The 60948-nt window shown below is 36.2% G+C and overlaps 3 protein-coding genes and 1 long non-coding RNA gene across 7 annotated transcripts; 2 read left to right on the forward strand and 2 right to left on the reverse strand.

Moving 5' to 3' along the window:
• Nucleotides 1-12234: 12234 nt before the first annotated feature.
• On the reverse strand, nt 12235-36430 carry LOC110448869 (endoplasmic reticulum metallopeptidase 1-like). Its single transcript, XM_021495349.1, has 16 exons — nt 35800-36430; nt 35098-35225; nt 33962-34067; nt 27938-28084; nt 27325-27417; nt 24364-24579; nt 22500-22554; nt 22123-22151; nt 21451-21698; nt 20491-20671; nt 18896-19086; nt 16380-16532; nt 15830-16035; nt 15323-15438; nt 14310-14494; nt 12235-13419 (listed from the first exon to the last, which is right to left on the reverse strand). Exons 1-16 carry the CDS (start codon nt 36365-36367, stop codon nt 13246-13248), a joined length of 2796 nt encoding a protein of 931 aa, XP_021351024.1. The 5' UTR covers nt 36368-36430; the 3' UTR covers nt 12235-13245.
• Nucleotides 36431-36486: 56 nt separating this feature from the next.
• Nucleotides 36487-44821, forward strand: LOC110448877 (zinc finger Ran-binding domain-containing protein 2-like). Of its 3 annotated transcripts, XM_021495368.1 has the most exons (10): nt 36487-36634; nt 37983-38035; nt 38760-38865; nt 39177-39259; nt 39672-39757; nt 40874-41029; nt 41633-41823; nt 42368-42448; nt 42640-42735; nt 43712-44820. In XM_021495368.1, the coding sequence occupies exons 1-10, from the start codon at nt 36573-36575 to the stop codon at nt 43716-43718; spliced, it is 921 nt and encodes a 306-aa protein (XP_021351043.1). In that variant the 5' UTR covers nt 36487-36572; the 3' UTR covers nt 43719-44820. The 3 variants fall into 3 exon arrangements, with proteins under 3 accessions (XP_021351043.1, XP_021351035.1, XP_021351051.1); XM_021495360.1 differs by having other exon boundaries at nt 42640-44821; XM_021495376.1 differs by lacking the exons at nt 42640-42735; nt 43712-44820 and having other exon boundaries at nt 36489-36634; nt 41633-41861; nt 42368-42450.
• A 3977-nt stretch (nt 44822-48798) lies between these two features.
• Nucleotides 48799-57317, reverse strand: LOC110448896 (leucine-rich repeat-containing protein 42-like). Of its 2 annotated transcripts, none has more exons than XM_021495398.1 (6): nt 57071-57147; nt 54646-55088; nt 53415-53533; nt 53188-53279; nt 52466-52637; nt 48799-51338 (listed from the first exon to the last, which is right to left on the reverse strand). In XM_021495398.1, exons 2-6 carry the CDS (start codon nt 55080-55082, stop codon nt 50473-50475), a joined length of 1686 nt encoding a protein of 561 aa, XP_021351073.1. In that variant the 5' UTR covers nt 55083-55088; nt 57071-57147; the 3' UTR covers nt 48799-50472. The 2 variants fall into 2 exon arrangements, with proteins under 2 accessions (XP_021351073.1, XP_021351063.1); XM_021495388.1 differs by having other exon boundaries at nt 48813-51338; nt 57075-57317.
• LOC110448905 lies at nt 57229-59872 on the forward strand. The gene is made up of 3 exons (XR_002462795.1): nt 57229-57318; nt 58825-58893; nt 59850-59872. It is a non-coding gene; the product is annotated as an uncharacterized LOC110448905 (long non-coding RNA).
• Nucleotides 59873-60948: the final 1076 nt, after the last annotated feature.

A 60948-nucleotide genomic window follows, 5' to 3' on the forward strand; every position in this document is an offset into this window, starting at 1 on the left:
TATACAAAAATGTCCAGATTATGTTCTAATCTTTACATTTTGATCCAAGAAAAGAACAAACGATCTTGGTAGAAGTAGCAACCATCCTGATCCGATCACGACAGTTGGTGGATTGACTTATAAACTAGCCTTGTTCAACACATGAGCAAATCAAAAAAATCCTTTCAAAAAATTCAAATAGAACACAATTAAACATCTTATGGTAACATCACACCGACACATGTTCATTATATGCTGACAATATATTCACTATATGTTTTATTTAAAAATTGTGTATTTATTTCGTCCAACCACTAGAAACTTGTTCACTTCCCTTACCTGTTGTATTCACAATTGATATAAATAACGTCAGATGGAAGATGTTTATCGATTCTAAACTGTTTTCCATCGGACAGCAGGTATTGTTTTCTGTTTTCTGACAAACGGGTATTTTTCTCTTTTTTTCTAACAAAAGGCTTTTTTTTTCCTCTTTTCTTACAAAAGGCTATTTTTCCTGTTTGTTGACAAAAGTTTTTTTTCTCCATCTTAACTGTTGCATCAAAAGTGCATATATTTATACCGTCATACTGGGCATGTTTTCCTGTTGAAAAAAACCCTGTTTCATTCAAGATTCATATTCATTCTGCCAGACCAGCAAACATTTTCTCTTTACTGAACTTGAATAAAAACTGAATAAAAAAAAAATGAATAAAAAAACACCAAAAAAACGTCAAACTGTCTCTTTTCTAAACATATTATTTACTACTCGGTGCTCCTGATTACATGTTAACCTACACAACTATATTTACTCTGTATTTCAAAATGCATGTCATTGTAGACAAGCCTCTATCTACACACCAAAACATCAACACTCATCATTATATACATTTCAATTGAAGCAGTGGTATCAAGCAGTGAGTAGAAAAATCAGACAATCATAGCCCTCCAATGTATCTCGTCACAGGTTAGAGAATTCACTAAACGTTGCCAGAGACCATCAGAGTCCTCAAGTCTAATACGTGTTTCTTCACTACATACAAAAAAACACAAATGCATCCCATAACATCAAAAATCCTTTTGATGACTATTCTGTTTTGCTACTTCACTTGAAAATAAGCAATATATCGTCAAATCGTTAAAATATTTTAAGTGCCTGCACTATTATTTTTCGCGCTAATATTCGTTTACCGAATAAATATCCGAGAGGTTTGTGCCGACACGTTTACACCGCGTACATTATCTATGTGCGTTCCATAATTCTCTGCAGAATAACCATAGCTGATATACCATTTATAAATTGCATAATATGTAGTTAAATACGAAGTGTAGTACCATTATAACATCATATACTTCTGGAGAAAGGCTTGCACTCGCAGTACCGATCTGTAACTGCTTTTTAAGCAGATAACCCTAAATAAGGAGTCACCTGATTTTGTAGTCCGCACAATAGATATATTGTTTAAAGGACTTCTTTAAACCCATCCTCGATATCCAGGGGTTACGCTCAGTTTCGCTCTCTACACCCCTGGAATACGTCATAGCAAAAATGAAGGCACGCGGCTAGCTATTTGAATGGTGTCAGGTAAAATAACCTGACCAATCGCTAGTCTGATACTTGTCCTTTGAAGATTACAAAGGAGCGACGCCCGACTTCAAAGAGTGTCCTTTTTTACCGTTACGCGACCGCGAAATTCTTTTGATGTACATCAAAGGATCAAACTGGTCTTCTCGTCTCATCCACAAGGTGTTGCACACTGAGCCTTCAATTTTGCTATGGAAGAGAGCGAAAGTGAGCGTAACCCCTGGATATCACCAAGACAATCGTACATACACTCGCATTCTACGGCATTAGCTTGACTAGTTTCACAGTAGACTTGACAAAAACTTGTTCCATTGCTTATAATGATTACGCACCGGAAAATCATTTGATACCTTATATGCATTTCACAAGACTGGATGCAAATTCGCCGTACAAGTCGCTACCATTACAGGAGTAAGTTAATGAATTGGAATCTTACAACTATTTTTTATCGTTGTAATGAATTTCATGCCAAGCCTATACTCCGTTCTCCATAAACTATTACTTCATCATTTCAAACATAGTAAATATATGCTCGCTTAAACAAAATACCCGAAAGTCTGATTCATTGTAATAACTGTAAATATAAATTACAAGGGCAAGATGGCGACATGAGATCGCATTGTCACTTCTCTTCTAGGTTAATATGTCACTTGTAAAACAAAATAACCGTTAATATAAACACAGAAAATCATTCATACAATTCATTATAAAAGTAATAATGCACAAGAAACAAATAAAAAGGTTTAAAAGACATATATATGAAGTGTACATTCAAATATCTTCGTGACATTTCCACTTTATGAAAGGAGACAATTGCACTAAAAGTAACAATAAAATATATTACAAGAGTTTCGTATTCAAGATTTACAAACACAGGCTAATGTATCATAATATTATAATTTCTTATTTCTTGAACTTTTAACCCATTCACCACTGAAATTTCATAATGAACTATTCCAACCTTTGAATTATACATCAAGATATTTCATTTGTGAATGAAACATTTGAAATAATATGTAACAAATGTAAAAGTATGAAGAACTGTATTCCTTAAAATTGCACAAAAATCTGGATAAATAATAACATTTCAATGACTTTTTGCAAGAAGAATTCCAAATAATAGTATATATGTTGAATTTTTTTTAAAACTTCTTAAACTACTGAATAACCCTATTGTTCCAGTATCAAACAGCAACATGGTTTACACTCCACCAGTCTTGTCCATGTACTTTCTGTTTAAAGTACATCTACATAAATTCAGTATTGAAATATGTAAGAAAATGAAACTGGAGAAATGTTGAGAATATATACAGAATGTACACATAAAGATCTCCGTGCATACAGGCATCAACATGAACACCAAAAGACTCGATACAAATTGAAAGTTTACATATCTTGAAGTTTACCTTTCTATACAATATGCTGCATAGTGGTAGGAGGGAAACAGAGATTTTACACAGACAAGGGATTCTAAAACATTTAAAACCCAATAATGACAAATAATTTGAATAATATAAGTCTGCAGAAAAAAAAAAAGAAAAAAAAAGAAAAAAAAACCAATTACAAATATTTTGGCTGACAAACATCTAAAGAAAAATGACCATGACAACTTTAAATTTCTTGATAATGGTCTGCAACGACAATTGAAAACATTTTAACTGACCCAATGTCAGCAGAGAAAAGACAATGACAAACATCAGGTACAAGGATTGTTCAAAATATCATTGAGTGCAAATATTGTGTAAACATATAATAGCAACGAGAGCTTAATTACTGTCGCATATACTGACACAGGTAAAAAGAAAGACTGCAATAGTGTAAAACAAATAATATCATACATATACCGAAAGGAATCATGTCTGACTAAGCAACACTTCCTGTAAAAGCATAATATTTCGTTGGAGATTTAATTTCATTTATTCCACGAAATATAGTTCTAACAAATTCAAAAAAACAACATAATTTAAAAACAACGAAAATATATGCTCTAACAGTGTTCACCAGCTTGTGTGGCCCCTTGATTTGAATCCGTCAATATGTACTTCCCTTTACAATCAACTACGGTTTGAAAGCTTAAGGAATATCAAGCTATTAACACCCTCAATTCCTACTAAACACATCAAAGTAAATATCAAGATATTAACACCTTCAATTCCTACTAAACACATCAAAGTAAATATCAAGCTATTTTAAACACCTTCAATTCCTACTAAACACATTAAAGTGAAATTATATGTAAAAACCGGACATCTATTTCATCAGAAATGTGTCAAAATATTAACAAGTTTGAGTATTTTTGCAAAATCCCAGTATCCATATAGCATATATATACAAAATCATAAACTTCACCGAAGTTCAAAAATGTTTTCCAATGAAACGATATGATATGAATTAACTTCAAATTGGACCCTTCAAAAATTGTGATCATCAAATGTTCTGCTTCTGTTTATGCTATGCCATAGTCTCTTGCTTACTCATCTGGTTATTTATCATAATCAATATGGCCAGGATGCACCCTAGAAGTAAAAAGCTGCAAAGTGTACATTTCTTGTAGTATAGTTTGACAGATCTTCAACTCACCAATGAAAACATAATTCCATTCATTAAGATCTTCCTATGGAGCTGAGCCCAAACTGCAGAAACTCACCTTCTTTGTCTGTTTTACTTGATCATACATTTACCTTCATTTCAATCTTGGAGACAGATACAAAGACTCCAGGTAGACAAATTCATAAATAATAATATATACACAATGCTAGTGTGCATGGATTTTTTTCTTATCTTTTTTTTTTTTGAAGCAGAAAAAAAAAATAACATAAAAAATGTCAGGAGTCATAATCAAATACTGTATCACTTCCTTTCACCAAATAATAAATAAATAAAAAATGGAAGAAAAAAATTACCCACACACTCAATCAAACCTATACGTCAGATGACACTTACAGAAAGTCCATAAATTGCCTCTAAAGACAGGTTTAATTAAAGAACATGATAATAACTGCTATGGAGAGGTTTATATGTGACCTCTTAAGACAGGTAATCTCACAAGCAGATTTTAACACTGATTTCATATTGAGACTAACCGTTTCACACCTATGTAACTTTAATAAACTCTACCATGCATTGATATGGATAAGTCCATTATGGTCTATAGGGGCGAAAGGATTAAGCTAATGGAAGTAACGTAACAGGAGGTCATTTTGTTTGGGTGTCTTCCAAGTTTCTGAATTGTTTCATGATGCGTTCTGATGGTACATTTTTACCACAGCTTCATTTGGCATTTCTCGAATTCAAAAAGAGGTTATCTCATCCGTAATAGTAATTAGTTACATGAGTATTTTGAACATGTATAATATACAAGTGTCTGTGCAAGGATAGAACCACATGATAACAAGAATTCCACGGGAGTGGATGTGTCACCTGCTCAGCGCTTTTAGTAAGAAAATGTTGTGGCTTGAGTTATCGCGTAAACAGATAGGCCAAAACACGGAAAGTTGAAACTCGACAGAAAAACCCGTAATATATGTTGAACATTATTGCTTCTATAAAAAGTTCTTGTATTTATTACACAATGCCCTTATTTGGCAATAAAACGGGCATAACTCCACCAAAAAATGCACGTAAACTTCTGAAATGCGAACTTGAGCTATACTGGTATGCAATATGTGTACCAAGTTTGAGTGTAATCAACCCAAGGGAACTGAAGTTATCGCACAGAAACCTTGTTTCAGACGACACATCGACGCCGAAAAAGTAATACCTTTATATGTCGCCTTGTGTTGCAGGCGACACAAAAAACATAATTTGAAACAAAAAAACAAATTTAGTAACTCTCAAAGAGTCTGCCAAACCTGATGTTCCATATGAAACAGCAAGATAAATGTACTTGTGAAATAGGGAATGAATCTAGGTTTTGCATCATTAATGAAAGTATGAACAGGGAAATTTACTTACCCATCAAATACGCATCCGAGGTTGTTTCCCGAAAAACCTGGCATTACTACTACTGTGACAGCTGTATTTTTGGGTCACGTGTGTACCTACTAACTAATCAAAGAACTTGTAACAATGCAAAGATGCCAATATAAAATTATAACAATGATGCCTTAGCTTATAAAGTAACAGTAACAAAATAACAGTAATTTTGAAAGCGTAATGTTTCCACTGTCCGTATTTTAAGTGGCAATAAACCAGACTTAAATTCTGTATAATACAAATATACATGTATGTATTTAAATCGCATGATTTTCATGAAGACGAATACACACTCAAATGTTCTTGATAAAAACAATGGGAGAGTAAAACACTGATTGTGGTTAGTTCAGAGGCATCACAAATACATGAAACTCCTTTCTGAAGCAGATCAATACAATGAAACAGTAAAAGAGATTAAAAAAGAGCTTCAAGGAGAAAATAATCAGATATCTGAAGAATCCACATCCAGAGTCGACAGATGAAAAAGGTGTAGAATCGTAAAAAGAGTTATTATTACTGTACAGTATAACCATATTAAACCAATCAGATTAACTAATAACAGGTTTATATTAAAGGTTGATATCGACATAATAATCATATCTTACCTGGATGTGAAGGGGCTAGTATCACTTTTGCAAACATTTTAACAGGTCAGTCCTATTCTTTTCAAAAATTATGTATTTCTGGATCCCACAATCCACTGCTATACCAAGGCATTGGCTAGCTCATTCATCCCCGAGATTTCATAATGAACTATTCCAACCTTTGAATTGGAAGAGTTCAAATGAGTCTTTAGGAGTGAATGAGTTAATGAGATAGGTTCCTTTAAAGTATCTTTCAATGTAAACTGTGGGTTGGGATGTCAGGACCTTTTAAATTTTGAACAAAAGTATGTCTATGTGAAATCCTTCGACATTCAATCTGAAGGTTTACAACCTATTAGGAACTGGCAGAAGTAAATTTGTATTCACAAGTACTGAAAACACTTGTGATGTCAAAATCAAGCACATATGTAAATAATTGTAACATTTTCTGTTGTCTAAAATAATCAAATAATCAAATTTAACGTAATATATCATCAATTTCATTTTTAAAAGAACAAGTAGCAAATATACAATACAGTCAATGAAATGGAAAATTCTCTGGTTAAAATAATGCTGATCATACATTTATCAGCTGTATTAAGTTAACAAATCTCAGCTTATTTAAATTGCTTTTGATGTTGAGGGCTAACATTTCATTGTCAGGTCACTCTACCCAATGAACAAGAAAAAGCATTAACCCAATCAAGACCATAATATACCAAACATTTGATAAGGCTGAATTAACAAAAGCAAAAAGCACTACGGTCAATTCATAGAGTGAAATTTTCTGAATAAATATAGTTATGTAATTAAAAACAAGGACATTTGCACCCTAAAACAGATAGCATAGCTTAGCTATTACTTGTAAAACATGCACTCCATACATAATTTTCCTATATGTAAAATATCATGAAAATTGCATCCTGTAATTACTGTTACAGCACAGGTCAGTGGTTAAAGGGTTTAATGTAATGGTAAGTATTAACAACAGCTGTCAGAGAACAGCATAGCTCACCTATTCCAAGAATATTAGATTTTTAAATGAAAATTAAAATCGTAAATGAATAAACATTAAGTAAATGATATATTCAAACAATAATTATAAGTTTTACTTCTGTACAAAAGTGTTAAATCTCGCAGGAATCTCCAGTCCAAACATTACCTTACCAGTAGAAATATTAGATATCATTATTACAGTGGACAGCAACATGTTCACCAAAGTTTTAAACCAGAAATCTTGAGAAAAAAATGAAGTGCAAAAACTGAAAAGGCCCAGAGGGCATGTATTGTTCACCTGAACACTGAGGCAACTACTGCAAAGTACTTTCAGAAAAGTAATATTGCAAATATTTACATGTTATAGGCTTCTCATCCTCGATATTCCAGGGGTTACGCTCACTTACACTCTCTGCACGGAGCGTAAGTGAGTGTAACCCCTGGAGTAACAAGGATGCACCTATCTCAGCCCCCAATAAAGCTGGACTTCTCCCTGGAGTAACAAGGATGCACCTATCTCAGCCCCCAATAAAGCTGGACTTCTCCAAATACCATTGCACAGCAACCTAGATACATGAACTTACTACCCTAATTTCACTACACATGGCTTTATGAACTTCTCAAGATTCCATCCCAGGCAGTTTCTGGCCTACCGGTAATGTAATGATCCAGAGTTTTTCATTCTTTAAAAAAAATCTGCTGGAAGTAAAGGTTGATGAAGCTATTACAGACATTTTGTGCCAGGTGAACTAAAATGTTAACCCCCTAGGGAACCTAGCTGTCAAATATCAGTATCCTAGGACAAAGCCTATATAAGTTTTCTAAACAGATTTTAGCACTTGTATCAAAACTTTAACCAACACCGACAATGACACCGATGCTCGGCCAACAACACAAACCCCATTTATTCTTGGAATAGGTGAGCTAAAAACGATGTAAAAATGTGAACCATAACCAAAATATTTTACAAATTTATAAATGAAAAAAAACATATGTCAGGAAGGACTTAATAAAGATGGATTTCCTATGGAAGCCAAAGATTTATTTTATCAATTCAATAATACTAGATATATAATACTGCAGTATAGGCCAAGTATTGGATTTCTGAGAGTCACAGAACATGTGAAAGCTGAAACCTCAGAAATACTTACAATAGGAATCACACATATATATGTACAGGACATATAAACCCTCTCGGAGTATATATTACCATCACTTAACATTCAAACCTAGTCATCAAGATTACGGATAACACTTCACTCCTACCTAATTTTAGTAGACTTTTTTTTCTTTTTCTTTTTTTATAAAAAGCAATTATAACTAATACAAAATTTGTTGAGTTTCTGCAATAAATCCGAGCTTCCAAAGGTCTTCTTTCTCTTTCTAAATAATATAATTTCTGATGTTCTGCGTAAACTAATATTACAAAGTCCATTCGCAATGTCAATAAGGTAAGGTTTTTCAACCCCACGAAGGGGTTACATACTCATCAAAGATACTGAAAATGTGTTTACATATTTAAAGTTATAATCAATACAAAAAGATCAACCAAATTATTCACACAATCATCAAAGACATAAAGAATGTGTTTATACATTAAGTAGCAGTGTACGATAGGGTACTCTGGCCATGGGCAACATTTTTGTACAACCAACAACCCCAATAGCATAGAATGTAGCAATCTTTTTGTATTTTAAAATCCCACTAAAATTGTAATAGACTATATGGGAGCTTCATATTTTTTGTTGAAATGAAATTATTTTGTAAGAGATTACAAATTTGGCAATTCTCAAATCTATGGTTACACAAGAAAAACTAGCTTTATAGGAAGTAAGTTTCTGTACTCGGCACATGTGTACGAATCGTAAAAAAATACCAAGTAGGTTATGTTTTATTTCAGACAGGCTTTAAGGAAAAAATCTATGTGTGGGTAAAAAATAATGTATATTTTTTCCATTTTTGAAGTGGTTACCATGGCTTTTTACAAGTCTGAAATCTGAGAAAATCACTTGTTTACAAAATGTTCATCACTCTTATTACAGTTGTTGTTATAAAGTAGTTCATAAATCTAAATGTATGTGTGGACATACAGTTCAGAATAAATCCTCTATATATATATATATCTCTCAGACATGTCTGATGTTATTTTTTTACGATCGGGCCATTTCTACTGTACACTGCTACATTAAAAGTGATCTATCAAGGCGAAGAGATCAATCAGATTGAATGTTGTGTTAGATCACAGGTACTAGCCTCGTCGGTCAATACACCTTTAATATAATCGTACAGGTGTATTGACAGACGAGGCTAGTACCTGCGGTTAGATGAAACATTTTCACAAGAATATGATACAACATGATACACAACAACATAACAATATATACAAATACCATTTAGAGGTTGTGCGACCTTCCCAACCTGATTAGGTTGTATGTTACAGCACCTATTCTATTTCTTACGGAAATTATTAACTACCAATTATTGTGATATTTCATGCAAAGTGGGAGAGGTATGACTAGTGATGATATGTACATAACACCAGACCCTAAAAAAAATAAGAATAAACAATTCTGAAAAGGAAAAACAACAAATAGAAGGAAAAATAAAAATAACAAATTTCATGCTGTCATAAAGTTGTTAGAAATGAAGCATTTGGAGGTAGCATTCCCCCACCATGTCTTCAGACTGGTGTAGGGCATACCCTGGCAGGGTGTAATTATAAGTGTGCTACACAAACAGACAGATGTACACGTTTCTGTTAGCACTTTTGTATCACACTTGACTGTCAAGGAATCAAACGTGTGATTTTCATATCCACTGCACAAGTACCTTCATCCAAAACAAATATATCCACTTAAAACAACAAAAATATGAGCAAACGTCAAAAAATAAAAACATTGTTACTCCATATGTATAATTGAACATAATAGGACAGACAAAAACATTTAAGTTTTAGCACTTAACAATACGGGGTGTCGAAATCCCGAGGTCCGTTCTATTTCACTCGTCCATTGATGGCCCCGCTTTGACTTCATGTTGAACTTTGACCTCTGGGTATGGCTTTCTTTTGACCCCCATGACCCTGATTTATACGGGAGATTAAAATCCCTAGACAGTGCTAGATATGAAGTGTTTGTTGTCTCGTTTGATCATCATCAAAAATTCGAGGACAAATCTTAGAATTTAAACTAAAATAATCTCAATTTAAGGCCCTCGTTTTATTTACAACCTCGCTCATAGCCAACATTTCCCTCAATTTATTGCCAAAGCCCTTTATACCACCAAAATTTCTCTGGACAAATGGTGACAGTCTAACTAGGTTTTACTGTATTCACCATGCTATATACAAGATATCTATAGTTTGACTACAGAATTTTTATCATAGCTTCACTTGTTATGACTAGTATTTAAATTTAACTTGTGAGCGTGATTCATTCAGCTGTAGGATCCTGAATTGATAAAACATGAATTTCACCAAAAGGCAAAGATAAATATGAAAGTTCGTTTCTACCATAATGGTGAAAAAAGAATTTAGAAATAATCAAAATTTCAAAAATTATCCTCTTTTTGTCAATTTTGACTGAGTTTTATTGTACATCACTTTTCAAAAGAGGATGAATACACGAGAAAACAGGTGCCTGATGACAGACAATAGAGCCTTATGTAACAGCACCAGAGACCCATACGAGTCAGGTAGCCTAAAACTGGTTTCCATCTTCTAGGGTAACAAGCCATTCGGATTGACATGTCTCGCCTGTGCCCCGCTTGACCATCAATGCACATCTTAAGTTTGCTTGGTCTAGCACTAATATTTTCAGAGAAATTAACTAACTTAAATGCAAAAACTTAATGTTGATGGAGATGCTGACAAAGTCGATGGACCATGAAAGGTAGGCAGCATCAGGCATTTGATGCATGGGTTGAGATGTACTACCTGAGATGCATCTATGGTCCAAGTTTGGTTGGTCTAGCACTTACACTTTCAGTGCAACTAACTTACCTGTAAACGCAAAAACTTAATGTTGACGCCGCTGCCGCCCCTTGAAAAGCAACACCTTAGTTTCACTTCCACTACTTCGTGGCAGCGAGACAAAAACTACAGAAATGTAGATTAAGATATTTATATTCATTTAAATTTAAAACAAAACAAATAATCAGTATTAAGAGTAAATAATAAAAAAAAATATCGGTATAACAATATAGACTTTAACTTAACTACAAGTGTACATTACCATCAGATCAACTCGAAGTGGTACAGGGTAAAAATCTCATATACTTTCTTTATCGATTAATTTGTTACAAAATATCTCATATCACGGCAAGAATATGAAATAGAAACCCATTAAATGATCAGTTCCTCATGAAGTGGAAATGGAGGTTACACAACGAGTGGTTGTTGAATATGGTATTTATTTCACTCGAGTTAGTTAATTTTCAAAAGTTACAAAAGACACGAACTTTAGCGAGTGTCTTTCTGTAACTTTTGAAAATTAACTAACGAGAGTGAAATAAATACCATACTCAACGACCACGAGTTGTGTGATCTGTTTCTACCACAATCTCAGCTAGAAACAGCTGGAGTATTTCCTGATTTGAAAAGCATACACACACTTTGTTGACAAGGCTGGCATAGTGATATGACCCATATGTAAAAAGTCACTCATTAATATTCAACAAATTTAATAATTTTCAAAATAATGTTTCGGCAACAACTTTGTGAAAAAATAAAATAGATGAACGACTTAAAATATTGAGAGTATGCAATATTGCATTAATTAATATAAATTAACCACAGACTATATGCGCGTAAGCATATCGTACGAAGTCTGCCTCATGTCAAGTGATGAAGACGAACTAATCGCTGTCAATGTCCAAAACCATAATCCTGGGACGTTTCTTCGTGAGGTTCTATGGTTGACGTTTATAGTGAGAGTTCCGCCATAGACAGGTCCTCCAAATATTGATAACGGGACATGGGGAGAACTAATTATTTTCCGACAATGTTACAGATCTTGTTTGGGTTTCACAGAGACATATATATTACATCTCTGGGTTTCACGACCTGGACACACGACGGTATGGCGTTGAAACGATATCGAGCGCCTGTAGCAATTTTGCTTGAAACTAGCGATCAAATCTTTAAGCATCATCCTCTTTTTGTATTGCCTTAATAACCCCCTTTTCCCATTGCATAACCTCACAAAACTCACCATTTACATTTGCCGGATGTTGACAGCATGCGACAAAAAAGCATGTGAAAATAGTTGCCAGGTCAAGGTTCATCTTCTCGACCAATCAAAACTACGGTAGGTCATATACCACGTGTGGTGTATAACTCACATTTATTCAACACTCTGCATGTTTATACAATAATCTGAGAGTGGAATAACACAGCGTATTGTGGTAGAATGGTATATATTACTTCCTTACACAATAAAACAACGATACAAACCACATGACCACATGCACTCTACAATTAAAACCTCCGCTTTCACAAACTACAAAATATCAAGTTTTGATTTGTCAATACTAAGTACAACCCACAATATAGAAGACGCTGGTATAACTACCCATTCAATAGTATACACACACACAACTAATATCATCAATAGCCCTGTAGTAGCAGTAGCTTCATTTGGCACTCAGAAAGTATCCCTTCAATTTTACGTGCATTCCTATGCTGAAAACCGTTTGGGGACTTGTCAAATTCTGGCTACCAGGAGTTGAATGCCAGAAGATGTTTTAACTTCAGCATAATACAACCAACTGAATGTATTCACGAAGATTACATGAAATGAAGAATCTACCACAATAGTTGTTTTCAGTTGCTAGTTTATACTTATGAGGTTGACAATACAATGGAAATTTCTCCTTTTTCCTTTTAAAGATTAAGGTCATCAAAAACTCTAAAATTTCTCTCTTTTTTATCGCTTCATGCTTATAAAGGCAATACATGTGTTAGTAAATATGATGTAAAATTCCTTATTTGAAGTCCTATTTAATTTAAACTTGCCAGTTGTCATTACAGATTCCTACTGGCAATGTTAGTACTGAGTATTTGTTACTGATAAGACACCGCGGTGGGAAATTCCTCCAGGTGCCCTGCGGGTTTGGTGGTCATTCAAGGTTTTAAAACTGGTAACTTGCATAGGTGGCTGTGAATGAGATTGGTATCAGCCACGGAGGGATGTTTCGTTGGTGCTCCGTCAGTTCTGGGGTGGTCTTGTGTCTACCGTGGAGGTAATAGCCACTGAAGGCCATGTCTACCACATGCTGGTCCTCTGGCCATCGTCCAGTCGTTGTCTAATGGAGAGAAAGGCTATTATCAGTATAAAGATCGAAGTCGCAAAATAATAACAATGACAATAGTTTGAGGTTCTTGTATATCACTTTATCAAAACCTTCTTCGTAGGTTGTCTCAAAGCGGTTCACAAATTATTATCCGTGGTAATAGGGCCTTTGCAACCAGCCAATATATTTCTCAACTCCCTGGGGAGCATACAGCCTGTGCTGCCATTTCAGCACTCACAACTAACATTTTAAAATTCCAGCACTGCCCAACCATGTACTCATTTACAGCTGATTAGACTGGAACAAATTTAACAATCACTAATATCCAAGAAATGACTGTATAAATTGTATTGGCGAGATATCCGTGTTACACTTTCATGTTTGACGTGTTCCCTTGTTTCCTCCTTTCTGTTATTTTTATAGTCATGTCGTTAGTAGGCATCATGTGGCAACTTTTAATAAAAAAAGACATATTTCTGGCCATAAGGGATCAGTGTAACAATGTTTTTTGATGTCATTTTCCATTGTGACATCATGCTCCATGGCAATTGTTTCCCCCATCAGAAAGTCACAATGTATTTTCCAAGGAAAAAAGGTGATTTTTCAGAAGAAATACGAACATTATGGGAGAAACAGGTTCTCAAACTCGTGATGATTAGTTATAACGCTAATCTAACTCTTGTTAGTTAATTTTCAAGTTGGAAAAGACACTCAATGAACCTCGTGTCTCCATACAATTTGAAGATTAACTAGCTCGAGTTAGATAACATGAGAACCAACCATCACTCGTTTGGGAACCTCTATTTGTTATCTAATATTAAGAAACAAAATCGTTTTGAAATATACAAACGCTGTCATCAATCAACAGATGGTAGATGTAAAGTAAAAGATTGAGAAGTCACCTGTATATCTATGAAGAATTTCCAGGGTTCGTGTGGAGTCTCGCCGTGACCATAGTACACGAAGTAGGATGTCTCGTTCATCTCCGGGAAGGTATAGACAGGCAGCGGTGTGCCTGGCAGTATGGACCAGCCCACCAGGGTCAGGTCAGACTGGGGGCAGATATACACCGTCATGTGGTCAGGACCTGTACAGGCAATGAAATACTGTAGTCATTCGTATGTTAATCATCTACTGTCAAGTTCATCAACTAAAAACATATCATAAGCAATAACAAATTACTGAATTTTACATAAAAAAAAATATAATTTCTTATAATACATGATAAAAGATCAACTGAAATCAAATCTGTAAATAACCATGAAAAATACTATCAGTAATTTTCACACATGAGTAGCCACAAAATACAAATTAATATATTACGTGTCCCTTGTTTTAACGTTTTGGTCAAACTTACCACTGTATATAGCATTTACACTACAATTATTAAATTTACTACATTAGAGGCCCAAAATAATTGTCTGAAATATAGACCAGTAAATTTGTCCGCCTTCTGACACAGTTTAAGTTACTGACTATTAATAGTGTGCCATGGCATTAAGCCTGGTTAGCTGTAACAGAAATAAAATGAGAAAAATATGATCAAGAGAAATCAAAATGCTATACAATCATTACAACAATAAACCAACATGTACAGGTTAAAACACTGTTCACAAAAAGGAAAACACCAACAAACATTAACTTAATATGCATCCAGACTTATTAGCACCTCTTGTCTATTAAGGGGGCTGCGGTGGCCAAGTGGTTAGGGCGTCTGACATTCTGCTACAACTAGCCCTCCACCACTGCGTCACGGGTTCGAGACCTATGGGGGCAGTCGCCAGATATAGGCTGTAGGTCGGAATCTCCGGCTTTCCTCCACCACCAAAACCTGGCACTTCCTTAAATGACCATAGCTGTTAATAGGATGTAAAACACAAACAAACCAAAACCTATTATATTATTATTAAATTACCTGTGACTTCAAAATTGAGTCGGAGAATATCTGGGGATACGGAGTGTTTGCTGACCAGAGCGGACACCACCTTTGGCTGAGGGTCGATGGCAGGTGTTGGTATGTACTTACTGTCCCTGTAAAACAAAGGGAAAATGTTATGAAGTATTACATCTAAGAAAAGTCATTCGAAAGACAAGGCAAAGCCCAACTGGAACAAGATTGCAACACATTGCCGAACTCCACCACTGACCACAAATGAAAATAAGGTTGGCCTTCCTCCCGTAAAATGTTTGCTGCAACCCCTCACACAAACGAATGTAGATATTGCTACAAGGAACTCAGAAAAGGAAAAGGTACCTTGGATAAGGAAGACATTTTTTTGTTTTTGATGATCGAAATATATTTACATGTAACTTAGAATATATATTACTATATACCTGGAATATTGTCTTTATTGTACCTCAGATTGAGATTAACATAACATGTGGTATGGTAATGACATAGGACCTGTATGGTTCCACTTACTTGGGATTTAGCAGATGTAGTATGGGTATAAAGTAGGGCAGACCGAAGTATGGTCCTTTCCCTCTCAAATCTGCGCTGGCCGTCTTATACACTGGGAAGTGCTCCTGAATCAGCTCGTCCCTGCGGAAGTCTTGGGGCAAGTACCACAAACCGCTGTCAGAATGAACCAGCTCTCCTTTCAGATTGTAATTTTTTCTGTTCATGTGCTTAAACACAGAATATCAATAACTCCATTAGGGTTGAATGGGTTAAACGAACAAAGAAACAAAAGGCCAAGTGGGCCTGTATCCCTCACTTGGACATTTAAGCAATGATAGCAATGATCTCATTAAAAGAAGTACGGCAGATAAGATCCCTGGGATAGGACCAGTCCCTGGAGCAACCATTGGTAGCATTTTTTTTATATCCAAATCTTCACTCAGCTAATGTATTTTATTGTTGCAAGGTGGGGGGGTTTCAGAAGTTCCAATGTTATCACTTGAGGACTGAGTCTAGAGAGTCGGTATTCTGAACAGATTCCAGGTACTGAGATCTAAGAGTAGACACTTACCACATGTGAAAATCTCTGAGGGGACGGAGAGTCTCTGTCACCACTGAAGGGAAATCCCACAGATGTAAATACAACAACTAGTAAGCCCAGGACAAATAAAGTGCCAACGGTCCTCAGAATGAGTCTCATATCACAGACATACATCAGGCCAAACTGCAAGGAGAAAACAAGTACGCTTGATCAAATAAGGTTTACACCCGAGAAAAAAAGAAAGTAGAAAACAGGTTCATTAGCTAAAACATGTGTTATAACTGAGGAATGAATGAAATAGAAAGCAAGAACATGTCAAACAAGGGTTTATCATACAAACAAAATTCACATCAGGTATGAAACATTGCAGTGCTATAACTTACTTGTATAATATCTAGTTCATTTGTTGTTACTTTAATTGGCATCTGTAACTAGTGGGTTATACTACAGTGACTTATAAGGTACTGACAGGTAGACAGTATAGTGTAACTAGTGGGTTATACGACAGTGACTTACTAGGTACTGACAGGTGGGCAGGATAGTGGAATTAGGGGGTTATACTACAGAGACTTACTAGGTACTGACAGGTGGGCAGTATAGTGTAATTAGTGGGTTATACTACAGGGACTTACTAGGTACTGACAGGTGGGCAGTATAGTGTAATTAGTGGGTTATACTACAATGACTTACTAGGTACTGACAGGTAGACAGTATAGTGTAACTAGTGGGTTATACTACAGTGACTTACAAGGTACTGACAGGTAGACAGTATAATGTAATTAGTGGGTTATAATACAGAGACTTATTAGGTACTGACAGGTGGGCAGTATAGTGTAATTAGTGGGTTATACTACGATGACTTACTAGGTACTGACAGGTAGACAGTATAGTGTAACTAGTGGGTTATACGACAGTGACTTACTAGGTACTGACAGGTGGGCAGGATAGTGGAATTAGGGGGTTATACTACAGAGACTTACTAGGTACTGACAGGGGGACAGTATAGTGTAATTCGTGGGTTATACTACAGTGACTTACTAGGTACTGACAGGAGGGCAGTATAGTGTAATTAGTGGGTTATACTACAATGACTTACTAGGTACTGACAGGTAGACAGTATAGTGTAATTAGAGGGTTATACTACAGTGACTTACAAGGAACTGACAGGGGGACAATATAGTGTAATTAGTGGGTTATACTACAGTGACTTACTAGGTACTGACAGGTGGGCAGGATAGTGGAATTAGGGGGTTATACTACAGAGACTTACTAGGTACTGACAGGTGGGCAGTATAGTGTAACTAGTGGGTTATACTACAGTGACTTTCTAGGTACTGACAGGTAGACAGTATAGTGTAATTATTGGGTTATACTACAGAGACTTACTAGGTACTGACAGGGGGACAGTATAGTGTAATTCGTGGGTTATACTACAGTGACTTACTAGGTACTGACAGGAGGGCAGTATAGTGTAATTAGTGGGTTATACTACAATGACTTACTAGGTACTGACAGGTAGACAGTATAGTGTAACTAGTGGGTTATACTACAGTGACTTACAAGGTACTGACAGGTAGACAGTATAGTGAAACTAGTGGGTTATACTACAGTGACTTACTAGGTACCGACAGGTAGACAGTATAGTGTAACTAGTGGGTTATACTACAGTGACTTACCAGGTACTGACAGGTGGGCAGTATAGTGTAATTAGTGGGTTATACTACGATGACTTACTAGGTACTGACAGGTAGACAGTATAATGTAATTAGTGGGTTATACTACAGAGACTTATTAGGTACTGACAGGTGGGCAGTATAGTGTAATTAGTGGGTTATACTACGATGACTTACTAGGTACTGACAGGTAGACAGTATAATGTAATTAGTGGGTTATACTACAGAGACTTATTAGGTACTGACAGGTGGGCAGTATAGTGTAATTAGTGGGTTATACTACGATGACTTACTAGGTACTGACAGGTAGACAGTATAGTGTAATTAGTGGGTTATACTACAGAGACTTACCAGGTACTGACAGGTAGACAGTATAATGTTATTAGTGGGTTATAGTACAGTTACTTACCAGGTACTGACAGGTGGGCAGTATAGTGTAATTAGTGGGTTATACTACAGTGACTTACTAGGTCCTGACAGGTGGACAGTATAGTGTAATTAGTGGGTTATAGTACAGTGACTTACTAGGTACTGACAGGTAGACAGTATAATGTAATTAGTGGGTTATACTACAGAGACTTACCAGGTACTGACAGGTAGACAGTATAATGTAATTAGTGGGTTATACTACAGAGACTTACTAGGTACTGACAGGTAGACAGTATAATGTAATTAGTGGGTTATAGTACAGTTACTTACTAGGTACTGACAGGTGGGCAGTATAGTGTAATTAGTAGGTTATACTACAGTGACTTACCAGGTACTGACAGGTAGACAGTATAGTGTAATTAGTGGGTTATACTCCAGTGACTTACTAGGTACTGACAGGTAGACAGTACAATGTGACTAGTGGGTTATATTAGAGTGACTTACCAGGTACTGACAGGTAGATAGTAAGAACAGTGTGACGAGAGTAGCCAAGGCCAGATCTGGGTTGATTGTGGTCCCGACTCGGCTCATGGTAGGAATAATGATGATAAGGAACATGTAGATGATGTACATTGAGGACAACAGAGGCAACAACATCCCACCCAGGTGTAACATCAACATTGTCTTCTTGTTATCTGAAACACAACAAAATGTTAGCTGTTACAACTTAACACATTGCACTTAACTTATTATGGAGACATCTTAACTCAAACATTTTAACAAATCTTTTATCTTACCTGTCTGACAAGGAAGATCAAACGATGGTTACTTTAAACAAATTTAATAAATGCTCTCATGTGTATCAAAATGTAATTATATTCACAATGCATCGAAATATAATTGAAGATGTGACTGTAACCTGAAAACTTTGTATACATTCCACCTTTTCCTATCTGAACAATGACATCATGATGGCACTGATTATTCGTTTGTAAATTTGTAGGCGGTGTCTTCAGTGGGCTACATAATGAATATCACAATCACTGGTCTGCTTGTTTGTTACAAGAAGATTATTTTAGATGCCCCAAATTTTACCCCTTTATTGTCCCTTATGGGCCCCCGAAAAGTCTACGGTTGACCCCTGTGATCATGGATATGGCTAACAAGAGGCCCAAGGGACCTGCATAGCTCACCTGGTATTAATTTCACACTTGTAACCTTAAAAGTGGGTCAAGGTCAAATCTATTTAATGAATTAAATTGAGCTTCTACCTAAATATCCCGACCTATGACTATTTGTCATTCAGAAGAACCTGTTTAAAGATTTTAGTGCGTTTGGCCTCTGTGACATTGAAAGTTTAAACAAGGCCATAAAGTTGAACGAACTTGCATTGGTAGCCATTCATTCCAGCATGCTAGTGGCCAATAATCATCATCTTCCAACAGTTTTAAACACTTTTTCATATTTGACCCCCAATGACCTTCAAAGTATGTCAAGGTAGTCATTTATCCCAGCATGCTACTTGATAAATCATCACCATGAGCCTTTTGGTTATTCAGAAGAGGTTATTTATAGCTTTTTTTAAAAACATTTGACCCAAGTGACCTTGAAAGTGGATCCTGGTCATAAATTTTAACAAAATTGGTAGCCCTTCATCCTAGTTTGCTACTGGCCAAACATCATCAACCTGGGCCTAAAGGTTATTGAGAGGAAGTTGTTTAAAGACAAAAGTTGACGCCAGACGGCCCTTCGGGCCAGGTGAGCTAAAATTGTAGTCCCCAAACTACAAGTCAACAGGTGTACCTATGAGGAATATAGTTATCTCTGATGGGTGTTCCACATGGGACACCGGCCACTTGTATCTTGAATATGTAGAGGTTGAGGAAGAGTTTAAACTAGGATACCAGGCAATAACCCTCATAGAAAACAGACAAATCCATGTAAAATACGTTTTAAGAAAGAATGACAGAATATATTCTATTTGACCTGTTTAACATTGTTATGAATATATTTTATTCAGATATTGGGTGTAGAAGGAGCCTACGTACAAAGTGCCAGTGTAAATATGTTCCATTCTGTAAGAACTGAAGCCAATATACCTCGCCAGTGTAGACTGGTCACCTGTGTGACACACTCGCGCAGCAACAGGGGGAACAGTACCCACAACATCACAAGGTACGCCATGCCCAGACCCAGGTAGGTCAGGATCAGGTTAGCCACTGCCAGCTCACACAGTACAGTGTCAAACATGAGTCTCTCCACATAAATAGGATCCAGACCCTGGCAACACAAAAAATAATCCCTCACATTTTATTTGTTATTAAAGCAGAGTGTTTTTGTCCCTTTGCTATTTGCACAGTTAAAGCTTTTTAAAACAAAATCTGTCTGGTTGGAAGTGAAATTAATTATCACTTATTCAATGACTGAAGTCTGCCTTTTCACCAGGCATGAAGAGAATACAGGAACAATGGAAAATGGCTCTGTTTATAAACATGGAAGTAGTGTTTGTTTTACTGCATAATGACATTTAAAATTGGAAGAATAGTTTCAAGAAAGAGAAGTATATTTTTCAAACAATATTAATATCAAACTTTGTACTATAGGCAGGTGTCTTTTACATGTTCATTTGAGTTTTAAGTTCTCTTGACATTTTTTATTATGCTTTGAAGACAGGCCTCAAATGACCAAATTATTTCACCATTGGAGAAATCACAGCGTTGACTCTACCCTAAGCCTTAGTAAACTTCCTTTTTCGCAGCTGTGGTCCCTAAAATGTTCTTAAGACAATTATTTTCCTCACCTTGAAGAGCCTGGGTTTACAGAACCGTGTCACTCACCTTGAAGAGCCTTAGTTTGAGGAACTATATATCTCACCTTGAAGAGCCTGGGTTTACAGAACTGTGTCACTCACCTTGAAGAGCCTGAGTTTACAGAACTGTGTCACTAACCTTTAAGAGCCTGAGTTTACAGAACTGAGTCACCCACCTTGAAGAGCCTGGGTTTACAGAACTGTGTCACTCACCTTTAAGAGCCTGGGCTTACAGTACTGTGTCACTCACCTTGAAGAGCCTGGGTTTGAGGAAGAGCTGCATGCTGACGATGCTGAAAAAGCCAGGCATGACAAACAGAAACCACATGGTGGAGGTGTTGGTGTACCAGAACATCGACCTGCCACAAAGACTGAGGGGCAGGGCCACACCCACCACCACAACCAGTACACACACAATCCAAGTGGCTGTAGTTGCCATAAACCCAGCAAGCATGTTCTTCAAATGTGTAAAACCACCAACAGAGGTCTTCATAGAAGCTATATATAAAGGCAAGTTTTATCAACAGAAGCGGATCAATTGTGCAAAACAGGAAGGTAAAATTGCACATACAATTAAAATATCTATTTCAAACTTTGCCTGTTCCTCAGATATCCGATATAATAAAAAAATATATCTTTACTGAAATATTTTTTTTACAAATCTGTTTATTCTTACTCCAATAGTTCCTTAATTTTATCGATATTATCCATTTTACCAAGAACCTATGTTTTCCAATGTTCATAGTAGACTTTTTTGCCATGTCACATGATTTGAGCATGTTACAAGAACTGAATCAATGATTGAGAATGAGAACGGTTTCATGAATATGGTCCCAGATCAACTGGGTGTTATTCATCGGTTATCAGTCGTGCTGTAACACACAATAATGCTGGTCTGGATTATATTAATATAAGCCCATACCTTGTGATGCTTGTGTTCTCTCTGCTCTCCTGTAATACAAACAGAAACATCAGACCAGCAACATAATTTATATCACTGTGAATATTTATTTGTTTACATGTTTTACAGCATTCAATTTTGCAAATAATAAAACAAATACGTTATTTAAAGCACAACTATGAAAACTAAGTGAGGTACAAAATGTATATAACAAAACATACCTTATTTATCTTAAAAATCGAGGAGAGTAAGGTTTAAATAATGTATTATCAATCTTCAGTATTACGGGGGTATATGTACAGAACATTTAGAACTATTCACTCTACTGTCTTCTATATACTGCCTTACCTGCAAATGTGTTTATGACCTGAAGCTTATTGTAAGTTAACCATGCTTACCTATAATGTGTATCATTTTCCGCAAAACCATTTTCCTGCTTTGCATGCTGAAATCCTAAAAAAGTAAAAATCAGTTTTAAATATGAGATTCAAACAGACATCTGTAATTAATGATTAATGATTCATAATGAAATATGTGACAAGGGAAAATATTCATTTTTATGTACATGCCAGGTTTTGATGGTGGAGGGAAGCCGGAGTTCTTGGAGAAAAAACGCCGACCTGCGGCCAGTACCTTGTGTCTGGCCCCTCGTATAACTCCGGCTAGTGGAAGCAGTATATTAAACGCCTTAACCACTTGGCCACCGCGGCCCCCTCACTATAACAATACATTTGTATGAACCAAAAACCAATACAACACAAAAGGGACCATCTGTATGGAACTACAACAATTCTGTCAGATGAAGTGGACTTTTCACGCTAACCTGTGTGGACACGACCGGCATTAGCCTCCCGCCACGGTGACCTGAGGGTGTGTCAGTAATTAACCTGTGTGGACTCGCCCAGCAGTAGCCTTCCGCCAAGGGGACCTAAGGGTGTCAGTAACTAACCTGTGTGGTCACGACCGGCATTAGCCTCCCGCCACGGTGACCTGAGGGTGTGTCAGAAACTAACCTGTGTGGATCCGACCAGCAGTAGCCTTCCGCTACAGTAAGATGTAGGTGCAGCAGGAAATGATACAGTTGAGTATAGAACCAATCCTCTTCGGGTAGTGGACCACTACCAGTCCAACCAGGTCATAGAACACCATGTTACCATGGCGATCGTCCCCAGGGTCATCTAGTTTAGGATCGGTGGCCAGAGCCTGGACAATGCTCAACAGGTTCTCACCTATGTTACAGTACCAAAAAGTATTGTCAGGTAATCAGGTATTGTAGTAAGATTAACACAACTAATATTATCACATGAGTAATAGTATTGAGATTATCACCCAGGTAATAGTACTGGGGTTATCACCTAGTTATAGTACTGAGACTATTACCTAGGTGATAGTAATGACGTGACTGAGAGGTTATCACCTAGGTAATAGTATTGTGTGGACACGACCAGCAGTAGCCTTACGCCAAGGTGACCTGAGGGAGTGTCAGTAACTAACCTGTGTGGACATGCCCGGCATTAGCCTCCCGCCAAGGTGACCTGAAGGTGTGTCAGTAACTTACCTGTGTGGACACGACCAGCAGTAGCCTTCCGCCAAGGTGGCCTGAGGGTGTGTCAGAAACTAACCTGTGCGGACACGACCGGCATTAGCCTCCCGCCAAGGTGACCTGAAGGTGTGTCAGTAACTTACCTGAGTGGACACGACCAGCAGTAGACTTCCCCCAAGGTGACCTGAGGGAGTGTCAGTAACTAACCTGTGTGGTCACGACCGGCATTAGCCTCCCGCCAAGGTGACCTGAGGGAGTGTCAGTAACTAACCTGTGTGGGCACGACCGGCAGTAGCCTTCCGCCAAGGTTACCTAAGGGCGTGTCCGGAACTAACCTGCGTGGACACGATCGGCAGTAGCCTCCCGCCAAGGTGACCTGAAGGTGTGTCAGTAACTTACCTGTGTGGGCACGACCGGCATTAGCCTCCCGCCACGGTGACCTGAGGGTGTGTCAGTAATTAACCTGTGTGGACTCGACCCGCAGTAGCCTTCCGCCAAGGTTACCTAAGGGCGTGTCCGGAACTAACCTGCGTGGACACGATCGGCAGTAGCCTCCCGCCAAGGTGACCTGAGGGGGTGTCAGTAACTAACCTGTGTGGTCACGACCGGCATTAGCCTCCCGCCACGGTGACCTGAGGGTGTGTCAGAAACTAACCTGTGCGGACACGACCGGCATTAGCCTCCCGCCAAGGTGACCTGAGGGTGTGTCAGTAACTTACCTGTGTGGGCACGACCGGCAGTAGCCTTCCGCCACAGTAAGATGAAGGTGCAGCAGGAAATGATACAGTTGAGTATAGAACCAATCCTCTTCGGGTAGTGGACCACTACCAGTCCAACCAGGTCATAGAACACCATGTTACCATGGCGATCGTCCCCAGGGTCATCTAGTTTAGGATCGGTGGCCAGAGCCTGGACAATGCTCAACAAGTTCTCACCTATGTTACAGTACCAAAAAGTATTGTCAGGTAATCAGGTATTGTAGTAAGATTAACACAACTAATATTATAACATGAGTAATAGTATTGAGATTATCACCCAGGTAATAGTACTGGGGTTATCACCTAGTTATAGTACTGAGACTATTACCTAGGTGATAGTAATGACGTGACTGAGAGGTTATCACCTAGGTAATAGTATAGAGGTTGTTACCCTGGTAACAGTTAAGTAATCACCTAGGAGGTAACAACTTTAGATTATCACCTATGTGATAGTACTGAGGTAATCACCTAGGTAACAGTTGAGGTTATTACCTAGGTGATAGTACTGAGGGTATTACCTAGGTAACAGTTAAGGTTATTACCTAGGTGATAGTACTGAGGGTATTACCTAGGTAACAGTTAAGGTTATTCCCTAGGTGATAGTACTGAGGGTATTACCTAGGTAACAACTTTATGTTATCACCTTAGTGATAGTGCTGAGGTTATCACCTAGGTAACAGTTGAGGTTATTACCTAGGTAACAACTTTATGTTATCACCTAGGTAACAACTTTAGGTTATCACCTAGGTAATAACTTTATGTTATCACCTAAGTGATAGTGCTGAGGTTATCACCTAGGTAACAGTTGAGGTTATTCCCTAAGTAACAACTTTATGTTATCACTTAGATGATAGTAAAGAGGTTATTACCTAGGTAACAACTTTAGGTCATCACCTAGGTGATAACATAAAGTTATCACCTAGGTGATAACCTAAAGATGTTACCTAGGCAATAACCTCAACTGTTACCAAGGTGATATCCTCAGTACTATCTCCTAAGTGATAAACTAAAGTTGTTACCTAGATAGTTGCCTCAGTACTATCACCTAGGTAATAACCTCAAGTTTTACCTAGATAATAACCTCAACTGTTACCTAGGTGATAACCTCAGTACTATCACCTAGGTGATAACCTAAAGTTATCACCTAGGTAACAACTTTAGGTTATCACCTAGGTGATAGTACTGAGGTTATCACCTTGGTAACAGTTGAGGTTATTACCTAAGTAACAACTTTATGTTATCACCTAGGTAACAACTTTAGGTTATCACCTAGGTAATAACCTCAGTACTATCCCCTAGGTGATAACCTCAGTAGTATCACCTAGGTGATAACCTTAAGTTGTTACCTAGGTGATAAACTCCAAACTATCATCTAGGTGATAACCTAAAGATGTTACCTAGGTGATAACGTAAAGTTGTTACTTAGGCAATAACCTCAACTGTTAGCTAGGTGATAACCTAAAGATGTTACCTAGGTGATAACGTAAAGTTGTTACTTAGGGAATAACCTCAACTGTTAGCTAGGTGATAACCTAAAGTTGTTTCCTAGGTGATAACATTACCTAGGTGATAGTACTGAGGTTATCACCTAGGTAACAGTTGAGGTTATTACCTAGGTAAAAACTTCATGTTATCACCTAGGTAACAACTTTAGGTTATCACCTAGGTAATGTTATCACCTAGGTAACATCTTTAGGTTATCACCTAGGTAACAACTTTATGTTATCACCTTAGTGATAGTGCTGAGGTTATCACCTAGGTAACAGTTGAGGTTATTACCTAGGTAAAAACTTCATGTTATCACCTAGGTAACAACTTGTTATCACCTAGGTGATAGTACTGCTGAGGTTATCACCTAGGCAACAGATGAGATTATTACCTAGGTAACAACTTTTGGTTATCACCTAGATGATAGTTTGGAGTTTATCACCTAGGTAATAGTTGAAGTTATAACCTAGGTGATAGTACTGAGGTTATTATCTAGGTAACAACTTTAGGTTATCACCTAGGTGATAGTACTGAGGTTATTACCTAGGTAACATTTGAGGTTATTACCTAGGTAACAACTTAAGGTTATCACCTAGGTGATAGTACTGAGGTTATTACCTAGGTAACAACTTTAGGTTATCATCTAGGTGATAGTACTCAGGTTATCACCTAGGTAACAGTTGAGGTTATTACCTAGGTATCAATTTTAGGTTATCACCTAGGTGATAGTACTGAGGTTATCACCTAGGTAACAAGTTTAGGTTATCACCTAGATGATAGTACTGAGGTTATCACCTAGGCAACAGATGAGATCATTACCTAGGTATCAACTTTAGGTTATCACCTAGGTGATAGTACTGAGGTTATGATCTAGGTAAAAGTTGAGGTTATTACCTAGGTAACAACTTTAGATTATCACCTAGGTGATAGTACTGAGGTTATCACCTAGGTAACAGATGAGATTATTACCTAGGTAACAACTTTAGGTTATTACCTAGGTGATAGTTCTGAGGTTACCACTTAGGTAACAACTTAAGGTTATCACCTAGGTAACAGTTGAGGTTATCACCTAGGTGATAGTACTGAGGTTATTACCTAGGTAATAACTTTAGGTTATCATCTAGGTGATAGTACTGAGGTTATCACCTAGGTAACAGATGAGGTTATTACCTAGGTAACAACTTTAGGTTATCACTTAGATGATAGTATTGAGGTTATTACCTAGGTAATAGTTGAGGTTATTACCTAGGTGATAGTACTGAGGGTATTACCTAGGTAACAGTTAAGGTTATTACCTAGGTGATAGTACTGAGGGTATTACCTAGGTAACAACTTTAGGTTATCACCTAGGTAGTTGTATTACAAAGGTTATTGTTTTGGTAGCTGAAGAGGTTTTGTCTAGGTATTAGTATAGTCTTGGTAACAGTTGAGTACCTGCTCTCTGTAAACACCCAGGAGGAATGGCCTGAGGAACATCATTCATAGTGTGGTAGACATAGCCATTAGAAATGTATGCAATATCCAAACCTAAAAAATACACAATAAGCGCAAATCAATATGAGGATACATTAGATGATGCACCTTTTTCCTATATGCTCCATGGTTGGATTATAATCATGTATGTGGTGGTCGGTGATATTGACTCAATGTTACTAATTTTAGAAACAGCAGGTTAACATTCACTTATTGACATCATTTCTATTGTAACATCACAATGCTCTCTGCCAAATGCAGTACATTATCTCTCCATACAATTTTCATACTTTTCACCTTGTTTGAATAAATTGTTCAACTTCTTCGATATTAATTAGATAAACACCAATATCAGATAAACAGCTTATTCATATAATATCTAACCACAATATTTATTCTGAAAACATGTTGGTTTTTAAACATTATGACGTTTCCATTTCAGAACACATGTACAAATACTTTTAAGAACTGATTACTGATACGAAGATAATACACGTTACATTAACATGTAGCCCAGATGTTACAGCTTAAGATCAATCATTATAATGAACAAACAAAACATCTACGTACTCACCAGGAATCTTGCCGTAATCCCTGAAGATGCGGTAGTCTGTGTCCGCCGGGACAAGACCTAGCTCAAAGACCTCCTGGTTTATTACAGAAGCACTCGGGTACACAGCCGCCTCTAAATACACTTTGACCAGCCAGGGGTGCTGTGGACCTGTAGACACGGACAAACGTCTCTGGTTAGTACCGTGATGGTTTTACCCGTGAACTACTAACAGTACTACTTAATTTACATATTTTCCCATTAATCAGAGTATTCAGACGTTTCAAGAAAGTTTTTTCTGGTATCATTTCAAAGTATATATCTGTAATTGGTCCTTCTATAACTTAAAAACCTTGTAAATGAAACATCTGAGATAAAAAATTAAAATTGAACTCATACATCAAATTTAAGTGAGTCAAATGCAATATATATATATATATCCGCCTGAAGAAGCCCTAGAAGGCAGAAAGGCCTAGAGGACGATCTGAAAAATTTGTGTTTTTATTCTATATTTTCTTCGCAAGGAATTATTTATTTATTATCTACTATATATATATGTATAACACTGAATAGAAACCCAACCTCTTTGAAAAAAATTGCCTTTACATCTGAAACTTAAAGATCACATGCAAGTAGAATTTTTAAAGAGCGATTGATCTGTGTTGAGATCTAAACCGAAAGGTGGTTGTCTCTCAACGCAAGTTTTATATCAAGCTATATGTGGTATTCATGGGTTATCTTTTCAGCACCCCTCAAGCATTTATTTCATGTGGGTTGTTTTTTTCTTTTTTTTCTTCTTGATAATATCACTATTTTGATTACTTCTTTATAAACTTTACCCTAATAATGGTTTCTTATTGGTTTTATTACCAAAAATAATCAACAAAACAAATTATAATAAAGATGTTTGAAAAGTTATTGTCTAGATCAAAGATAGATAAGAAGGTTTGTAGAAAAAGAAAAAGAAAAAGACTCGGGTGAATAGTAAATGGGTCCACTCGTAAGATAATGGATCCGGTGGACAGGTAACACGTCTGGTGAATACCAAATGAGCCAAGTAAATTGATCATGTACAACAGACTGTAAAAGCTGGCGTGGATTTACAAAAAGCCTATGGATTAATTAGTACAGTGGTGGTTTTACCTGTCAACTGTACTCACAGTACTTCATAATTGACATATTTTCACATTAGTTCGAGTATTCAGACATGTATCAAGAAAGTTTTTTTCTGGTATAATTTCAGAGTACATATCTGTAATTGGTCCTTCTATAACTTTAAAATTCTTGTAAATGAAACATTTGAAATAAAAATAAAAATAAATGAACTCATAAATTTGTACATTTAACTTTGGTAAATCAAATGCTATATATATAAATATCACTGAAAATAAAAGCCACCTTTTAAGAAAACATTGTTTTTAAACATCTGAAATTTCAAGATTACATGCAAATATAACTTTTAAAGAACGGCAGATCTGTCTTGAGATCTCAACTGCGAGAAGGATGTCTCTCAAAGCAAGTTTTGCAGCAAGCTATGTGCTTTTCATGGGTAATCTTTTCATCATCCCTCAAGCATTTGTTTTCTTTTCTTGATAATTTCACTATTTTGATTAGTTCTTATAAAATTTACCCTAATAATGGTTTCTTATTGGTTTTATTACCAAAAACAAAACAAAACAAAAAACAGGAGGCCCATGGGCCTTAACGGTCACCTGATGTATTTATACAGAAAGTTGATTTTGTTTTTAACATGAACAGAAATATTATTCAAAGTGACAAAAAATCTGATTTTTCTAAACAAGGAAAATGAAGTAATTTTAGCACACTGACTCATTTGGGCCCCACCCTACAGCCCTTGGGGGTATGGCTGGCTCAAAATGTTCAAAGAATCAAACTGTCAACTCAGGGTTATAATTCCGATCAATTTATTACCATATAATGTTCAAAGTATCATTTGCCATTATAAACCATAATAAATTTTGCCCCCCCCCCTCCTTCCCCAGGGGGTAAACATGAGACCCTAGGGTCATAAACCTTAAGACCCTTCCATCTATGAAGAGTGTTTGATTCTACCATATCTGGGTCTTTGAGAAGAAGATTTTTGAAATTTCAGTCAATTAAACCCTTTTTGGCCCCATCCATCAGTCCCTGGGGGTCAGTCAGGGCTAATATGTGCATACCATCAAACTGCTACCTAATACTGATAATGCTAACCTAAATTGAATTACATCCAATGGAAATTAAACAAATGTTGGTCCAAAATGTGATTTCCCTATATAAACTATAGTAAAGTTTACCCCTCCTAAGGGGGAAACGTGAGACCCCAGGGTCATGATCATGAAATTCACAATTTTGGTAAAGCACCTTAAGACCCTTCCATCTATGAAGAGTATTTGATGGTCTTGAGAAGAATTATTTTTGAAATTTCTGTCAATTCAACCCTTTTTGGCCCCACCCATCAGCCCCTGGGGGGCAGTTAGGGCTAATATGTGCATACCATCAAACTGCTTCCTAATACTGATAATGCTAACCTAAATTGAATTACTTCCAATGGCAATTAAACAAATGTTAATCCAAAATGTGATTTCCCTATATAAACTATAGTAAAGTTTACCCCCTCCCCAGGGGGAAATGTGAGACCCCAGGGTCAAGAAATTCCCAATTTTGGTTAAGCACCTTAAGACCCTTCCAACTATGAAGAGTATTTGATTCTATTATATCTGGGTCTTGAGAAAAAGATTTAGAAATTTTAGTCAATTTGACCCTTTTTGGCCCCGCCTCTCAGGCCCCTGGGGGTTTGGGGACCAAATCAGCCACTATTTGTGTTGACCTTTGGCCATGGAAGGTTTCTGCAAAATTTCATTGAAATTGGTTCAGGGGTTTTGGAGAAGAAGTCGAAAATGTAAATTGTTTACGGACGCACGAAGGACAAAAGGCGATCGCAATAGGTCACTTAGACCTAAAAATCATAATAAAGATGTTTGAAAAGTTATTGCCTAGATCAAAGATAGATAAGAAGATTTGTTAATTTGTTCGTTTTAACAGAAAAAGACTCGGGTGAATAGTAAATGGGTCAAGGGAGCACTCGTAAGATAATGGATCTGGTGGACAGCTTACACGTCTGGTGGACAGGTAACACGTCTGGTGAATACTTAATGAGCCAAGTAAATTGATCATAAGCAACAGACTGTAAAAGCTGGCGTGGATTTATTACATGTTGAAAATACACGACAGCCATGGTTGACAAAAGTGCTTTATATTTAAACAATAAACAATAGGTGCAGAGTGGTTAAATCCAAATTTCTGTTTACTACTGTACATTCATAGGAAGTACAATACTGAAACAAAAATATCTGGGTAGCATTTCCTAGACAGTGAACTGTCCATTATTGCCTAAATTCTTAATATCAAACTTATCTCAGAGTTAACCTCAGGGCTGATTTATCACACCTATCATCAAATTTAGTAATGTTACCTATTTAAACATCTTACGACTCAAACCACTGAAGTCACTCACGGCTGTGAGGTATATGTGCTAAATCTTTAAAGCAGAAATCCAAGCAAGCAATACAAAATGATGTCAGGAAGACTAACTTTTTTAACTTTTTTTTTTTATTTTTTTTATTGCTGCTTTGGTGCTGCAGCAGTAGACTCAATTTTGATGCAGGGAAGCTTGAGGAGTCTGGTTGTAACATAATTAGCATGCTGTACAACAGAAGCTTTTCCATGTCTTGTACATATATGACAATCAAATGAAATTAGATATGACTACCTGCACCACCTACCAATCAAAGTTATTTTATATTTCCATAAATGCACTCTAGATCTGTAAGAAGCCATGGCTGAAATCATTCTGCAGAATATAATATTTCTGGCAGGTAGCAACAGGTATGTACTAGATGGAGTAGGAAACAGGAACACCCACAGATAAAGTGCTGCATAAGGCCAGAAGTATATTGGAAAATAAAAGCAAAGTTTTGTACAACAAATAGACTGGCTACCAGCTGCCCCTAAGATTTTATGAAGAATTAATTGCCCGGCTACATTTTACTACCAGCTTATCTCCCCCTAGTTTGAGAACTTCTAGAATCGGACATCCAAGTAAGCAAAATTACCAGATTTTTTTTCTACATAGTTCAATATTCTAGAGATGGGGGCCAGTCTATACAGCAAAAGAAACAAAACAAATCAGAGTAATACAAGCAATCTATAGTCCTCACCATCAAACAAACTAAAGTAACAAAAAAGAACAAAAGGCCATGTAACCATATGGTGTGGAGCACAAGACTCCATTCAAGTATGCAACACTCCAACATCAAAGGAGTATAACTTTCATACAAGTGCGAGTAAATATGGCAGCAAAAAACAAAACTTGTTAGTGCAGAACTTGACTAGAGTTCCCGACTGTTTTGTAGACAACTCTCCCCACAAGCAATCAAAAGAGAGAGGGCATACATTCTTAATAATTCTTCATGCTATTTCCGTTTTTAGTCAATATTCTCCAAATTCTTTTGTCATTCAAGCAAAATGCTACCGGAGTATGCGGAAATCTGAAGCGCCACATACAGTGAACCTCACGCTGTCATCGGTCGGGAAACCAATAGATGTAAGAGTATGTAACATATGCTCCAGACAAGTGGTCCATGGTGAATAATTTAGGACCATAACTTCATATAATGTGGGGCATGAGACTTCAGTAAGGAGCACTCAAGCTCTGTCCTTCAAACGTACTCGCGTATAAAATTTGGTAAATGCACAGGGTAATTGAAAGAGTTTGTGAGATTTGCCCATGACAAAGTGACCCACTGACAAATTGATAACTCAAACAGAGGGATGGACGGACAGACTGACAGATGGAGTGCAAACTTTAGTAGCACCAGTGGGGGATTCATTATATGAAAGTCAATATTTTTATTGTAACACATGTAATATGAAGACAAAATATTAAATTTGACATCATTAACAACAGTTAGTCCACAAATATGTTATTTTTGCCTGTGTTTTATCTTGTTTTCTCCCACAACCACTGTAGGTTTCCTCACTCCTGATTCACTGGATAAACCTGCTAGGAGTTGGTAAACATTTTTAGTTACCCACTAGTGGGTGACACCCTGGACGTGATTCCATTGGTCAATTGTTTACTTGTGACGTGACGTCACAATGCTTTGCAACGTCATGATTCATGGCAATTGTTTTTCCCCATCGGAAGCCGACAGTGTATTTTCAAGGGAAACATGTGGCTTTCAAGATAAAGCATGAACCCTATGGGAGAAAAGGGACCCCAAACTTGTGATGGTTGGTTATCATGTTTATCTAACTCTCGTTATTTAATTTCCAAATCGTAATTGACACTCAGCAAACCTCGTGTCTTTATGCAATTTGAAAATTAACTAACTCGAGTTAGATAAACATGATGACTTACCATCACTGTTTGGGGAACCTCTATATAACTATTTGGAGAATCAAAGGTACATGAACAAGGACAAGTATTCATTGTGGGTATATACATTGGGGATTGTGCAGGTGATAGGCATTTCCTGATCTGTACTGAGGTGAACCCTAACATAGCAGTACTACATAGGATATATTAATACCTAGCCACAAATATCTCTACAGTAATTCTCTGTACACCGCAGAATAATTACCTCTGTATAGAGTTCACCTAGAAGTATAGAGTAGAGTTATTTCAGCAAATTCAACATCTAAGTCAACAAACATATTTATAATTTTTCATGATTGTGCAAATCATACATTTGGACAAGGGGTATGTCTACCAATCAATATTTTTCTTATACAAGTTTTGGAAGCCGGGAAACTCTAAAAGCTGGAACAAATCAGTTTGTCGTTGAATAAAAAAACATATGACAAACTGGTTTTTTTCGAAAGAGGGGACGGGTGTTTTTGTTTTGAATATGTGTACTGATTGCAAAGTCAATTATGAAAATGATTGATGAGTATTAGATGACCTTAACATTGATATGATAAAGAAAGGTTAAAATAAGTCTGTATACCACATAAGACAAATACTGTTGTGTAGGATGGAGATACCTGTTTGGAAGACAATTTCCCAGCCACCAGCTCCAGCCGAGTCCAGGTTAATGAAAGCTTTAATACTCTTGGCCCAGTGGTGTTTGGTGATAAATCCATGACTAGCCTGTCAGAAGTAATAAATGTTAATAATTTGGTAAATCATGCTTATTTTGATCCTTTTAACTATCTGTTGTTATGGTTGCCAGTATTTTTGCAATTTGGAGCTGGAAGATAAATCTATAGGGCATGTTACTCAGCCATTTTTGCTTACTGATCATCTAACTAAAAGTTTCCATACATTTAATTTTATTTCTGGTAATTTCTGTTTATTTGCAATAAGAAACGTAACAGTTACGTACCCTTAACGTACCAATAGTGCCAATTTGGTAAGCTATATGATTTTTTTCATATAATGCGATGCGCTCTGGCCCCACACCAGACATCTATATGTCAAAATGTCTAAGTCTGGTGTTAGGGCCAGAGGAAACACAGGCTACTAGTTTGGGAACTACTTTTCTAAATTCAGACTTTGATATACTTTGCTTTGTTGGCCGACATTTTGAGGCTTGTTTTAGTAAAAATTCAATGATTAAATGCTTATGCAATAAATGGTGATAAAGGAGAAAATATTATCATTGCAAAAACATGGACAGAAACGTTAACAAACTTCTTCAACTAATAGAAATAATTTTATTATTAAACAACTTATATTATATTTGTAAAACTTTCACACACTGTTTTAATGTTTTAAAATTATACCAGGGGTATATAGCATACTATTTTTCTACTTTTTCTGAATATGGTCTTGGTCGATTTGTATTTTATCTAGAAAAACTATCTATTATGTCTATTGTTGCATTTAATATACAATGTCAATAACTTTAACTATATAAGTTCCATGTACAGAACAATTCAATTTATATAAGAAACCTATTCTTTCCAGAAATAATTTAATATAAATAAGAAGGATGTCTAAATGTAGTTATAACCTTCCACAAAAAAAAAATATATACATATAGGCCTAATAAGCCTTACATAACATTTTGCATTATAATTTATTTATGACTTCAATTTTGCATTACTATTTTTTTCCAATTTTTGCGAACAGAGATATGGAAATGCACTAATTAATAAACTGCATATCTTGTTTGTACCTGTAAAAGGTTTTCCTCCGCTCCGTTGAATAAGAATATAATGTTATGCATCAATGGCTTGCTGGACTGGGATAGTGAACGTGCAATTTCAAGCATGACCGCACAGCTTGACATATCATCGCCTGCACCTGTAATGTAATTAAAACACATCATGTGCATAATATATTGTCATAACCTTCTTATAAATAACGTGTCAATTCAAGTTATGTAGCTAACAGGTTGGGCACAACGGCGCATATGGGTAATAATCCTGCATTTTGGTAACATCTTTGTATGTTATGGTTGAATGCACTTCAAATCTACTTTCACTATGTTATATATAAAAAAATCAAAATTTTGTACTTATACTATCTTTATTAAAAATCGCTATTTATATGGTTATTATAAACAACTTTTGGTTGAACGTTTTTTCGTGTTTTGACATTTTCGTGATTTTAGATGTCCCGACTTTTCTAAGGCTTCAAAGGTCGTGAACAATCAAAAGTTGTTTGTAATAACCAATAGATATGGCTATTTTTAATAACGCAAGTGAAGTACAAAATTTTGATTTTTTTTATATAGGATAGTGAAAGTAGATTCGAAGTGCATTCAACCATAATATACAAAGATGTTACCCAAATGCAGGATTATTTCCCATATGCGCCGTTGTGCCCAACCTGGCTAATTGACTGGAAGGTCAAAATGTAGGTCACGTTTATTTACCTATAGCATCCACCATCGTGTCATAGTGACAGTTCATCAACACGCTGTGTGTAGCTCCAGAAACTGGCCCTAGCCTCACTACAACGTTCTTAAGGTTCTTGTACACACTATAAAAGTCTGTGTTGATAAAGAACAGATGAAAAGATCCACTCGTGTTCTGTACATCTATCAACATCTCCTTTGATTCGTGCAGATGGTCTTTAAACGCCAACAATTCTTTTAAAATATAGTTTTTGGTATGTAGTTCATTTGCTTCACTACCGGCTGGTCGCTGTCCAAAGCTTGTCACAGTTTCTAGATGTCGACGTGCTAGATTTTCATAAAATACTCCTTCCAATGGTTTGTCGTCTGCGATACGAGGTTCGGGGAACTGATGGAACCTCAAACACACAAATAAAAACACACCAATATACAATCCGAATATCAAAAACCAAACGAAAAAAGATTCGTAATATCCAAAGGTTGAATTCCAATTTTCTACAGTTAAATGTCTTGATGCATAGTTAGATTTATCGGAGTTTTCTTGTGGCTGACGTCTCCGTCGCAAAGCTTGCACGGAGGCTGCCATGTTGGAATTAACACGTAAGTATCAGTGTAGTCGTTTCCTCATATTTCATACAGCTAGGCTCGAACAGCGTGAACCAAACACGCACCTGGCGATTGCGCGGTTGTGGTATTCCTTTGATTTGATTGGATGAAAATCTTTTGCATGAGGCGTTTTGCCAACAAAGTACTGCAAGAGGGTCGAGTCAGCTTATGAGCCTGGTGACATAATGTCTGGTGCAAGTGCAAGGTTTAAACCTAATGAAGGAGACTGGATTTGTCCAGATACAAAGTAAATATTCATAAATGACACATGCATATATGGCAAACTAACTCTGTCATAGGTTGATGGATAGTATCGGGCATCGATGAACCTCGTAGGCCCCGGGCGTATGTCCATTCATGATCAGGGTCTCATCTGGCGATCTGCTACTTAAAATATGCAGATCATATATCAGCACGCTATGCTACCACGCTGATATAACCCAGCTTCATATCATCGGGTTAAAAAGCTCTAACTGTATTATCCATGTTTCGGTTATAATAATAACGCATGACTGTCATTCAGTGATATTCAAAGTAATCTGACCATTAAAAACCCTGCAAAGAGGAAATAGTTCTTTTGAATAAGGAATGTTGTTAATTGTGGAGTGACACGTGTACTTGTTATATTTATGACCATCTAGATATTTATGTACTGCCATTTTTTTCAATGCTGTTGGAAAGCATGTATTATTAAATTATTGTACATGTGTCACTTAGAGAATGCACAGAACTACTAAAGAAAGGCATCGTCTCAAATTAAATCAGATGATAAGAAACTTCTCAACTCTTAATCAAACTTATTTGTAAATGTTCTGTTTGGAAATAACTTAAAAATGACCCTTTGGCATTTATTGGCTGAGATAAATATCATGTGTGTCAAACTAGTCCTGAATCAAAACCAGTATGCAATCGTATAAAAACCTATGAAGATTATTATTCAAATGTATTGCAATGTCATCGACCCACTTTCAAGAAGATATGGGTCAATTAATTATGTGATTTGGCCTGTAGCTTGTTGATGAAAAGGAACTTTGACCAAATAAATTGCTTGGAGCAACTTTTTTTATTCACCTTAGACAAATAATATCATGTGAAAAAGTGCACATGGAAACAACCTCAACAAAAATAATCTTAAGGTCTAGAGTAATAACATTGGGCCTGTATAAGACAACATATATACACACAATATGTATGCACTTGATATTAAGTAATTAACTGAAATGTAATATTAACTGTCTAGAGTATCTCAAGATATCTTACAACAATTAACAGCCATTTAAATGGTACCATTTCTATTCTGCACATTATTTTTTGTTCGTTAGACTTTACATTTAGCTAATATCAAGAGTGCCAAATTAATCGACTTTCTTTTTGGATACATTTCTGGCAGAACCGCAAAAGTATATCAAATGTAGCTATTTAGGTCAGTGTGATTTTCCACTTATTTAAGTGACTTTTATATTTAGCTCCATTTCCCATCAAAGCAACAAAAGGTGTGTGTGTGTACTTTACAGACATGCTCTATGTCACATCTAGAGTATTTCCTGTGGCTTTGGCTCATGTTGTACATGTACTACAAATCACTTTCTTTTCAGGTGTGCAAATGTCAACTTTTCCAGAAGAAGTCAGTGTAATAGATGTGGCGCAGGTAAAAAGGGGAAAAAAAGACTGATACCAATTTCAGATCTAGATCTAGACTAACACTATTCTCTCGTCTAATATGAGATATGTTTGAATGTGTGTTGGCAGTTGTAGTACTGTTTCGATGTGGAATTCATTAGGAACGTATATATATTTAAGTGTAATAATATTATCAAATGATGAAGTTAAATCAGTAACATTGATCTCAATATTCTGTAATTTATTTGGATAGACTTCAGGTATAAGTTCAGTCTTATGATTTTGTGTATTTTGTATTTATTGAACAAGATGCACAATTTGATAAATTTACAATAATCTAGATGGCAACTTTTGTGGTGACAGGATTGCATGATAATGATTACAGTGTCAATTAATGTGTTTGGGCCTGGTTTGAAATAAATATATCACATAATTAATGTTTACGCCCCTGGCATTTTGCTGTGGGGGACATAATAGGAGGCATGGTAGTCTTGTGGTAGGACGCCGGGCTCGTGACCGAAGGGTTGCGGGTTCGAGTCACGGCACAGCACTGTGTTGTATCTTTGAGCAAGATTCTTTACTCGGCTTGTTCCAGTCTACTCAGCTTTAAATGAGTATGTGATTGGGCAGTGCTAGAATTATTGAATGCTAGCTGTTAACACCGAAATGGCAGCTCCAGCAAATTACATAACAAAAAGTTCATTTATTATTACATAACATACTTTTAGATTAAATAGCACACTCTTTTTTAGAACGGAAGGATGGTACGGTTTTCAAGAAAGGTGGAACAGAAATAGGAAAGAATTTAGCAGAGAAGAGTAAAGGCCTTTTTAGTGCTGATGATTGGCAGTGTAAAAGGTTGGTGGTAATTCCTACAAACAGCCAAATAACTGAAGCTGTTTAATGAAAACAATAATTTGCAGTTTACAAAGTAATATTTTCGGTTTTGTTTGGTAAAGTGAACTTTATTACACTATGGTATGATGAATTTTACTTTAAAAATCTATTTTCAGAAAATCTGAAAGAAAAACAAAATCACAATCACACACATTCAGTGTCTGAAAGAGATTACAACTGTCCATATGCCTATATTGATGAAATATATTATTTTTTGGGCATTGTCTGTCATTCTGATCATATTCATGAGCCTTTGGACATTTTATTTTCAGTTGTGGCAATGTGAACTGGGCACGAAGAATGACTTGCAATGTGTGTAATACGCCCAAATACGGAAAACAGGAACAAAGAACAGGTACACCAACATACTTTGTTTATATTTCACATATTTATTCTTACCTAAGTCTTCAATCTTGAATTCAAGTATCACTATATAGCTAGAACAGTTACTGTTCATCAGACATTCATGTGGAGTGGAGAATTATGAAAGGCTATGCAAATAAATTCAGATAGGTCAGTCAGCACTATTAAATGTGAACAAAATATCTGTTATTCACTGTATTACAAAATACAAGTAAGTTACTGTTATACAAAATACACGGTGTAAGTAATTAACTGTACTATTTGGTAGAACTTTATATACAGGCATATGAACAAAATAAACAGAACATTATTCAAATTAAATATAGCTAGTTATTGTTTTGAGGGCGGGAAAGGAAAAGAATGCATGGTTAAGATAAATTGATGTGATCGTATGTGTTTTGTAGGTTTTGGAGGTGGCTACATGGAAAGAGATGAAGTTGTTGAATATATTAAAAGAGAGGGTGACAATGAGGATGATGAATTTGATGATGTGAGTTTCTTTTACTTTCGTATTTAAAACAGAACTAGTTTATTAGTACTATTTTCTATATGTAACTTGTACAAGTACATCACAGTATATACCTGCATTATTATCTCAAGTAGGTTATCTACTCCCTGTCAAATATCAGCTATCTGTTTGAGGTTAAGCCTTTGTAAATCTTCTGAAATTTAATTTTTGATTTTTTGAAAAATTGGTTTATACATTTTATAGAATACAAAATCAGACAACAAACACACAAGACTGATGGCTAGGCATTTCTGCCTGAAACAGTCCAGGAAGACTGAAAGGCCTGGCAGTCAGTCTTTCTTCACATGGACTTGTTAGTTTAGTATCTACTATATATATGATAAGGTATCACCAACAGAACTGTAGTCTAGGTCACACTGTAACAGCTAAGGAATATGAGGGGAAAATACTGCTTTACTGGCAAGCTAGCTTTTGCAGTGATGCAGTATAACATGGGGACCCGCTCACTAGTTCAGCAACGTCGAGCGTGGTCAGTAGTTGGATGGGCGACAGCCTGCACGTTACATTTGGTGGTAGCGTAGTGACCATGTAAGGCCTGTTCCCGGTGGTTAGGGAACGTGCATCGATACGCACAGAGAACCTACGGCATTCCCCTGGCCGAGTCTCTTGGAGGGGGAAATAGTGTAACAGCTAAGGAATATGAGGTGAGGGGAAAATACTGCCTTACTGGCACGCTAGCTTTTGCAGTGATGCAGTATACCCGGGGACCCGCTCACTAGTTCCCAAACGTTGAGCGTAGTTTTACAATGCTGTTATTACATTTCCCTGTATTCTATTTCCTGAGTTTTCATTTTGCAAGTTAAGTTCAAGGTCACACATAGGGGGGTCAAAAGTGTAAATATAGTGCTGCAAGATGGTCATATCTCCTGTTACTTATAGGCCACCAGTAATATATAATGTGTTGATTGTAGGCATAACCAAGATCTTTTTATATCTAGTATATACACAATGAATCTTTCGGGCTTCTTGTAATAAATAGTTTGTTGATCATAGGGATAGTACACATCATTTGCCATTGTAATTAGTGACTTTTCTCTGTGATTTGTTGTTATTGTCTTCACTGTATTTTTATGACAGTTTGGTCGTAGAAAGAAAAAGTTCAGAAAAAACAGTTCTGATGCCGTAACTCCACAGAACAATAAGGTGGAATCAAAGGAGGAAGCAGATGAAGAAGAGGAGGAAGAAGAAGAGGAGGACGGAGATATTTCAAACTACAAGATTGATTCAGAGGAGGTAATTAACTCATTTACCCCTGACATATCTTGATGAACTATTCCAACCTTTGTCTTTGAATTGAAAGAGCTCAAATGTGTCTTCAGGGGTGAATGGTTTAAAAGTATCTATTAAATTCAATTCTGAAAAAAGGGATATGAATGTAACTTTTGTTGGCAATATTCAACTTATTAGCATTCCCATGGTAATGTCCTTGAACACTTTATTTCAATGGTAAAAAAAAAAGTTCTGGCAGAAGTAAACAGAGAAAAGAGTTAAGGCCAAGACTGTCATATAATTATATAAATATGATGGGCCCAAATGGGGAAATTTGGTAAATCTTTAAAATACTATATCTTCAGTATGGGTGGTTATGAGATTTTATCTAAATATGGTCTGGAACATCCTTGGGCCAAGGGACTTCAACACAGCATCTTTCCTCAAAATCATCTTCTACCTGAAGAGTTGTATAGATTGTTACAATTTCGTTTGAATTATCTTTAAGAGTAAAAATATATATTGTATGAATTAATTTGGTGTGTCACCTGAGTTTAATAAGTAATTGCTAGGTAGGTGGTTGCATAGGTATGTATGACTGCATGGATGGGTTGTTGTTTTTTCTAGGAAGAAGAGGAGGAAGGGGATTTAAGTAAATATGACTTGAACGAAAGTGAAGAAGAGGATGACAAGAGATCAAATTCGTCTTCTAGTTCTTCTTCAAGATCTAGCTCCTCCTCCTCAAGATCCTCCTCCTCCTCTCGCTCTAGTTCGTCCTCAAGGAACCGAAGGAAGAGAAGCAATAGGTCTAGGTCCAGGTAACTTGGTGGAAAGGGTAAAGGGTAGAGGTCAAAAGGTCAATATCACTATTGAATCTTTACTTTTCTTTGACATCTTAGTTGCTGTTTTTGATGTTGTTAAATCTTACTCTTTCCAGACACATATACAGCATAACATGAAAAGTTGTAATTTTAATTAAGGCATTATGCTACCTTTTTTTGAAATACACTATTCATAAACTTCCACACTAAATAAGGAAATTTTAGATGGACTTATCTATGAACACATTTGCAAGTTACACAAGGAAGAATCTGAATAATTCTAAAATACTAATGGGAGATAACTCTTTAACACATAATCATAGTGATAATGGATAAGGTAGCTCATAACAATAAGAAAGCTACACACCCGTAATTATATTGAATAAAAATCTGTAATATTCGTTGTTTGCATATCAAAGTATTATAGCATAGAATTGAAGCTCTACCGATAGTTTTGTGTACAAGATGATAAGCGCAATTCCTGAATTTCAGAAAAATCTGTGATCAAGTTAATAGTTCTGTACCGTTATACCTGTTGTAGATCTAAGTCTCCAAAATCAAAGAAGCTCAAAGAACGGTCAAGGTCGCCAAGAGACAGGACGACAGGATCCGGGAGGTCGAGGTTTGGTGATAAAGGGGATAATTCTACTATGATGTAGTGGTCTTATTTCTGAATTAATGCTGTATTGATGATATTTGATAATCTAAATGATTTTAATGACAACTTCAGGAGATATTGAAAATGTTTCTTATGATGTGTCCTTTTTCAAATGAGAGAGTAAAAATGTAGCTTAAAGAAAAATTGTGTTTCAGGTCACGTTCTTCCGAGGACCGTCGACGTGACACCAGTAGATCCAGGTCCTCCTCTCATTCAGCTGGCAGCACCAGGGATGGATCAAGGCGGTCGAGGTTTGGCGTTAGGCACAAATATTTGGATTCCAGTCTAACTTTAACATAGGAGCAAGATATCTATTGAATTAGAATGTGACCAAACATACAATATCATTTATCGGTGGAGAAACCAGCTCCCTTTACACATCAGAAGTTAGCTGCGGGAGTCTTGATTTTACAGTTTATCACAATCGTGGAAATTCAAGATATATCAAAAGTGATTTTTAAGAAAGTCACAAATCAGTTAAAATAAAACTTGGTTTGATCTTCATTAACACCAGACTTCTGTAATATTTAACATGATCGATGAAAACTCTTTTTTGTCTACCCTGGTTTTCCAGACACAATATCATATATCTGACCTGAAGGTCAAGTTTACGTTGATGTCAAAAAGCTCAGGTTTTGCTATACAATCATCCCGTGTTAGTAGGTCAACAAGTGTAGTTAGATTATGACTAGTATTCAACAAATATTTCCTGTGGATAATTATGTCTTTTAATCTCGAAGCTATCAAACTAATCATAAACACCCAGAATTAATACTTTTCTATACAAAATTAACTGAAATTATTGTTTCCAAAGACAGCAAGCCTTGTTAAAGATATTTAATTTGATCTTTTATGATACATCTTGAAATAATAAAATATTTTCAGTTAATGAAATTTTTAAATGGGGATGATTTTTAAGCTTGTGTATATTTGAGTTATAAATTTGGTAATATATAAAAAGAGAGGTGAAATCCGAAGAATTTTATATACACTGCACTGTCAGAGGCTGCAGTGTTGAATTCTTTAATATCATATTTATCTGCAAATAAGCCTGTTCTAGCAAATAAGCCCCATCCTGTTTCAAGCAGCATGTTGATTTGTAAAATAACTAAGATTATATCCACCCATTTGCCTCCTTATTCAGACCCAAATGTTCTCACTAGGAGCCGGGGCATTATTTGAGGATAGTATTTTCACATGTTCTGACTAATCGTTTTACATTTTCAGGAACTGAACCTGCGGAGATGACGACATCTACCAACAGTATCCCCTGATTGACTCGCTGCTGCTGCTGAGGACCTTGTATAGAAAGCTTAAAGATTAACCAGACCACTCTCATCTGCAGTCAACTGCCTCCCTAATTGGATTGAAAATTTAGTAGAAAATTGAAATTAGATCAATTGTTACATTAATTTTCATCATTGTTTATAAAGATAAAATATTGATTTTTTTTTCTAAATGGATCATGGAAGGAATACATTCAAAAGCAATAATCTGCACATTCAGAAAAAGGATTTTGGTATAGGTAATATTTTAATATATTGTTGACTGTTGTTGGCAGACACCTTGGTTTCTATGTATGGTGGGATTCCGTCTGTATAGGCTCAAAATGTCTGCGTACTTTGGAATTTTATCAGACTGGTTTCTACTGTTTTTTGCACACAGTGGATCCTCTAAGTCTTGACAGTTTGCCTTCTTTTTATGGTTTCTATGTAGTATAGCCTAGTTTAATCCAGACATTATTGTTTCTGTGTACAAGTGGATCCTTCTTAGTCAAGCCATTGCCATCCTCGTCACTCCAGGGGTTACACTCACTTTCGCTCTCTGTACCCCCGGAATATGTCATAGCAAAATTGAAAGCACACAGCTAGCTATTACAGTGGTCTCGGATAAAACAATCTGACCAATCGTTAGGCTGATACCTGTCCTTTGAAGATTACAGAGGAATGACACTCGACTTCAAAGCCAGTCAATTTTACCGTTATGCAGCCGCGAGTTTCTTTGGTGTACATTAAAGGATCAACCTAATCTTCTTGTCTCATCCACAAGGTGACGCTCACTGAGCCTTCAATTTTGCTACGATATATTCCAGGGGTGCATAGAGCGGGAGTCAGAGCGACCCCTGGAGAATAATGAGGATGAGCCATTACTTTCTCTGGATATTGGGGCCTCTTTACTGTGACCATTTCTTGCTGTATACAATAGAGCCTTGTTGGTCGAGATTCTAGGTTCTGTGGACAGGTTGGGAGGGGTACTCGCCTCTGATAATGTGGGTGGTGTGGGGTCTTTTTACCAAACAAGTTTCAGCAAAGTTCATAAGTCAGATGAAAAGTTAACAAGTATGAGATTCTATTTATCATGTACATTGTTGAGCACATGATAAATAGAATCTCATACTTGCTAACTTTTCATCTGACTTATGAACTTTGCTGAAACTTGTTTGGTAAAAATCACAAGCAAAAGGAACCTGTTAAGATACCCTCTATAAATTCAGGCCCTATATAGATCTTCAGGTCCATTTTCACAGTAGAAGTTAACTTGGTTGACATATTTTCATACAGATCATCAAAAGTAGGAAAACCTTTTTCATCTCAAGAAAATTATTCAGATATATATATTTGATTTTGCATAATAGTATACCAGAGAAATGCATATACCTATACACGACATGAGCTATATAACACATATATAAGAAATTAAGAATCTAATTGAAATCATCATATCTCATCTTAATTTAATATATTGTTTAGCCATGCAAGACTTGCCCTGTAATTCTTATTATAAAGCAATGAAATTTAAATGGTTTAAAGAATGTTGAATAATAATAACTATAATAAAATTGATCCCATAGACCATGTATTTAATAAACCCTGTTAACTTTTTGTCCATTAAGTTTAGGTAAGAATTTCTGTTATTTATGCTTCAATGAAAAATAGATAAGTTTGAATTCCCTGAAGGAACAAGTATGGAGCTTGGACGCACTTTAATTGTATCATGTTTTTTATTTAGCTTTAACATCTCAGTTATTTCACAATGCCTGATGTACAAATAATTCCCTGTGTATCAGTGCGCAAATCTGGAGTTCTCACAATTACTGTGTATTCATTATATAGACACAAGCATATTGGAAAACCAAGGAACAACACTGGATTCGTTACTGACTAGCTGCTAACACACACACACACACACCCTCCCTCCCCCTCCCCAAATGGCTTCAGATAAGTTATACTGTAGAAAGAAATTTAATTTATAAATTCAAAATGCTGTAAATCAACTACAAATTACTCTAAATTTGACCAGGAGATTTTGTGGGGGGTTTTGCAGAAATTCCTTCCTTTTTTTTATTTTTTTTTATTACAGCTGTCGTGTACTTAGACTGAATTTTAGGTGACTTGCTTCAAAACCATACATGGATGTTAGTTGGTTTGAAGAACATGTGTTAAAGATTAATGTTAAATTTTCTGTTTTTACATTTTCATAGTAGTATGAATTAACTCATGTTAGTTAAAACCTTGTGTAATCATTTACATCATATTACACCCAAACAGAGACGTATAATACATTGTATTATGTGCCTTTGTTCCAGAACACAAATAATATTTTAGTAAAACAATATAATTCACTAGTTAAATAGCATGAGAGGTATCTGGAGTGTGACTGTATCTTATTATGGAACATTAACTAATTCACCCCTGACGACTCATTATAACTCTTCCAATTCAAAGGTGGGAATAGTTCATTATGAAATTTCAGGGTTGAATGAGCTAAAAGAGGTTGTTGATGTATGCTATGTGTATATGATACATAATATATGTACAATGTATGTAGTCGGGTTGTCTACGGTCTGGTAATCAACATTTCTCCCATTAGCTGCAAACATGAAATATATTTTTATCATTGACATCCTTTGAGGTACATTTCATTTTTATTTTTTTTTGACTTACATTATATAACAAAAGGTGAGGAAGATGTAGCATGTTGAAGCTAGTATGTGGTGAGTGGTAACAAAATAAACAGAAATTTCACATGAAATCAAGCCATTAAGGATCCCTGTCCCGCTGTACTGTGTTTATTTTCTCGTATATACAGTAACCTCCGTTTAACTTCAGTTTGGATATAACTGTAGCACAGTTGGGTCAGGACACTTCTGTTGACCAGGTAGCTCAATCGGTAAATCATAAAAGTCTGCAAGGTGTGGTTTTCTTTTCATAAATGATTTATCAAAGCTACAGTTATGCTGGAAAAACAGTTTCCAACACTTAGTTACAGTTTTTGACAGTGGTACAGGGATCTTTAATGAAAATCTTAATCAATCCTGCAACCTGTTGTAATCGTGACCATTTGCCAATTTTTAATGATGTCGGATAAGATGGAGCATAGCAGTTTCTTAATATAGTCATTTAATATCAATTATGTTAAATTTTAGTAGTAACAGGATTTTAGAAGAAAAATCTGAATTGATTTTTTTAAAAACTTAAATGATCCATTCTGATTTTCAACCAACAATGTTTAAACCTTTTTTTTTCACGGTAAGTATAAAAAAAAATGTTGCATGGTAATATTTATACCTCATTTGTTTACACTAGCTGATATACAACACAAGTGAATGAAATGTTTTAGTATAAATTGTGGTTTTTGTGCTTCTTTGTTCCAGTTCTTCTGTTAGCATCAATAGTACATAAACATTTAATGTTTGAGGAGAAGTATTGAGTTTGTTGTTTGTGATAAGGAAATTGAACAGCTTTGGAAAAATGTCAGTATGCCTCCTTTTAATAGAAACAAAGTAATTAATCTTTTCCAGAAGTTTTCTATACAAAGGGAAACCTTTCAAGTATTAATTCAATCGGAGGATTACAAAATCACATTTAACAAACAAGTGAACGGTACGATGTTTACACTATTACATATTTATCACATAATCGGCCTGTTATTCAGTGAATTTGCCCGTGTAATATACCCCGAAACGTTTTTCATTGGCTGTGCCAGTCAGAAATCAAATTGTGACCTCATTAATTGTGAATGTCGCAACAAGATGGCTGTCTCCATTTGATTTAACACTCTACATAAGTTTTCAGAGTTATGTGATGAAAAGTATCATAAATTTGTTTTCATATAATATGAGCTTTTATGAATCTCGACTCGAAGTTTTAATTCTTGCTCGCCAGGGCTAGGAAAACTAACAAGAGGCCCAGAGGGGCTGTATCGCTCGCCTGAATATTTAAGCAGTCGTAGCAAAATATTCTCATTAAATATTATATTGCGCTACAAATATTTCCCTCGCAAATTTTGTCGGCTCCATCTGTTGAAACTACCAGCCAAATATTATTATAAGATTCTATGTTTTTTGGTTCTTCTTCAGAAGTTGTTTGACATATTTTCCCCTGTGACCTTGTAAGTAGGTCAATGTCATTTTCCTTCTCGAACTTTGTTAGCTCTATCCTAAATAGCTACCAGCCAAATCTTATGAATCCTTTCCTTTTGGTTCTTCAGATCAAAACCTTTGAAATGTTGTTGACCTCTGTGACCTTTTAAGTAGATTGAGGTCATTTGCAAACTGTGGTGAGCTGTATCCCAGGAAGCCATCAGCCAAATATAATTTTATGCCTTTCGATTATTCAGAAGAAGTTGTTTGATGTTTTTGACATATTTGACACCTGTGACCTTGAAAGTAGGTCAAGGTCATTTTCATTCTCAAACTTTTGTCAGTCTTCATCCCAGGTAGCAATCAGCCAAATATGAAGATTCTATACCTTTTAGTTCTTCAGAGGTTATTTGACGCCAGTGACCTTGAAAGTATGTCGGTCGTTTTCATTCTCAAACTTTGTCGGGCTCTATCCCAGGAAGCCACCAGCCAAATATGAAGATTCTATACCTTTCAATTCTTCAGAAGAAGTTGTTTGAAGTGTTTGATACATATGACCCCTGTGACCTTAAAAGTACGTCAAGGTCATTTTCGTTCTCAAACTTTGTCGGGCCCCATCTCTGGAAGCCATCAGTTAAATATGAAGATTCTATACCTAATAGTTCTTCAGGAGAAGTCGTTTGAAGCGTTTTACATATTTGACCTCTGTGGCCTTGAAAGTAGGTCAGTCATTTTCATTCTAAAACTTTGTTGGGCTCTATCCTAGGAAGCCACCTGCCAAATATGAAGACTCTATACCTTTAAGTTCTTCAGAAGAAGTTTTTTGAAGTGTTTGACCCATGACCTTGAAAGTAGGTCAAGGTCATTTTCGTTCTCAAACTTTGTCGGGCTCCTACCAACGAAGCTTTCTGTCAAATATCATGGATCTATGCCTGTTCGTTCTTCAGAAGAAGTTGTTTAAAGAAAAAGTTGACGGACGAAGGACGCCGCACCATGACATAAGCTCCCTTGCCCTTCGGGCTGTTTAGCTAAAAAAAAAAGGCTCGTTTCATAAAAGGTCATATGAAATGAAAACTCATATAAGATCCTATATATAACATACAGTACAAAATACAGGAAATGCATGAACATTGCACTGGTCATTCACAGCATGCATTTAATCAGTATCTGGTAGTATGCCTATTATAATATCTACAAATCATTTGTGTCTCTCTTGACTCTTGCCAAGAGGCCTAGAAAAATATTTGACCAGTAGCAATTTTGTTGCACTTAAGTCAGGTATGAACTTTGTTGATCAAATTTTGTTAAGCAAATTAATGCCAAATATGAAAACCTATGGCCTTTTTTTAAGTTTCAACATATTTAACCTTAAGAATAAATCAAGGTCAAACTACAATTACAGACCAAATTATCTATATTTTAGACCTTGTGGGTCTGTTTAAAGCTAATAAGATTTTAACATATTTTTACACACAAAAAATGTGATCATGAGAGTGGATCTAGGTAATTTATTTTGGCACAGTGAAGCTACAAGATAATCGGTGTTGAAAGTTGGTCATTAATCAATACAAACTTGATAGCCCTGAAGTTCACCCCAGCATGCTACTGGTCAAATATCACCCCATGCCTAGCTAGCTCTTGAATATTCACAAAAATGTTGCTTGTTAAAAAGATTTTAATAAATTTGACACGTGATGTTGACCTTGAAAGTCCTTCAAGGTCGCATATTTGTGCAAACTTGATAGCCCACCATACTAAATGGACTGGCTATATATTGCCCTACAGTCCTCTCAAGATTATTCAGAAGAATATATATAAAGTCCTTTGATAAATTTGACCTTAAAAGTGGGTCAATGTCATTCATTTTAGCAAACTGGCCCTTAAACCTTTCATGTCTTGCCTCTAGCCAAGTAGCGTCACCCTAGGCCTCTTAGTTATTAGAAGTCCTTTAAAACAATGGAAGCTACACTATATGTGCCAGGTGAGATAACAGCAAAATATTTACATTAAAAGTATCATTTCAAAGTATTCCCTTTTATATGCTCAATGCCCTCCCTAATGGAACATTTGTTTGGTAAACCATTCAAAGTCATGACTCCAGGACCTTAGCCGGACCATGTTGGAGTGAGCGAGTCTGAACAGTCGCGCTGCTAGTCTTGTCATGCCAAATAAGTATAAGCAGGTACATGTATATATGTTTTTTAGATCCTTTCAACAAAATATGGTCTATATAATCACGCATCTTCTGGAAGAGAAACTATTTTATAAATTATGACCTCCGGAATTAATAAAGTCCTTCTCCCCAGTTTTCAAGCTGTCCACCACTCCTTCAGACCAATGGTGAGCTAAAAGAGTTCGAAAATTGAGAAAATTTACAAAATGCCCTTCAGAATGTGCAAGACATTGAAATGTGTCTTCTTTTTTTTTACAAAATCAAGCAATCAAATACACTTGAATTGCAGCAAAAAGTACTATAAAAATAAAATGATTATTACAATTTTATATTTTTTATCGAGTGCCATGATGTTTACACTCGCACAGAACTATAGTGATCATAAAGTAAAAACTAAGGTGATCATAAAGTCAATAAATAGCCTAAACATATCAAGTACACTAACTGGAGATATTATGGTATGTTCCTGTTAATCTGTTTCCACAGAGACTTTTTCCTGTTTAGCAATCTGACGGAGTCCTTTGTGCTTCTCTCCATCAGTTCTGCTTCTCCTTTGTCAAAGAACCTCAGCTTAGCCTCTTGTTTAACAGGCAATTCATGGCCAAAGATCCCCTGTGTGACGGGTCCTTTATCATCCCCAGTTGTCGCTGTGTTTGATCCCAAGTAACCCATCATAATTTGTAGATCATTGTTTGTCATTTCTGTATTAAAAGTTTTGGTTGTAAACGTAGTTGGCTGTGTGATTTGAGGAACATTTTTGACACTTTCTTTATCAATCCCTTTCAGTAAGTGCTCTTGATCCAATTCATCGCATTTGGATTCCTGATCATCATTGGACTTATCGGTAGGCCTTTGCCTACAAATGTTAATTTTCCTGCGTTTAGCTACATGTAAATCCGAAGCTGTCTTTTCTTTTCTTACTTGTTCATCTTTGGAAATTTCTTCAGATGGGAATGTGTGAAGGTTGACAGATTTGAATGTATTTAGATACCCAAGCATCATTTCAGAGTCCTGTATTGTTGAATCTCTGCAGATTCTGCCTGACCCTGTTGTATCTGAATCACTTGTAAGTTCGGTATCATCACTACTGTTCGATTCGCTACTAAAATGACCCCGTTTAGCAGGGTGCTGATGTGCTCTTTGCTCAAATTCGCTGATTCCATCTTTTCTTTGCGGAAATTTATGACATGCTGATGCCTCTTTAGAAATGGTGACTCCCTCTTTTAGCCTGGAGAGTACAATATTATATCCACTGACCGTCTTCTTAAAAGTTCCCTTTAATTTGGAAGACTTCACCTCTTTCATCCTCTTATTTGAATCTGGAAATGATAATTGATATGTGTAGCATTGAAAGCTGTAATACAACGAACAAAGTCCTTCGTTATTGACCCATTTCCAAAGTAATTTGTCTTTCTCCCAAAAAACCAGCTTAAATCTGAAATTCAAAAAAAATGGATAAAACGTTGTATAGATGTTTCTGGTTACCCTTCCTACCCTAAATTTGTGTGCCTACCATTAAGTTTTTTGGCAATTACCCAACAAGTTAAAATTTCTGTCCGATGTGTAGAAATAGATTTCTTCACAAAATTTTAATCTAAAATATTGATAGCTACTTTGACCTACAATGTAGTACCTCCAAGTCAATAGGGACCTTCCAAATGGATATCAGTCATCCAAGTTCAATTTGATCTGGTGTATCATTCAAGAGGTATATATATATTTACAGCAACTGTGACCTTGAGCTTTTCCCCTAGTCGCTCTAAAATCAACAGGCTTTTTCCCTTCCCCTACAGCCATCATTTCACCCGAAATTGACATACAATGTACATGTAACTCTTCCAATATTAGCATCACAAAAATAACTTTCTTGCAAAGTATTAGTCTTTTTATGGCTACTGTGACCTTGACTTTTGACCCACTTAACCCAATCCAACACAAATCTTACACTTTCAAAAGGGCATCATCTACTGTACATCTAGATTTGGTGTAGATCTCGTGTATCTTACAAGTATCTCTAGGCTAAACCCAACATTTTCTCAAAACTTGTCTGTTTCAAGCTACATGTACTATGACCTTGACCTTTGACCTCGTAACCAAACTCATTAGAGATCTTCCAATTCTCAAAAGCTATCATATACTGAACAGGAAAATTTGGTTTACATCCGATACATTGTTCAAGAGATAGTACATGACATATGGCGAAACAAATATGTTCTATCTGCAGCCACTGAGACCTAATATATTTACCCTTGACTTCATGAACCCAAAATCACTAGGCTTAATTCTTCCCCTCATTGGGTCATCATTCACCCAAATTTTACAAATTTTACTTAGGATTAGTTGTTCAAATTTTTCAAATTTCAAACAAAAATTTGAGGGTTGGAGCATAAAAAAATGGCATGAAAGAACATTTGAATCTGATAAATAACAACGGTGGCAGACTTACAGAACTTCTGCGTGGCCGTTTTATCATTATCTGCTAACAAGAGGGACTGCTCAGCTTGTGCTGCCCACTTGTCCACAACATCACTAGCCCATCCAAAACTGGTCACCTCGGGACCAATACTGCTCCCCTTCTTAATGTCAAACTTCCAGGTCTTCAACAATGCCTCATTTCTCTGGAATCAAGCAATACTTTCAAATATCAACACATGTACAAGTGCCCTATACAAGGGGCCCAATATATACTAGACTGGTATAATTCAATTGCTATTTAGTGCTGTTGACCAATGTGACCTTGAAAGTAGGTTAAGGTCATTGATTTACACGAAACTGAAAGCCCTTCATCACAGCATGCTACTGGACAAACATTCAGAAGATGTTATTAAAGCAAAAGTTGACGCTGAAAGACACATGACATGAGTTAATTCACAAGCTTTTCCACTGAGTGCTCGGCAAACAAGTTTTGTAAGATCAGCAACAAGAAATTATGACAGTATTCGTCCACTGATTAAATTCACGGAGACAGTTTTACTTTCAGATCACAATTGACACCTGTTTCAATAGTAAAAATAATTTTATAACAAGATCTTTAAGGGGGGGGGGGGGGGGGGGNTTTTTGTTACGATGTATATATATATTTCCATATTTTTTCAAATCGGTTATGCTAGTTATCATGATATATTTCTAAGTAATGACTCTATACAAAGAATTGATAAAAGTAAATACCTTTACTGATGTTCCTGTGATATTGATCTCACTTAAATCCTGGAAAGCAGACAAGTACTTAAGGACACCAGTACCAGTAATTTCTTGATTATCTGTGGAGGAAAATGGCCAGTGTACAACCTAGAATCAATAGATACTATATATCAAAGCACTTTAATTACAAAGAAACATAACAAGTCATCATAGTCTAAATTTCCAAAAGCTACATTACAAACTGATGACTATACCTGATAAGTTGAGCAGTGCAAGCTTCCTCGGACCTGCCCCCATCACTCTGTAAGGTGTAGTCAACTTCACTAGTCCCTTGTCAGTCAGCTTGTTATGTCTCAGAGACAGACATTTTAACCTGAAATTTGTATACATGTATATACACAACAAGATTATCACTAAACTTGCCAAGGTCCAGTATGATGAAAGTATTGCAAGGTAATCCATTATCCCCCACGGGGAATGAATTCTTTCTTAATTTACTTATCTGTACACCTATCTCAGGATATAGGTCACTGTGACATGCTTCTTGTACTCCACACTCCGCCAGCCAAGACATACTTGCATGTCAAATCTGATTACTACAGGAGAAATACTAAGTATAGAAGATATGCCCCAGACATTTTTTTGAAAAGGATGAGGTGAAAGGTCAAGCATAGGTCACAGTGACCTACATTTTGTACTTTGCACTCCACCATCCCAGGATGTACTGGCACCCAAAATCTGGTTACTACAGCTGGTGAAAAAGCTGAGAAGATATACCCACCCCTGACAATTTATTTCAAAAATTGAGGTGAAAGGTTAAACCATAGGCTGCAGTGACCTAGTTTTTTATTGAGACTCTGCCATGCCGAATCAGGATACTCCAGGTGAAAGAGTCAAGAAAATATGCACCGGACAAACTTGTTCAAAGGATGAGGTCAAAGGTCAAATCATTGGTCACAGTGACCTACTTTTTTAATGACACTCTGTAATCCCAAGATGTACTTGCATATATACCAAATCTGGTTTCTCCAGGTGAAACAGTACAGAAGATATGCCATGGACAATCGTTTTGGACCGACTGAGTGCAAACCTATACATGTAGTCCCCCCAGGAACCAGTTGGGGACTCATTATATGTTATATACACTGTACATCCCTGATGAAGGGAAGCTGACATTGCTCTGATATGATAAAGATCATGGGGGGTAGGTCCAGGGGTCTCAAAACTTCCTCCTCATCCCATTTCTTTCACAACATTTATAAACATCTTTCTTTTTCGCTACAAACATCAAGTCTTATTAAAAGTCTTTTACAATCTCCAACAACTTTATGAGAAACAATCACCAAACCTTAAGTTTGATTTGGATAGTCAGTCCCTAAATTCTTTGCCTCAAATTAAAAGGTACAATGACTTACTACTGAACCATAAACTAAGTTAAAGATATACATGCATTAGCTAAAAATAGGGTTGGACTAATGAACTTACTGCGGGAGATGCTGGCCGATGTGTGGTAATAGCTCATCGTCATCTCCTAGTCCACACTCTGCCAGCTCCAGCTCAGTCAGGTGTCGGAAAATCTGTATATGGTCTTTATAGAGTTCAAGACTTGACCATCTCCCACTCATACTCAACTTAGAAAGGACAACTTCCCCGTAAGCTTGTGTGAACAGTTTAAGTCTTTGCAGACAGTCATGGTACTCATCATCTTGATAATAAAATTTACAACTGGTTTCTGCTGCTCTGAAGATCAGTTCACCAACTATTTCTGGAAAACCCACCAATGATTCCACAAGTTCAAGATGCTGAGAAACATAGTGTATAACGAGTTTCAGCAGTGAGATGGGTGTGGTGACTGCATGTCTAGCTGATTCACTCTCAAACCTCGGATTCCCCAACAACCCACCATAGTTGATACCTGGCATGATCCTCTGAAAGAAAGATATGTAGAGGATTAACATACATGTATCCATGATCATATGACCTTAAGTTAAGTGTTGAGGTCGATGAACCCAAAATAAACAAGAGGCCCAATGGGCCTGCATCGCTCACCTGGTATAAAACTCACACTTGTAACCTTAAAAGTGATCTATAATAAAGCTACAGGCAAAATATCAGTATTTATGATTAAAATTCGTTCAAAAGACCCTGTTAATTTTTTTTAAAACATTTCACCCCTGTGATTGAAAGTCGAACAAAGTCATTATGTTGAACACATTGTATAGCCTTTCATCTCAGGATGCAACTTGCAAAGTATAAACATCCTGGGACCCATGGTTATTCANTCGGTTATTAAGAAGAAGTCGTTTAAAGTAAAATATTGATGCCGGACGACAGACGCCGCACCACGGCACAAGCTCACTTGGCACTTCGTGCCAGGTGAGCTAATAAAAAGTTAAAACTCATTATGACAGGAATCACAGAGCTGCCTAATATATGGTACCCAATTATATGTATGTACTTTAGTACACAGCTTTCTGTTTAAAACATCTCTGCCACTTTTCCATTCAGGTATCAGTATTCTTGATTTGCTGTTTTGTTTTAGGATAAGTACAGGACAAGCCTAGCACAGCCAAAGAGACTAGCAATTTATGAAGACCACAATTGTGCCTCTCAAATTTGTGACACCTTACTCTTTATTATTTGGTTTCATATAAATTAACAAGATTCCAAGAGGACTTAATACAAATGCAGCTCGACTGTTCATCTATTTTTAGTTTAATATGGACAGTAATGATCATAGTATGCAGAATACAATGTATCAAAAGTGTCAATACAACAAATAATTAAATATCAACTGAAAACAGACAAACAAGAGGCCTGAAGGGCCTATATACATAAGCCAAATATCATGATCCTATATGCCTGATTTGGTCATCCATAATAGGCTATTTTTATATTATATGAAATTTGACCCATATGACCTTTAATTTAAAGTGGGTCAAGGTCAACATAGCTCATTTGAATCCATTAGTTGAAATTGCTTCATTTTTTTAGATACAAGTAGATGATACTCACACTCACTGTATCGGAAACACAGATAATTACATAGATTTTAATCGGACATATAATTAGGATTTATTTACTTGAATTTCTTTGTTTAGTTTAGTTTTATTTTGTTAAACATCCTAATAACAGCTTATATATATTAATAGGTCATTTATAAAGGGCGTGCCTCCATGTTGTTGTGACGAATGCATGCTAAATGTGTATCATCATGTGTGCAGGAGACAGACAGAACTTTGTAAAATATAGACAATTAACCCTTTCACCCCTATGTAACTTCAGTAACCTCTTCCATGCATTGATTTGGATGAGTCCATTATGGTCTACAGTGGTTCGGGAATTATTATGGAATTCCTCTATTCTGTCTTTGCGNGTTTTACCTATTTTCCCTATTCGGCCCCGCCCATCTGCCCCAAGGGGTGCCACACCCACCATTTATACAAAATTGAGTCCCCTTGGCCCAAGGATGCTCCAGACCAAATTTAGTCAAAATCTACTTGGCCGTTCAGGACTAGTAGCGTTTTAAAGGAAAAGTTGACGGACGGACGACAGACGCTGCGGTATGGCATAAGCTCACCATGATCTAATATGTCCACCTCATTTTATGTCCCAAAACAACTGTAACAAATTATCAGGTTCCTGCACATTGACTAGCACAGGATTATGATACACGCAAATAAATCAACAATATATTTATATCTGTTATAGGTCTGAGAATTTCCCGAAGTTTGTCAGTTGTCGTTCATACCCAACTAATTCTCAGGTCCCTATGCTACCCAAGTGCTCAATATCCGTCTAGGATACAGACTACTGTTACAGAGTGGCTTTAAATGTAACCAAGAATCGAAACATGGTTCCGAAACAACGTCATAATCTTTAAGAAGAGAGAAGTTCCTGGTATTGTTACCTACAGCTAGCCAACTTTCAGTACTTATTCTCCGATTTTCCTCTTCAAACTTTCGCGCACCTGTGGTAAAATCTAAATTTCGACTCCACCGGAAATTGTTTTCCGCACATGCGCAGCCACACAAAATACTTTTGACAGCTGAGAAACAGAAGCAGAATGTTTGATGTTGCTCTGAGAAGTGCTGGGGCTGCTGTCGTTCTGGCAACATCTAGTGATGATAACCATCCACCAGAGAATATGATAGACGGGTAATCTTCTACTTTATATCACAGCGAAAATGCTTTGAAAATGAGTCGCGTTTGTACGTGTGTGTGCATGCGGGAGGGGGGGTCTGTACTTCGTTACATTTCATTTTAATGTGATAATTCTCTCAAGTACAAAAACAATCTAAATTCCTGAATCTTGTATTGGATGTGAATCATACATGTATATGACAATATTTGCCTTATTTCTCCCATACTAGTAACAAGAAAAAGTGAAGGCAGACCACTGATTTCTCTGATATTCCTTAGGCTATAAGTTACATGTTTCCTTGACTTTTAAAGTAATATTGCTTTTCCATTAGGGAAATATAACTTATAAATGAAAAAAGAGAATGAAATCAGGTGGCACCAATGTTCAATCCATCATATTTCATAGAATATCAATGAGTCATGGTGATGGAATATATTGATGGTCTTGGAGTTGATAAACATGGACAATGTGGCAGAAACTTATATTTAATACTGGACCATATCTTCCTGGAAACTTCAGATTCAATCATCAGTACATTTGTACTGAGCAAGATTTCAGACAAATAATTAAGTTATCCAAAATTTAAGTTATTATATTTCACTATTGTTGTTTCATATATAATGTTATAAGCCACTTTCATAGTGTAGTACATGTTTTTCCTTACAGAGACAGTCAAACATTCTGGACTTCCACTGGAATATTTCCACAGGAATTCATCATAACATTCACATCAGTAGTCAACATCGCGAGGATTGAATTATGTTGTTCGAATGGTAAGACAAGTGTCATTGTTCATGTTATAAGCTTAGTGTAAGAAAATACACTAACTGGACACTAAACATATAGAAAGTACATGTCCTTCTGTTTACTAATAAATGATTCATTACATTAAACTGAAGATAGAATTCTGGATATAATAATATCACACGTACGTCTTGCCAATTTACCAGCTACTCTCCCTATTTTGGAGGAAGACTCTTCAATTCCCTTACATTTAACATTTCCAACCAGTGAAAAAGCTAAACTTTTCATACTCTAGGATCTTATTATTTCATCTGAAAGAATAACTCAAAATATGTCATTTTAAAGTGTTATTTTTCTCTAAGGGATATATATACAAATATTTTAAATTTATGTTTGTATTTTTGAGCATGAGAAATCACCCCCAGGAAAATTTCAAATGGTTTTCAAGCATGGTCACTGTGTTATGCACTGAATACAAATCAACATTTTTTTGTCTTACATATATCTCAGATATAATATCCCTTTCACTGTTATGTGAGAATTAAGGCATTTTGACAGTATTGAAGAGTTAACGATGGTGAGAAGAACAAAAAATCCACAGATACACAGTACATGCATACATTCTGGTAATGACAAAAAGCGTCTTGATGCAATTCCTTTTTGTGTTAGAGTTAAAGAGATTTACAGAATCTTATTAAATATTTTTGGAGTATATTGGAATGCATATATGCACATTTAACAAGCAAAGGAAATATATCAAAAAGTTTTCTTTTCAGTGAAAGATGTTGTTTTTGAAAAGTGCAAAGACTCTGATCCAATAAAGTTTGAGAAGATAACAGAAAGAGGTAAGTCCTATACTGGCATGTGTACACTCAAGACTGCTGTTGTTACTGAATACCTTCGGTGTTCTCCTATAACATAAGAGGCTGCTGGTATAATGCGGATATGATTTTGACGACTGTGACGCCTGTCAAAAGTATTTCGCCATGTAAACCTCTAACAGTTTGATTAACCTCCCGGTCCAGATAAATTTGATTTTGTAACAAAACTTGGTGACTTCTTATTAAAGCTTTCTACACCCTGATTACATATATATATATAAGTGTATACTTGCTGTGTAAGACTTTTGATATAAAGTTTTTGTAAATAAATGTACATAATTATTTTTTCCAAATACGTTGAAAAGTTTGATAGTTTTACAGTTGTTACCCACACAAATGTTGTCAAATTTGTTCACCTCCACTGGACTTTACTACATGTATTAGAATGACACATATGAAACATTTATATTAATTTATGTCTGATCTAAATTAAGTGTTATAAATATCTTGACAACATGATAAGCGATACCAGATACCAAGTTTCGAATGATGGGGATATCTTTTCATGTTCTCATGTTCTGTGTTGTTGGATATAAGCTTTCCACTTTTGTCATATGATCAGTAATGAAAATTGCAGTTATCTCTTCAGTTTCAAGTGATCGTGGTCCTAAGTTGAATGAGGCATGTTTAATGAGTGTATGAATGAGTTTTAACTAGTTCTGAGATGCTATTATTCACATAATTTGAATAATGATAATGATGAGCATTTACCAGCTAACAAGGTTTGTGTGTTTGTACTGTTTACTGTACTGATGAGAAGAGATGATAAAATACTTCTATGGTCGGACTAGTGAATTCTATTTAAAAAATCCATCAACTAGGATAGGCTAAACTTTGCTGATCTTTGTTGACATGACATTGGATCTCCACCCCTACCCTGTATGTTTAGTGTACTAGTTTTGCTTGTTTAACTTTTACAGAATTGACACATGGTGATGGCCAGCTACAGAATGAAGACATATCGGTGAACGGAGTGGAGGCTCAGCACCTAAGAGTCGTGATAGAATCGGCGCATGACCATTTCATATCTATACACAGACTCCATGTTCATGGGAACGCTGTTCGCGGATAAATCTATGATACAATTTGTATTTTTGTTTATAATTGTGAATCATCCTAACTTATTACTATTTCGTGTGGCGAAGGAGGGCTGTAATAGAGATAAAGGCTTAGTCCATTTTTAACAACTCAAATGTACAGGAAAAATCGTCTACATTGGAGAAATACAAGTCATCTTAGACAACCTGGAGATGTAGGTTGCTGTCATTGACCAGCAGTTAGATGAATGATTTAACCCTGTCACCCCTATGTAACTTTGATAAAATCTACCATGAATTGATCTGGATGAGTCCATTATGGTCCACAGTGGTGAAAGTGACTGATTTGCTGATCTGCTGATCATCCATGTCTGTAGACAGAGTTGCCCTGTTCCTGGTCACAGATGGTATAGTACTGTTCGGTCAATCTCATTGATGACTATTGATAATCCGTCCACTTGTTTATATGTATCTGATATGTCTGAGGAACGCGTTTTCTCAAGCACTAGTTTTATAATCTGTTTCAACATTCCATCAAATATATCTGAAATAACAAAACATATCATTGTAAAAACAGTTTGAAACATTTTTCAAATAAATGTTTTTATATTTTCCCTATGGTTTTGATTTTTTTTTATCTGTCTGTTTCATCTTTACATGTGTGTCCTGAATTCTGTAACAGATACAAATAAGAAACATTTAGATGACATACATACCTCTTACATCTATACTTACACCTATACTTGCGTGCATACATACATCATCATACATACATATGACCCTATTTATTCAATGTTACTTCAAATAATCTATGAAACCATATCATTATAACAATACACAACATGTTAGATTTATTAACCTTTACACAATATATATTTACACTTATAAATCTTGGATCAATACAGTCTAAGGGGAGATAATATACCCTCAGCATTACATTTAGCATTAACTTGGAATGATACTCAAAATACAAACTTCACAA

This window comes from Mizuhopecten yessoensis, unplaced genomic scaffold, assembly GCF_002113885.1.
Source record: "Mizuhopecten yessoensis strain PY_sf001 unplaced genomic scaffold, ASM211388v2 scaffold431, whole genome shotgun sequence".
NCBI classification, from domain to species: domain Eukaryota; kingdom Metazoa; phylum Mollusca; class Bivalvia; order Pectinida; family Pectinidae; genus Mizuhopecten; species Mizuhopecten yessoensis.

Bases quoted from the DNA above. Each gene is read 5' to 3' on its own strand.
- LOC110448877 (XM_021495360.1), top strand. From the start codon at position 36,573: ATGTCTGGTGCAAGTGCAAGGTTTAAACCTAATGAAGGAGACTGGATT. The intron at 39,758-40,873 runs GTGAGTTTCTTT...TTTTTATGACAG, and splicing joins AGGATGATGAATTTGATGAT to TTTGGTCGTAGAAAGAAAAA. The intron at 41,824-42,367 runs GTAACTTGGTGG...TACCTGTTGTAG, and splicing joins AGCAATAGGTCTAGGTCCAG to ATCTAAGTCTCCAAAATCAA.
- LOC110448869 (XM_021495349.1), bottom strand. From the start codon at position 36,367: ATGGCAGCCTCCGTGCAAGCTTTGCGACGGAGACGTCAGCCACAAGAA. The intron at 16,533-18,895 runs GTAAGTCACTCT...TTCTCCTTGCAG, and splicing joins TATCTACCTGTCAGTACCTG to TTTGGCCTGATGTATGTCTG. The intron at 15,439-15,829 runs GTAAGTGGAACC...TTTGTTTTACAG, and splicing joins CTACATCTGCTAAATCCCAA to GGACAGTAAGTACATACCAA.
- LOC110448896 (XM_021495388.1), bottom strand. From the start codon at position 57,278: ATGTTGCCAGAACGACAGCAGCCCCAGCACTTCTCAGAGCAACATCAA. The intron at 55,089-57,074 runs GTAGGTAACAAT...TCTTTCTTTCAG, and splicing joins GTACTGAAAGTTGGCTAGCT to AGGATCATGCCAGGTATCAA. The intron at 53,534-54,645 runs GTAAGTTCATTA...TACAAATTTCAG, and splicing joins ATCGGCCAGCATCTCCCGCA to GTTAAAATGTCTGTCTCTGA.